Here is a 71,749-nt window from a genome sequence, read left to right as displayed (position 1 = left end):
TTGAAATGTTGTTCCAATACAATAAAAGAGAAGAAAAAATAAAATAGATACAATATCAATATACTGTCAAAATAGTGAAGAATTAATAATGTCACCAAAAACTTCCAAATATTTAAGATGCCTGCCTGTACAAATGGCCATATTGGCAATGTTAAATTTGGGACATAAGAAAGGACACAACCACACATTAAGAATTGACATGATTATTAGTTTATTAATTAATTACCATTATAATAAGCCTGACATCAAGTTCTTCTGGGTGAATAAGCATATATATCAGTATTTGAGTGCATAAAATGCTAACATTATCCTTGCATAGTCGTCAAACAGAAGTCCAGAATTGTTAACACCATTTTGCATTAGAATATCACTTAGCATATATCCAAATTCGTTATTATATTTTATTTAAGTTAATATATTTTATTAGCCATTGCCCATTAGCACATTAGTATATATCCCATGATTAAATTCTATTTTTAGTAATTATTGATTTATTTCTAATTCTTTATTTAGTATTAACATAATACATTGTAAAACTAGTTTATTAGTAAAATAGAAATTATATTTATACCATCTTTTATGTATTACTAAAATGTATATCTTATTTTATAGCATAGTTGTTTATCTTTTCTTATTTTTATCGATATTTTTAATACTTTAAAATAGCATGATGAGGTGTATATAAATAAAACTGATGTTTCTCAAAATAAACATCTTTAAAGAAAAGATGACCAACCAATTTCTGAATAAAGGATATTTTGAAAGTTCTATATATATACCCTCCACCCAAAGAATATATTGAATATTACCACAAGAGTTTTTTTTTAATAAAAAAAAATTAGAAAACCATGAGAATTTATTATTCTTAATTATCAGATTAATATTTAAGAGTATAAATAAAATATAATGTTGAATTATTAAACTAAAAAACTTAAATTAAAAAAGTTAAATTAATGATTAAGTGATGACAAAAAATAATAAATTAAAATAATCCTAACATTCATTATAAGATAAGTTAAAAGTATTTAATCATGAATAATAAAATGCTCATTGTACTCTATCTTTTAAATACATCTTTGACACATTCTATCCTCTCCCGGCAATATTACACTATCTTTTTCTTAAATAAAATTTGTCTTTGAATTTTTTCATTATTCTCATAGCACATTTAAGTTTGGCTACAGATAATAATAATAATAATAATTATGAAACATTAGTACCTGTTTTCTGAAGTAAATATTTTATATTATATACTTATACAAAAAATAAATAGTTATAATTATTTTTGAAATATAAATTAAATGTATTTTCAAAGTATACTATAAATTAATTATTAACACGGAGTCATACAAATAATTTTTTCGATAATTATATATTGCTTCAACTCAACTTAAACAAGTAAAAGAAACCATGATACATATTTAATACATAATTATACATAGTAAATTACATATTTGACACATATTTATTAGAAAAAAATTAAAAATTTCAAAAATAAAAAAATTAAGTGAAAGAAAATTTTAAAAAATAAAAAGAAAAAATTAATAAAATATTATTGTATTATCATGCACATTTATTGTATCTAATAGACTACATTTTTATTTATTTGTTAAATAGTAAGGGTGGCAAAGCGCTGAGCCGCTCCAACCCACCCTGCTCAAAATACTAGTTCGTCCTGTTTTATGACGGATTGGCGAGCCAACTCGGACCACTTGATTTTTTTTTAAAATAAAATTTATTAAAATTAACAAAGTAATAATAATAATAAAATTAAATACAAATAAAAAATAGTTAAATTATAATATAATTTTTTATTATTTTTTTTAATTTTTAACTTTAATAAAATTATTTAAAATAATATTTGTCAATAGAATCATTTTTATTTTAAAAAATAAGTCACATAATTTGAACATATATACGAAATTATAAAATAAAATATATAAAACTAATAACTAAAAGAAAAATAAAAAAATAAAAAAAGGTGTTTAAAAATTATATAATTATTAATTTTGTAATAGTAATAATTTTTTTATTCAATAAAAAAATAAAAATCTTTGGTGCGGCATATCGTCCGCCAAAATTCACAACTTTGGTGGTATAGGTTTGGCAGATTTTTTTTTTAATTCGGCAGGTTACAAATCCTAGTCCAACCATCTTTTTAAGCGGATTCGACAGGTCGGCCCAATAAGTTTGACCCATTTTATCACCCTCTTAACTAAGTATAATTGTAATAAACATGTAATTAGTTAAGATAGTTAACCAATATTTTTTAACAAATATTTTTTATATAGATATACATAATAAAATATATATTTTAAATATTAAAAGTTTGATTAGTATTTCTTGTTATGGTTGTCTTTAATATAATTTAGTGATACGTTAGTAATGTTTGTTAATCTATTCTTTTATTTAAACCATAGTATAAAATAATTTATGAAAATAATCCATATAAAATTTATCAATATGACATTTTTTCGATTTTTAATAAATAATTTTGATATCAAACTTAATATTTTGATGGAAAAAAAATTAATAGATAACATAAACAATATATGTTATAATCATTTGACAAAATAAATCATAAAATAAAATTAAAAAAAATAGAAACGTAACTACTTTATAACTTATCCTAAAAAATCTGAACCTATAAAATAGCGCACTAGGTAGAGCATAAGAGTCCGTTTATGTATCTAAGTGTAACTGTCATTTTTGTTCAGTTGTATTGTATTTTTTGTATAAATTTTTTATAATCTTATTGCTCTCTTTTCTTTCTTTTTTTCTGCAAAAATTTTATAGCTTTCAAGTCGAGAAAAGGTACTTTAAAAGATTTTGTAGCTTTCAAATTAAGATTTTGCTGTCATTTCTTTGTCATTATATAGAAAGATTTTTAGCATGTATTTATTTAAGTTTTAGCTTAACCATTGATTTGGACATTCTCATACACATAGTAGAGTAGAGTAGTTAATTAAATGCTACACTGATTTTCTATATTTTATTCCATTACACTAATTCAGCTTCACTATCATTTCAGGTTTTATCTTTTGTTTTTCTATTACTATTTTCAACAATGGCACTCAATACATACGTGAATGGAGATGCACTTCAAAATTTAATAATATCAGAAAATTTCACCACCAATTTTTATGAACTAACTGCACCAAAAGAATTTACATCTGACCATTATTACCACCAACACAACCAAGAAGGCTTGTTTCCTAATAACTTTTTCTTTGACCCTTATTTTGACCTTAACAATGGATTTTTCCATCCTGAAATTTTGTCTTCTCATCAACTTGGTCTTAGTTGCACTTCTTCTCATGACCCATTTATCTCACCCAATAAGACTGAATACTCTAATGTCAACACTATTTTTTCATCTCCCAAACGCCAAAAGTACTTTCACAAGGATGAAGAACGCCAACTGCCTCCTCCATTCAAGGAGTATTCATCGCCCAACTTATTTGATGGGTTTACAATGAATTCATCTTCTCTATTACCATCAGAAGGAGCAGCACTACCAGAAGAACTACTATTCCCTGCAGCAGTAGCAACACCGTCATCAGACTTCATGGTTCCTAATATTGTACTCAATAGTTTTTGCGTGGGAATTAATAATGACAATGAGAAGAAGAAGGACAGTGAGAGACCTATCTCTGCACAAAGCATAGCGGCAAGGGAGAGGAGAAAAAAGATCACAGATAAGACACAAGAGTTTGGAAAGTTGGTTCCTGGTGGACCAAAGATGAACACAGCTGAGATGCTCTATGCAGCTTCTAAATATGTGAAGTACCTTCAAACTCAAATTGGTATGCTTCAACTTATGAACACACTCCAGGTTATTTTTTGGATGACTGTAATATTACTATGGTCTGAGAATGAAAAATGATGTTTATATTTTTTTTTCAATATATTTTTTTAGAAATTTTTGTTTAGAATTAAGTTTTATATTCAGTGGTGCAACTTCATGTACTCTTTGCTGCCTTAATCTTTGCTCTTTCCTTTTCTACATTGTTTAAGGTTGCATTAATTGTAAATATCCGAAATATTATTTTTGGAGAAATTATTTGTATGTTATTTATTCATGAATTTCTTTTATTACCTCTAATATTTAAAATTATTTGAAATCAATGATTAATTACATATTAGATATTAATGGTTTAGAATCTTTTGCTTGTCCCTCACTTGTGCATAATAATTTCTGTTCGAATTTAAAATGTTTTATTTTTTTTAAACAAAATAGAATAACCGAAGATTAATTCTACATGACTTCGACATTGCTCCTCAGGAATAAATACTTGTTATTATTGCATACATGTGGTTAGTTATATACCACTACATGTGTTCACTATTGCTGCCACTTCCTTAAAAATTTGTGTAGTAATTGATTGAAGATTATATACGATTAAATTTAGTATGAGAGATTCTATCAAAAAAAGTTTAGTATGAGAGATAGAGATAGAGATACAAAGAGAGAGAGAAAGTGAAGGAGCATTTTAACGAAACAGTTATTTGACTGGGAGGATTTGGTCAACACAACAAGAGAAACTTTAGGAACAAGAATTATAAATTTAGAGAAATAAAAAATAAAACGACCCACTTATCTACTGTTAATATGTAACTGCCTCTTTTCTATTATTTATATTGGGTAATTGCAAGAGATTTTTTAATATTCTTTTTTGAACTATATATTAGAGAAGTGGTCCACCAATTAAAAACAATAATTTTAGCAATTTAGTTCATGAGAAGTGCAATTAGAAATAATGGACTGAGCACTTGTGTGTATCTAACATTCTTGCTTTTTTATAAGTTTTAATTGCGTTTGTTCAAACATTTTTGCTTATCATATTTTACTATAATAATAATGGTTGTAGAAAGAAGATGAGGTTGCTCCTCCAAGTGAAGATCTATGTGCTCTTATTACTTCTCCCTGTGTTCAAGAGAAGCTTTATTCTGAGGAACTATGCTTTGTCCCTAAAGACTTTGTTACAGCTTTGACAAATCAGCGTGATATTCGATCAAAGCCTACCATCTTTAAGGATCTTAAAGAGTTGATTGAAACAAACAATGTGCAGAAGAAAGCATAGCAACAACATTCATTCTTTTTTATTTATTATTTATTATTTATTATTAGATGCTAGCATGAGTTGTTTTCAGCATACAATTTTTTCTTCCTTTTTTTTTCTGTTGCTTCAGTAGATATTTTTCTTGGTGACTTTCACAATTTTTTTTGGTGACTTGTTGCTTCAGTAGATATGTTTGCTCTTTTCTCGAGAGCCTTAGATTTCATTTCATATGAACGGAACAAATTTAATGCGTTTCTTTGAATTTTTCTTGTCAAATGGTGAATTCACCTCATGATCCTGCTCAACACTTATTGTTAACAGTTAATTTTGTTATGCTTAATGATCAGGTTAATTTTTATAAATTTTTTAATAGACTGTACATATTTTTAATGAATGTTACTTTATTTATTATCGGAAAAGCTCGGCTTGTATGCTTTACAAGTTTATTAAACAATAAAATTAAAATACGCGCTTATAACATCCCGCGTATATCTAACTTCCAAATTTAAAATATTTGTTTCCTTCTTCGTTTTCGTTATTTTGAGATTTGGTTCTTCTTCTTCTCGCGCGTCTTCTCTCATTCTTCTCCATCGATCTTTTCCTCTCCTTTTCTCACTGGTATGTTCTTCGTTTACGTTACCTTTTTCTCTCTCTACAACTCGAGCTTCGTTTTCTCTTTTGATTTGTTGTTTTCTGAAATCAAAGTTTGAACTCGTTTTGAAGATAATGGATCATTCAATCTCAGATTGTCAGCTGAATCCAGGCGAAGTGGATTATGAATTTGAATCTAACGAAGTTCCTGAGGTTTGATTTACATAGGATTAGTATGAATTTTCTTTCAGTAATTTGTATAGCATTGTGTAGTTTAAAAATTGCTGAACATTGACTGTGAAAGTAACACGTTAACATGAATCTGTCGATTCAATGTATTAGTTGTGATTAATTACCTGAATTTATAGCAGACACTCGGGTGTAGATCAATTCTTCTTTGGGTGTATTTTAGCTAGAAGTGTGGGTGTATCTACACTTTACTGGTTTTTTGTTATTTTTATTTGAGTTGTTGTTGTTCAGGTGTATTATATCAGACATGATTGGGTGTGTTTTTAGTTTTTGACATGTTGTATTCTGCAGCCTGTGTATTGACAGTTTATGGCTTTAAAGGTCATTCTGTAGTTGAGTTGTTGCGGTTCGGGTGTATCATATTAGACATGATTGGGTGTATTTGAATCATATCTATGGGTGTATTCACAGTTTCTGACACGGTGTATTGTGCAGCCTCTCTCGGTTGTTGATGACGAGCTTGTTCCAAAGGTCGGAATGACCTTTACCACCCTTGAAGATGCCGGAAAATTTTACAGGAACTATGCCAAGGCTGCAGGTTTCTCTACAAGAGTTAGGTGCACAAATAGGAAGGGAAACGAGATTAAGAATCAACTGATTACATGTAGCAGAGAGGGAAAATGGAAATCTAAAATATCTCCAACCGAGAAGACCAATCCGACAGCCGGTGTAAACTGTCCTGCAAGAATTTATATACACACATTGAAGGATGTCGGTGCTTGGATCATTTCAAAGGTTGTGCTGGATCATTCACACCCCTGCTGTCCAAGCAAAGCAGAGATGCTCAAACAGCACAGGGAACTAAGCATGTCCATTCGTCGTACGATAGAGAATAACGATGAGGCCGGTATCAGACCAAGCAAAACCTACCAATCATTTGTTGCGGCTGCCGGGGGTCACCGCGAGTTAAATTTTATCGAAAAGGACGTGAGGAATTACATTACCAGGGAAGTGCGGAATGTTTCCGAACAAGAAGATGCAAAGGAATTCGGGAAATATTTCTTAAGAATGAAAGAGAAGAATCCGAATTTCTTTTTTGAGCTCGAACTCGAGGAGGATCAATCGATTAAGCTGGCTTTTTGGGCCGATGCAAGAAGCAGAGCCGCCTTTGAGTATTTCGGAGACGTCATTTCATTCGACACCACCTACAATACAAACAGGTAACAAACTGTCCCTTTTTATGATGCTAAATTAATTTATTTTTACGAATCCGCGGCAGAGGTGTATATTGGCTGTTTCATTGGGTGTATTCGAAGCATTTGTTGGGGTGTACCTAATGATTTTGCATTCTGGACCATGGTAATTTGTTTCAGGTATAATTTGGTCTGTGGTTCTTTTGTCGGGGTGAATCACCACGGTCAGTCAACACTTCTCGGATGCTCTTTGATGAAGAACGAAGAAATTGAATCTTTCAAATGGTTATTTCAATGCTGGCTTCGTTGCATGGGAGGAAACGCTCCGAAAGGGTTTCTCACCGATCAGTGCGCATCAATGAAAAGGGCTTTAGAGGCCTGTATGCCAACAACAGTTCATCGCTGGTGTATTTGGCACATCATGAAGAAGATTCCAAGAAAATTAAACGAGTACAAGGGACATGCCAATATCGAACAAGAAATGAGCCATGTTGTTTGGAACTCTCATAGCAAAGACTCATTCGATAGGAATTGGAACGATTTTCTACTGAATTTTGGTCTTGCGGACAACAAGTGGCTTTCAGGTAATGTTTTTTTAAAATCTGCAGCAGAGGTGTAAATTGTACGTTCTTTCGGGTGTATTTTACAGTCTGTGTTTGGGTGTATTATGCAGATCTGTACGAAGACCGTCACATATGTGTTCCTATCTATCTGGATCACCACTTCTGGGCAGGAATGAGAAGCACACAAAGGAGCGAGAGCATGCATTCATTTTTTAACAAGTACATCACCCGGAACAGCTCGCTTATTCAGTTCGTCAAACAGTACGATAATTGCCTCGAAAGCAGGGAGCAAGCAGAGAGAGAATCAGATGCTGCAGATTTTCATACGGTCATACCGTGTGCAACCAAATCCTCCATTGAAGCTCAGTTTCAAGATGCGTACACTCACGCAAAGTTTAGGGAAGTCCAAGCGCAATTCAGAGGAAAGGCGAATTGCATCACCAGATTAAAGAATTCCGCTCTAGGCTATTCAGTATACGAAGTCGTAGAACAAGTTTCCAGCTCAATATTCAACAAATTCGCGGTTACCTACGACTCAGTTGCAGCCGAGGTAAAATGCCAATGCTTATTATTCGAGTTGAGAGGGATACTGTGCCGTCACGCACTAAGCGTGTTAAGCTTCGAACAAGTAAGCCAAGTGTCCCCTAGATATATACTGGAACAAATTTAGCAAGAAGGTAAAGAGGCGACACACACACATCAAGAGCAGCCACGACGAGCCGCTGATGGAGCCAAGAAGCAAGAGGTTCGACCAATTGGTTTTTCGTTCGCAAAATATTTGCGAATTTGCCTCCGAATCGGAGGAGCTGACTGCAATTCTGCACCGTGCGTACGATAACACCATGGCCGAGATGGAAGCATTAAAAGCCAAAAGGAAGGGGACATCTTCTTTATCCCACGAAGACGCCAACTTGGAATCCGTTAACGAGCTTCAAAGCCCGCCAAGGATTCGAACAAGAGGACGTCCAAAAAATAGGCTAGGTTCAAAGCTGGAGAAACAGATTGCAAATGCCACAAAGAAGAAGAAGACTAAAGTTTTAAGCGAGGTAAAAGTAATGTTCTTTAAATTTGTGGCGATTGAGTTTATTTTTCTCGTTAATAGTTTAGCTAATGCGTGAGTGTTATATTCAGATAAACATGTTTGATGCTGCATCAGCGGCACATTCAAATTGCAGCCAATATCAAGGACACGTTATAAATTATCAGTTCAGGGTACCAGCAGCAGGGGATAACTCTTTGGGTGTATAGTTATATAGAATATGGGTGTAAAAGCACTGTTCTTTTTGGGTGTATTTTTGTTAATTCACAATTTACATATAGACACATATATAGATACATATAGAACAAAAGCTGTAAAAATTCGCAGGTTATGGGCGTATATTTCATTTGATGTTTTTCTTCATATTTTAGTACATGTAATTCATACATTTTGAATACAGTACAGAAAGTTGGGTGTATATTTTATTCAATCTTGGGTGTATTATTAGACTTGCATTGGGTGTAACAGTTTATAATTTGCGTTTATATATGCCTTGATTTTTTGCTTCATATTTTACCACCTGTAATACAGCTTTTGAATACATCACAGGCAGTTCACCATCACAGATAGTTTAACTATGGGAAAAAATATACATGTAATAGAAGTTGTTGATAAATGGCAATATTTACATCATTTGTTCAATTTACATACTACCCAGCAGTTGGATTACCCAGTTTCTATATCAGCAGAATTAATCTGACAAAACGGACTCAATAATACAGAGGATGGCTTCGATAGCCTTATAGCACTACTCTCTCTAATTGCCCGATCTCTCTGTTTATTCATCTCACTGAATAGTATCCGGGAAGCATACTCCACTCTATAGTGGTCCACCTCCTCCTACAATTAAAAAGTATATTCTGTTTAAACAGCAATATTAATTCAGTAAAGTAATACAGAGTTATATAGTTCTAAAGACAGTTACCTGTGGCCGATTATCCCATTCATACTTCCCCTTTTTGATGTTTTCCGGCTCAATTAACTCAAGCCACTTCATAACGTAGATAGCGCAGTCATAGCTGAAAACGAAGAAAATAAATTACAAATCTCATTTAGGAAAGTTTAATGTTCAGAGTCACAAATTTATACCTTGTTTTTTGGCCTGATATTTTAACATATGATGCTTTAATTTTCTTCTCGTTCTCCCCTTTCTGCAGAGGTTCTCCGCCGGCATATGTTATCAATCTTGAAAATACATATCCCTTAAATACCAAAACAAATCAGAAAATACACCCGAATGAATGGACAAGATACACCCAACTGAATGGACAATATACACCCAACACAACTAACGAAATAGACCTATCTATTAAAGTAAAGAAGACAGAGGCAAGTTACAGTGAATTTATTAATGTCCTTTCTCTCATCGCTTGGAGCTTTTTTGTGTAGCGGGTCAAGTATTTGACATTTCCGCTTTGTTGTATTTATCAGCCATAACCACCAATGCCCCGAGTGGCAAACAGGAGCAAAAATCTGAAGGATTGCCACATTTCAACAGTGTGTTATTTTATTTGGCATATAAGTAAATAAGCGAACTAACAAATTTAGCAAACGAAAACTTACATATGGATGCGAACTTAATTTTTTTTCTATCTATGAAGGGAATGAAACAAGGGTAGGCTTCCACCCTGAATTCCTTTTTCGTTTTCGGGGATATGAATTCCCCCCTTGGGTGATCCGAAAGTGCCATGCTCTGCAAGAATTGCGAAACAAGAAATGAAATACTGAAAATACACAGCTTACACCCAATCGAACCTAAACAATACACCCAAATCAATACAGAAAATACACCCAAAGTTCATAGAAGTAACACTTACCACAATATCGGGGGGAGGGGAGACAGTATATTTGTTCCCGAAACCTCTTTTCATTTTTCTGGTTTAGGATGAGGCAGATGGCAGATACAATCTAGAAATATATGCCGAAATCGATTTTACATTAATAAAGATTGCAGTTGACTTTGGTGTAAAAACATTAATGTTATTCTAATATTACCTGAGATTCTATATCACTTTTTGCCTGGAGGGATGCAAGGTGCATTCTGATCAAAATGTATTCTCCTTGGCCAATCAGAGTGCAAATCTCCTCATACTCGTCAGTATTGCCATCTGCGTCTTCCTTCAGTCTCGTCCCCCAGATGTAGCACTTTTGTTTCATATCATCTGGAATTCGATTTATTCCCCCAGGAGTTTCAAACTTTGCAGAACTTTCTCCCCAGTCTCCCTCTGAATTTGTGGACTTTCGTCTTTTCCCTTCGCCGCACTGCTTGCTAATTTTTGGACCAAACTGTCTAATTGTTCTAGCATACTTGCAGTTTTTGGAGATTTTTCCCTTTCTGTCTCCTGCGTTGACGCCCCCTCCTGGCTTGAATCAGTCAATCCAAGGCTGAATGATGGCATCCCTGGATCTGTTTTAGGAACATAGGTTGCTGTCCGTGCCATCATCAACAGGGCAGCAGCGTCTTCTGCGGCTGGATGACTGCGTCATGATGTATAACAATAAGAGTAAGAATAAGAATATACGGATGATAAGCAAAGATTGATTTTAGTCTGATGAACTTACATTTTAGTTGGAGCTGGGGAAAGCGTGGGTGTGGTTTCTTGAAGTTGTTTGGGGGGTTCAGGAGTGCTGCACAGTTACACAAAATTAATCATGGCGTAAAAAAAAATTGGTCAGGAACAATATACACCCAAACTGTTAGCAAATATACACCCAAACTCTAAACAAATATACACCCAATACTATTTCTTACGTTTCTGTAGTCCCTTCAATCCGTAGCATAGGGGTTGGTTCGAAATCTGTGTCAATGGTTGTTTGGGATGCCGGCACAAAAACTTGGATCGGGACTCTAAACAAGAAGAAAAATGAAAGGTTAACAATGTATTTGAAAATAATAAGGTTATAAGGTTGAAATATTCTTGGAAAACTCACACTGCAAGCGCTTCCGACGGTGTTTGTTCCCTCACAACCATCATATTCGAATCAGTCGGAATCAACCTAAAATACACTCAAAGAAGGTCAAAAAATACACCCGAACAATTCAAAAAGAAGACGGGCTTTGTTTTTTGAGAACTTACATACTTGCAGTTTTTGCTTTTTTTTTCTGCCTTTTTTTCTTGAATAAAATAATAAAGGGCTTCTTTTCTAAAAAAATATATATACAGAATTAGAAGTAGAAGGTAATAGAAGAACAAAAGTAACAGTTATTTGAAAGAGAAATTACATGCTCTGTGACGGCTGGTTTACACTACTCTGTTATGTGCGTCCTTGAGAGGAAGGATCATCACTTCCCAAGTTCACAGCCGGTAGTCTAAACAGATTTCATGTTATTCAGACAAAATAAGATACAGGTATAAAATACACCCAAATGAATGCATGAGATACACCCAATATACACCCAAATGGTTCACAAAATACACCCAACAAAACAAACGACATACACCCAACTTGACCCACAAAATACACCCAAATGGTTCACAAAATACATCCAAATCTCAAATAATAACAAGATTTTATTAAATAATAAAGCTTCTTACATTTCAGAGGACACATAGCGACCTTCTGTCGATCGCAGGTCAGCTTGGTTCTCCCTGCGAAACAAGATACAATTATTAGCAAACAAAACACACCAAAATCTCAAATACACAGCCCAGCAAGACATACCCCTCTGCAGGAGATTTATCAATGTTTTTCCTTAGCAATTCATCGAGTTCGTCACTTGATATTTCATATCTCTCACTACATTCATAAAATAAGATGTTAACAAAAATAATTACGATGATAGACCGTAATATAGCTTATGAGGTACTGTACCCGTCAAAGTATTGATCTTCTTCAGGAGGTGAATCCTCCACAACAACTTTTTTCTTTTTTTGTTGTGTTCTGGGTGGAAAAAAAAGAGTACAATCAGAAATAAAAAATTAATTTTATCACAGAATATTATCCAAAGAAGTGCTTACTTTTTTGGTGTTGTTTTTGTTTTTTTCTTTTTCTTCTCCTTCTCCGCAGGTGATGATTCTTCGCTCCTATAAGTTAATAATAGACACTTCAGTTAATACACGAAATCTTTATAATGAAGCCAAAAGAAAGGAGTAATAATTTCAGGACATTACTCATCACTTGGTTCAAATTCAGATTCTGAATCAGAATCTGACTCCTCTTGCCTCTGCTTTCTTTTTCTTGAGTCCATTTTGGAAGGCAAACAATTGTCATTTAGAACATACTAAAAATACACCCAAATGAATTCACGAGATACACCCAACTGAATATACAATATACACCCAACGCAGCAAACGAAACACACCCTGCTTAATAAGCTACATACACCCAACGTGCACAAACAAAATACACCCAACCCGAAAAAGAAATTACACCCAAGTATGGTACTTACTTTTTCCCCTTTTTGCTGGGGTGTTTTCTTCCTGAATCCTCTGAGTCTTCTTGAGCCTCAGACTCAGAGGTAGAAGTGTCACTGTCAGTAGTTTCTGTCTCCGAAGAAGATGTTGGACTCGCCTTCCTTTTTTTTGTTTTTTTGATTTCTTGTTTTTTTTTTTCTTTTTTTTTCATTTTTTCTCTTGTCTCTGCCATCTTCACAATCCCCTGAAACATGAGATATTTTAGTTAGCAGCATTCGGGTAAATAAAATACACCCAACTTATTATGTTTACTTAATAAAATTTCCTCTCTTTCTGCAGTCATTCTTTCCACCAACTGCTCCTTAGTCCAGTTGGCAATCCAGGGCTTTGGTGGCCTTTCAGTCCTGTTCTTGCCTTTGTTTTTTGAAAGATGAAAGTAGATTATCATCAGGGCGAAGAGGCAGCCATTAATTGCCTTTTTCTTCTTCTCCTGGTAGTCTGTGATGCCCTTGACCATGAAGGTCAAAACATGCCCCCCCCAGTTTCTCTCCGATATACCGTCCATCTTAAAAATTTGGGCCAGGTGCACGGGCGATATTTTGTTTATCGTCGTTGGCAAAAGGAACGTCATCTGTATGTAGAGGATGGATATCCTCTTGAACATCAGGCGTTCCTCTTCGTTGCCAACTCCGATTTCCATCATTTCATCGGTAAGACTTTTGAGGGTCTTACCCTGGAATCTTCTATAAATTATTTTGTCATCATCAGAAAGTTTCTTATACTCAACTTTCTCAGGAAATAGATCTCCTACAAAAAGGAAGACAACAAAGTATCCAAGTCGGTTCAAATACACCCAAGCATCAACTTAAATACACCCAAGCAACAACTTAATATACACCTATAATTTTAAGCTAGTTACCTGTTGCATTGATCCCAAGCGCATGACCTATTTTTCTTGGGGTTATTTTGAAAGAACCATATCCTGTTTCCAGTCTGTTCTCCCCAAGTTTGAAGTTGTTTGCGAGCTCCCTTAACAGTTGGTGATGCACCCTTAGTGGTGGGATGTGCATCAAGCCACTGAATCCGAGATCCCTCACAATTGCCTTCTTCTCCTCAGCCATGTTTCTGAACTTATCACTTAGGAGATGTGTGGCACACTTAAGGTCTTTTGTTTGGTTTCTTGCTGCCATTTTCTCTGAAACAAAAAATACACCCAAAGATATCAGTAAGATACACCCATATATATATGACTCAGATACACCCATTAATAACAATAAGATACACCCATTGATAACAGTAAGATACACTCATATATATGACTCAGATACACCCAAAGATATTAACAAGATACACCCATTGATTACAGTGAGATACACCCATAGATATTATTCAGATACATCCATATAGATATCAGTCAGATATCACTCAACCATGCTTCAATATCAAGCCACATTACAAGGTTAAGTAGTATACACCCCCCAATCTACGGAATAAACCCCCAAAAATCAACAAAAATAGCAGGAGAACTTAGAACAACAACGTAGAATGACGTAGAACTTAGAACAACGACGTAGAACTTAGAACAGTGTAACAAAGAAGCAAGAATAATAGTAAACCCTAGAAGAACGACGTAGAAGAAAAGTAAAATATACAGGAATCTTAATGAACTTACGTTGAGTATTGTTGCTTTGTTTTTTCTTCAGATTCTTCACGGAGAGTTTGATGGTGTTTTGATGGAGGTTTCGAACAACGATTTGTATATTTTGAACTTTGATTTTCGCTCGAAAATGGGACGGTTTCCTTGTTTTCAAAGCGCTTTGAGAAGTGGAAGAAGTGGAAGAAGTGGAAGAGTCTGCCATACGTAACTGTTCGAGTGTTGAGCGCGTGATTTTGACGCGCCTTGTTATTTCTCTTCATGCGCGTGAGTTCTATTTGGGCTGGGTCAACTTGTAAGCTTGTAAACTTGTATGTGTAGCCCAGCCTATTTATTATTTATTACCTCTAATAATAGCATGTCATTTTTCAAGGAACACTGAGTCTCCTTTTTATACGAATAAATTTTGACCATATATTTTTTTACATTCGTATAAATGGTTTAGATTTATATGAATAATTTATTTTTCTTTTTTTTTTTAATTGCCCATTTTACTGTGATATAACATAATTTAAACTCGAACATTAATTTTAGTATGCCTTTTAAATTTTAAAAATAGTCACTCTAACTGTTGTTGACTCTCACGGTCAATAGTCAACTGTAACACATCCAGAGTTAGTAACTTAGTAGATTCAGGATTCGGTGGTCTCAGAACCTTTGGACCACTTAATGGTCCCATTAAAAAACATGTTTTAGAGTTTTTTTAACAATTACTATATAGTCCTTGAACTAATTTTAATGCAAATTAATCTCATATATTTTATTTAATTATAAAAACTGTTTTTTATTTTATAAATTATTATTTTATCAATTATCTATTATATTTATTAACAATCAAATACAAAAACAACAATCAATTATATCCTCCATTGATCCTAATTGAAATTCAATCGATTGGTTTATCAAAACAATCGATTGAATTACAGTGTATCACAAAACAATCGATTGAAAGTTGTAAGGTAGAATAGTTTTCGCTTAAACCAATCGATTGTTTATACTTTCCAATCGAATGAATGCCCAACAACAATCAATTGTTTTTGTTACTCAATCGATTGAATTCACGAAAACAACATGGATATGCTTAATACAATCGATTCGAAAGTGATGACATTAAAGTTTTAGCCAAATTCAATGGATTGGTAATGTAATCCAATCGATTGGAAGGTGATGAAGTTGAATTTTTTGCCAACTTCAATCGATTAGTAATGCTACCCAATCGATTGAAATGTGTCATGCGCCTATTTCAATCTTGTTATCTTTTTAGAAATTATTTTATTATTCATCTATCTTATCTTTAAAATTCTATTTTCAATTTTTACTGTTTTATTTTTATGTAGATAAATTAATCTTATCTTTTTCTTAATATTAATGTAAATTTTAAAAAATTAAATAAATTTATATTTATTTTGATTACATTCAAAAGTGAATCAAGAAATATACTTAACTTCTTTTATAATAAGTAAGTTTTTTAATAATTTAATTTATTAAAAAAATCTCATCTTTTTATTATCCTACAAAATAAAAATTCATATTAATAGTTTTGAATAAGACAATTAAAATAAAATATAAAAATAAAGCTTGAATAAAAAAAATACAAAATTTTCAATCTAAAAATATAAAATAGTTAAAAAATAAAAAAATTATTTAAATATAATTTTTCAAGACACTCAATAACTTAAATGAATAAATATTATTTTTAAAATGAATCATGATATATTGATACAAAACTTATTGTGTGTAAATTTTTTTAAAAATTAATAAACCTCTCTCGTTTATAACAATATTGGAACTTAAATTTGAACGCTAATTGATATTATATATTGTGTAGGTACTTAGAGTATATTAGAAGAGTACGTTAATAATTTGAAGAGAAAAATTATTAGTGTAAATTTATTTTTTTTAAAAATTAATCCTTATTGAACTATTCTACTTTTATTCCTTCAAAACATATCTTAATAAAAATATTTGTAACAATAATTTACATCCAATAAAAATATCTTAACGAGCAGTTACATCATTTTGTCATGGGTTAATGCAAAATTTACAGAACGTGAGTACGTAATTGAGTATGTTGTTTTAGATTATAAACATATGGGTAAAATAGGAAAAAAATAATCGACACCAACCTCTGTATTCCTAATATAAATTGTTATAGATAAGTATAGTTTCTTAAAATTTTGGGTGTCCAGGCCACTACTCGCCCCCTCTAGGTCCATCCCTGATTACTAGCTAATTAATCAATAATAAAAAATAATAACATCTATTTACTTTTTAGTATTTCTCAATTTGTGAATTAATAAAAGATAAAAAAAATATTTTTTCCTTATACAATCAATTTCACAAATAAAGTATCGAAACAAATAATTACAAAATTAGAGATTTTATTCACTGACCTCGATTTTGTAATCAAAACGATTGTTTATTTTTTGAACATTATAATGAAAAACTTGATTGGACCTTTGCTGATTACTGCAACGGTGATTAACGATGAAGAAATAATGAATATTAAATAGACGGATAAAAAATAAAAAAATTGGATATTGAGTAGATAGATGTTCCAAAGAAAAACAATTAAATTTTTTATAATCAAAGAAAATGATACACAATTTCAATGGTGGGATTGAATAATTAGTGATGGATTATTCACCAATTTATAATGTTAATATTAAGGAAAGGATAAGATTAGTTTATCTACATCAAAATAAAACAGCAAAAATTGAAGATAGAATTTTAAAGATAAGATAGATGAATAATAAGATAATTTCTAAAAAGATAACAAGATTGAAATAGGCACATGACACATTTCAATCGATTGGGTAGCATTACCAATCGATTGAAGTTGGCAAAAAATTCAACTTCATCACCTTCTAATTAATTGGATTACATTACCAATCGATTGAATTTGGCTAAAACTTCAATGTCATCACTTTCCAATCGATTGTATTTGGCAAATCCATGTTGTTTTCGTGAATGCAATCGATTGAGTAACAAAAACAATCGATTGTTTTTGGGCATTCATTCGATTGGAAAGTATAAACAATCGATTGGTTTAAGCAAAAATTATTCTACCTTACAACTTTCAATCGATTGTTTTGTGATACACTGTAATTCAATCGATTGAGTTACAATTCAATCGATTGTTTTGATAAACCAATCGATTGAATTTCAAGGAAACACGATTTAGAAGTCATGGACGAACGTCACGAGATCAAATTTAATATTTAATCGATTGGAATGGTCAAAAGCTTTATTAGGATCAATGGAGGATATAATTGGTTGTTGTTTTTGTATTTGATTGTTAATAAATATAATAGATAATTGATAAAATAATAATTTATAAAATAAAAAACAGTTTTTATAATTAAATAAAATATATGGGATTAATTTGTAATTAAAATTAGTTCAAGGACTATGTAGCAATTGTTAAAAATACTCTAAAAACATGTTTTCTAATGGGACCATTAAGTGGTCCAAAGGTTCTGGGACCACCGAATCCTGAGCCATATAAGTAAGCGTGATGAAAGCCACTCAAATAAAGACGTTTAAAACGTCTTTTTTTTTTAAAGATGTTTTTCAGTAATTAAAATTTAACATATATAACCAATTAAATCATGTTATTTTTGTCAAAATTAGGCTAGATAAATTGATTTAACCGAAAAAATGGTGAATCAAATCTTGAAATGATCTAAATTATTATTTTTTATAAAAAATGACTACAATACCCTTATTATAGAGAATGATTAAAATACTCTTATTATATATATATATATATATATATATATATATATATATATATATATATATATATATATATATATTAATTTTAAAAATTCTAAATCCTAATCTTACGATAGAAAAATAAAGGACTAAAATTTAGGATTCTCAAAATTAATATATATAATAGAAGTATTTTAGTCATTTTCTATAATAGAGTATGATAGTAATTTTTTATAAAAAATAATATTAAGACCAATTCAAGATTTGATTCGTCATTTTTTGGTCAAATTAATTTGTCTAGCCTAATTTTGACAAAAATAACACGATTTAATTGATTATATGTGTTAAATTTTAATTATTAAAAACATCTTTATAAAAAGACGTTTTTAACATCTTTATCTGAGTGGCTCCCAAAGGTGATTACTATTCAAATATGTATGTTACTTATATTAATTACCTTTTGGTCAATACTTATTAGTAGTAGGGGTGTAAATGGGCCGGACAACACCGAATTTAGCTTAACCCAGACCCAACTCAAAATATAAACCGGACCTAATTTTTAGACCCTAATTCGATTATAGACCGGATGAAACTTACGCACCTTCGAGTCGGGTGAAAATCGGGACTTTAGCATGTAAAAATTACCTAATTTTCAACTATTATTTCACAATTCACGTAGTAAAATTCACTTAAAAAAATGTAACAAAAATCAACCCTTCTCTAAAATTAAAGCATAACTATAATCAATACTAATAGTCTAATAATACCAAATATTTAAATCAATACAAATAACACAATATTATGCATTAGTCTAAAGTCTTATGCATTTTAAACATAAAATATTAACTTATAATCTTATAATGACTAATAACACAAAATATTAAGGTTTACAATATTTAAATCTCACATAAGAATAGCCATCATCCATTACTAATAACACAAAATATTAATCGTGTATGATGACCGGGTCACCGGGCCGAGTTCGGGTGACCCGAGCTATGGCCCAGACCCGACCTGAGATAATGACCGGATCTATTTTTGAGACCCTTACCTGACCCTAGACCCGATGAAATCACACTAAATTAGTCCCTAAAGTGTTCGGGATCGGACCGGGTCTTCGGCTCGGGCCGGGCCATGTACACCCCTAATAAGTATTATCAGATAAACTTCAATTAACACACAAATGAACCTAAAAATCGTAGCAGCAATAAAATAATAACGATTGAGAGAAAAAGTACAAAGACGGAGAAAGAACGTGACGAAGAAGAAAGAGGAATGCGAAGAAGAAGAATATGTGAATATGTTTGCGTTAATAAAGTGCGTGTGTAATGAAAGTAATTTTTGTTAAGTTTAGGCCAATTTTATTAGACTTAGTTGCCAAAAAAAAACTTGAATGTGTAGCTGGACTAATTTTTTTTGTATCTTTAGGAATAAATCATTTTATCTTATAGACCAAGATTAATTAGCTTTCATTGACTTGAGATTAAAAAAAAGTTCATGATGTTAATTGATCCATCCTTCCAAATTCTATCATCACACAGCTTCCTCCATGTTGGCCAGATCAAAATGAGATCTTTTTTATTCTCGCATTCAATCCAGCTCTTGCCAGGCATCTTCTTAACCCCTCTATCCTCCATTAACTTCCTGATTGCTAGAGCATCATTTCACCTACCAAATGTTCTATAAATGTTACCAAACAGAACATAACTTAAATGGAATCCTGGTTGCAGCTCAATTATCTTTTTGGCTATGCGTTCTACAGTGATATAGTCTGAGCACCTAGTGCAAGTTTCAAGAAGCACTACCCAAAGTGACTGATCGTGTCTGCAATCTGAATTTTTCAACAAAATCTCAGCCTCCTCTATCAGTTCAGCACGATCTAGTAGATCAATCATGCAATTGTAATGCTCAACTCCAGGCTGAATCTCATATTTCTTTGTCATTGAAGTAAAATATTCTCTTCCTTCATTAACCAAACCAGTATGACTGCAGCAAAGAGAACATTAATAAAAGTGATATAATCAGGCTGTATCCCTTCTTTGATCATATCTTCAAACAAGGCTAATGCTACCATCCCTCTTCTATTATGTGCAAACCCGCTAATCATTGAGTTCTATGTTATCAGATTTCGAACTTGCATACTCAGGAACAACCTATACCCAAAATCAATACACCCACATTTTGCATATAGATCAACCAAGGCTGACTCCACTATAATGTCTCTCCAACCACCCTTTCTCACATACATACAATGAACCACTTTTCCCTATCTCATAACAGTGAGTCCCGAGCAATAGTCCCCAAGTTGTAAACATCCATAATCCCACTCTCCCTAACAAGATTGAGCACAGTCTCATACTCTCGATTATGACAATATGTGCCAAGTATAGCAGTCCATGACACCAAATTCTTATTACTCATCCTATCAAAAATGTTAAGCTTAGTTTAATTTTGGATTTTATAAATAATGACAAACATCTATTGGGTTAAAGTCCAAATGTGTTTAATTGTGTGTTAAGTGATGCAGGCCCAATCAAATGTTGCTTCAGCCCACTCCAGTAATGCTTCAGCAAATTAAAGTGTTACATCTCTAAGCTTTAAGCCCATCACAACAAATAGAAGGCAGCTCATTTGTTCTTTAGTGCTCCAAGAATAATAGACAAGCCCAAATCTCATCATAGCACAGTTCAGTAAATACAAGGCTATGTGTTGCTAAAGAAAGAGTGAGGACAACTGAAAAAATAAGGGAACAACAACCATGCAAGGACAGGTGTGGCTTTGTGAAAGCAAGAAGGACACAAGGACATCTCCACTATCCTAAGGACATCAGATGAGCAATATTCGGCTAGTGGATGAGCAAAACACAAACTTGCTAATAGCTGTAGCAGTAAGGGTTATGGAGAAAAAAAAAAGAGTGTATGCCAAGGAACAAAGAAAAGCAAAGGACAACAGAGGCGGTGGACGGGCTCCTCATTCAGCAGAAATAGTGGAGCATGATGAAGAAGGACTGCATGCCAGAAGTGACAGCTCCAATGGGCAGCAAGGACAAGCAAATGAAAGAGGCAAAAATTAAAGGCAAGCGGAAGACATATAATAAGCCTCATTCCAACATTTTACAGCAAGAAAAAAAAAGCACAAACGCAGAGCATCATCTCAAACATGGAGCTGAAATATTTTTCTTCTACTCAAGATTAATTTTTTATTTTCATTGTTATGCATGTCTTGTGTCATTTTCTGTTTTAAGAAAAAGGCTGATCTTGTGAGTTGAAAAGGCAAGAGAGAAAATGCAAGAGTGATGCAAAAGAGCCACTGATTTCTGATGTAATTGTGTTGATGAACTAGGATTAGTTCCCCTTGCCAAGTTGACTTAGCACTTGGTGAGTTAGAATCTGTTTAGATTCTCCTTCCAATTTTGGACAGCACTTTGGGTTACTAAGCTTTGGTGAAAAAAGTTTAGGGGTAGATATCAGTTGAATTAGGGAGTAATTCAATAGTATTGGTGAACGTAATCAGTGGATTATAGTGAAAATTTTACCATGGTTTGTGGTGGAGATTGGACGTAAGATTCATTGCACTAAGAATCTGAACCAGGATACATGCTGGCCTTTTTCTCCTCTTCCCTACTCTTTACTTGTTCCGCACACGAGATAAAATGAAATAATCTCCTGCAACTTAAGCTTCTGTTAAAACAGAGTTTGAAACTTTAAATTTTAAGCCAACTTGATTCAACCCTCCTTTTCAAGTTCAAGTAGAACCATCAATTGGTATCAGAGAAAGCTCTCAAGGAGTCAAACTTCACATCTTGGAGTAAAGATCCATGGCCAACAATATGGGTCCTAACATAATGGCTTTTGACGAACGAATTTTTGCTAGTAAAGAATTTTACAAATAAAGTCTCGTTGAAAGTATAGCTTCTAAACCAGCAAAGAATCCTTTCGTACAAAAACTTGTTTGTCACTAAAGTGAACCCAATAAAAGTAATAACCGAAGTATTTAAACCTCGGGTCATCTCTCAAGGAATTACAGGAAAGTGTGCTTATAATTGGTTATGAAAAAGTGTGTTTTGGGGTTTTGTAAGATAAGAAGCAAGAATAGTAAATGACAAAAGAAGTAAACTAACAACTGAAAAAGTTCCTGGCAAGGTATGAGAACTAGAAGTCCTATCCTAGTTATGCTTATCAATTGTGATGAAAATTATCCATTGCTCCCACTTATTCATCCTCTAACTATGAAGGTGCATCAAGTGGATAAATCAATATGAATCCTCACGTCCTAGTCAACTCCCAAGGAAAGACTAGAGTTAATGAAATTTAAAATCAATCAGCAACTTTCAATTATCAATCAATAAAGGAGTTTGATAACTCAAGTGTTACCAATTACTCAACCAAGCCAAGAACATAAAATCCTACTCTAACATCCTTCTAAGCATTTTGTCAAGTATTTGGAGGGCATAGCACAAAAGCATAGAAAAGCAATAAAAGATAATAAAATCCAAACAATCAATTGCACTAAGATGGAAATTGAGTCTAACATCAAAAGTTCACAAACTAGAATAGTAACAATGAGTAATCAATAAGAGTAGAAGAGAAATCCTAAATCCTAAAACCAAGAGAGAGGAGAGAGCATCTCTCTTTAAAAACTACATCTAAAACCTAAAATTATGTGAATGAAGAGTTGAATGATTGAATTAATCTGATTTCCCCACTCTGCAGCTTCTATTCTGTGTTTTCTGGGCTGAAAACTAGGTCAAAAACAGCCCAGAAATTGCTGTAGGCAATTTTTGATACGTACAAGTCGCGGCTCTGTCATACGTACGCGTCGCCCATGCGTACACGTCGCTTGTTTGCAGCACAATCCACGCGTACGCATTGCCTAACAGCAAGGCAACTATGACAAATTATATATCGTTGTGAAGCCCCGGATGTTAGATTTCCAGTGCAACTGGAACCGCCTCATTTGAAACTTTTTAGCTCAAGTTATGATCGATTGAGTGCGAAGAGATCAGGGCTGACAGCTTTACAGTTCCTTCAGCTTCTTGTATTCCTTTCACTTTTGCATGTTTCCTTTCTATCCTCTAAGCCATTCCTGCCCTATAAACCCTGAAAATCACTTAAAACACATATCAAGACATCGAACGGTAATAAGAGAGGATTAAAATTAGCAAAATTAAGGCCAAAGAAGCATGTTTCTAATCATAGCACAAAATCAGGAAGGAAAATATAAAACATGCGATTTCTATGAATAAGTGTGAGATTAGTGGATAAAATCTACTCAATTAAGTACAAGATGTACCACGAAATAGTGGTGTATTCATTCTCACTGAAGGGCAGTCTAACAATAGACCTCCCTACTTCAATGGCAGCAACTATTCTTACTGGAAAGAGAGAATGAGAATATTCTTCCAGTCAATCGACTACAACATTTGGAAGATCATCCTCAACGGACCAGATGTTCTCACTAAACAAAATGCTGATGGAGAAGTTGTGACAAAAGAAGGCAGCGAGTGGACAGAGGAAAAAAAGAAGAAGGTTGAACTCAATGCCAAGGTAGTCAACCTGATGCATTGTGCAATCAATTTTGTAGAATTCAAAAAACTGTCAAGGTGCAAGACAGTGAAAGAAATATGGGACAAGCTTAGAATCACTCATGAAGGCACTAATCAAGTAACGGAGACCAGAATTGACATGCTGATGAACGAGTATGAAATGTTCAGCATGAAGGAGGATGAGAGCATCGATCAAATATTCGAAAGGTTCTCAATAATCATAAATAATCTGGATGCCATGGGAAGGAGCTATTCTGAAGAAACCTTAGTGAGAAAGATCCTTAGGAGTCTTACTAAGAAATGGGAAGTAAAAAGTACAGCCATCTCTGAAAGGAATGATTTGATCAAAATCACCTATGATGAGCTAAGAGGCAAGCTGCTGGCCTACGAAACCACTCACATGGCTCAAGACAAAGATAAAAAAAGAAAAGTATAGCACTGAAATTAAGAATGACAGCCAAAGAAAAAGAATCTGATGACAGTTTCTCAGATGAAGAAATGGTGCTCTTTGCAAGAAAAATGAGAAAATTACTGAGATTCAAAAGCAAAGGAAAAGAAAGTTCTTCATCCAAAGACTTCAAGAAAGATCAAGTCAAGTTCACATGCCACCACTGCAAGGAACCAGGACACTTCAAGTCAAATTGTCCTCAACCAAAGAAAGGCAAAAATCCAAGAAAGACAAAAAGAAAGTGATGATGGTAACATGGGAACACTTGGAGAATGACACCAGCTCTGAAAACTCAGATCAAGAAGCTCAGCTATGCCTGATGGCTGATCATGATGATGAAGATGAGGTAGATCTCTCTGACTTATCTATTGATGAATTGCACTACATTATCAAAGACATTATTGTGAATTCTAAGAAACTCTTAGATAAGTATGCTAAATGTAAGAAAGAAAATGAAGCATTGAGGACAGAAAATGATATTCTTTTGAAAAAGGTTAAGGCAACCGAAATCTGTAATGAAAATCTTTTGAAAGAAGAAAATACTGTTTCCACTTATTTGATTTCTGAAAATAAAAAGCTGAATGAACAAATTAAAAATCTGAATGAAGACTTAGCAAAGTTTGTTCAAGGTTCCCAAAATCTGGATAAACTACTTGCATGCTAAAAGTTTGGGTCTGAAAAATCTGGACTTGGATTCAAAGAAGAAAGTAAGGCTGTTTTCAAACAAAATATTCAAAAATTTGAAGCTTACTCTTCTAAGTTTTTCAAACCTAAAGGTTTCAGCAAACCTCAAAAATCAGTGAGCAAGAACCATTGCTACAAGTGCAATAAAAAGGTCATAATCCTCCTCAATGTTTCATCTTTCTAAGGTTTTTTGGTAATGATAGTAAATTATATAAAGTTGTTCATGATTTTAATGCTCTTGGGCAACCAAGAAGATTTCACATCAAAAGATCCAAATAGATTTGGATACCTAAGGTTAGTTGAAGAACATGCAGGTTTACCTTACATCCAAGAAGAAATTGGACATGTGGTATCTTGATAGTGGATGTTCAAGGCATATAGCAAAGCATATAGAGTATATAACAAGAACTCCAAAACTATTGAGGAAACCATGCATGTTACATTCTGTGAGTCTAACACTGTTCCTAGTATTTGCATTGATGATAGCCTAGGTTTTGAAGGTGAATTGCCCAAGAATACTGAGTCAGCTCCTCAAAGTTCAAGCTCTCATGAAGCTACACCTGTTAGCAACAAAAATCCCAATTCTGCAGGAGACAATATGGAATTATTTCCTATTGCAGCAGAAAATACTGATGTAGAGGCCATTATTGATCAAGAGGAACCTGAATCCTCAACTCAAACCAGAAGGCCCAGGGAATAAAAGTTTCTGAAAAACTATCCTGAGGAATTCATAATAGGTGATCCCTCTAAAGGAATATCAACTAGATCATCTTTGAAAAGAGCTGAACCCAAAAACTTAGCTCTTATATCAAAGATTGAACCTCAAAATATCCAAGAAGCACTTGCTGATCCCTCTTGGGTATTAGCTATGGAGGAGGAATTGTAGAAGTTTGAGAAAAATCAGGTCTGGACCTTAGTGCCTCACTCAAATGGAAAGAAAGTCACTGGCACTAAATGGATGTTCAGAAACAAATTGGGTGAAGATGAAACTATTGTGCAAAACAAAGCTAGATTGGTTAATCAAGGCTATGATCAAGAGGAAAGGATTGATTTTGATGAATCCTTTGCACCTGTAGCTCGAATGGAAGCCATCAGATTGCTCCTTGCTTAGGCAGCTCGTTGTGGCTTCAAGCTATTACAAATGGACGTAAAGTGTGCTTTCCTCAATGGTATAATAGATAGAGAGGTTTATGTGGCTCAACCACCTGGGTTTAAAAACAAATCTTTTCCTAACCATGTTTTCAAGCTAGCTAAAGCCTTATATGGTTTAAGACAAGCTCCTAGAGCTTGGTATGAGAGGCTTAGCTCATTTTTTACTAAAAAACAAATTTCAAAGAGGAGCCACTAACACCACTTTATTTATTAAGAATTATAATGATCATTTTATTCTTGTGCAAGTTTATGTTGATGATATATTTGGTTCGGCTAATGAGGCTTTATGTGCAGATTTTGCTAAGCTTATGACCAATGAGTTTGACATGAGCATCTTGGGAGAGATCAATTTCTTTCTAGGCTTGCAAATCAAACAAACTGCAGAAGGCATATTCATTCATCAAGAAAAATATGCAAAAGAACTTGTCAAGAAATTTGGGCTGGAATTTGGCAAGCCAATGAAAACCCCCATGCATCTAAATATCAAACTTGACAAAGATGAACATGCTAGAGATGTCGATGAGACTCACTATAGAAGGATGATTGGTTCATTAATGTATCTAACCTCCTTAAGGCCTGATATCATCCAAAGTGTTGGAGTGTGCTCAAGGTTTCAATCAAAGCCTAAGGAATCACATCTCTCAGCTGTCAAGAGGATCATTCGTTATGTGCTTGGTACCACTGATTATGGCTTATGGTTTCCAATGACTGATTCCTTTCAATTAGTGGGTTTTTGTGATGCAGATTTTGCTAGGGACAGAATTGATAGAAGAAGCACAAGTGGCATGTGTTACTTCCTTGGGAAGTCACTCATTGTTTGGTTAAGCAAGAAGCAAGCGACAATGACACTTTCCACTGCCGAAGTTGAGTATATTGCAGCCTCCTCTTGCTGTTCTCAATTATTATGGCTGAAATCAATTAGTTGACTATAAGCTGAATGTTTCCAATATTCCATTGTTCTGTGATAATATGAGTGCCATAAATATTTCCAAAAACCCTATTTTGCACTCAATAACAAAGCACATTGAAGTTCGATTTCATTCTATAAGAGAACATGTGCAAAATGGAAATTTAGATATTCAGTTTGTTAAATCTGAAGGTCAGCTGGCTGATATTTTCACCAAACCATTGGTAGAAGAGAGGTTCTGCAAATTACGGACTGAACTGGGCATTCTTCCCTCATCCATGTTTTCTTAATGATTCTGATGTTGAGATTATTTGTGTTTTGTCTCATCGATCGAGCTGATACTTTTTTGGGCAGATTATGAGTAAGCATCATTTAACTCACTGTGAAGCTTACTGGATTCATAACTGGTCAATATGAGTAATGGACCTCATGTGCTGAAGCAGTTGGGCTTTCTTTATTGAAACCTTTTAGGCCCACTACATCCTTGCAGTTTCAAAATTTTATTTTTTCATGCATTTGCATTTCATTTTTATTTGGGCCTCATTTTAACATCAATTTTTTTTTTCATTTCAATTTTTGTTTTTCTTTGTGTTTTTTAAAACATACGAAGGTTACAGCTATAGCTTTCAAAACTTTTCAAAGTTTGCATTTTTATCCCTTCCCAAGACGCAACCTTTACACTCCTCCAAGCCTATATTAACTTTCCATTCACACTACTCTCTCCACTTCTTCATCTTCTGCAAACCAGTGCTCTATAAATATGGCACGCAAGAAAAGAGATGTCCGCAGAGGCTCTCATAGTAGCACTCATAGTAGCATTCATATCAATCGTTCTAATCATTTCCACTCTTCCCCTTCACAATTTCCCACTCACTCTCCTCATTCCTCTCCATCCAACACTACTCTGATTAGAACGATTGGTATGAGTGCCACTGTGAGAGCCTCTGCGGACAGCTCTTTTCTTGCATGCAATATTTATAGAGCACTGGTTTGCAGAAGATGAAGTGGAGAGAGTAATGTGAAAAGATGCATGTAGTGAAAAGTTAATATAGGCTTGGAGGAGTGTAAAGGTTACGTCTTGGGAAGGAATAAAAATGCAAGCTTTGAAAATCTTTTAAAAGTAACAGCTATAACATTCCTACGTTTAAAAAAAAGGACAAAAAGAAAACAAAAATTGATTTAAAAAAAAATGCAATTGAAATGAGGCCCAAATAAAAATGAAATGTAAATGCTTAAACAAAAAAAAATTGTGACTACAAGAATGGAATGGGCCTAAAGGTTTCAATAAAGAAAGCCTATATTTCGTAAAACTGCTCCAGCACATGAGGTCCATCACTCATATTGACCAGTTATGAATCCAGTAAGCTTCATAGTGAGTTAATGAAGCTTACTCATCATCTGCCCAAAAAAGTCTCAGCTTGAGCTATGAGACAAAACACAAAAAATCTCAATATCAGAATCATTAAGAAAACATAGATGAAGCAAGAATACCCAGTTCAGTCTGTAATTTGCAGAACCTCTCTCTTATCAATCGTTTGGTGAAAATATAAGCCAGCTGACCTTCAGATTTAACAAACTGAATATCTAAATTTCCATTTTGCACATGTTCTCTTATAGAATGAAATCGAACTTCAATGAGCTTTGTTCTTGAGTGCAAAAATGGGTTTTTGGAAATGTTTATAGCACTCATGTTGTCACAAAATAATAGAATATTAGAAACATTCAGCTTATAGTCAGCTAATTGAGTTTTCAGCCATAATAATTGAGAATAACAAGAGGAAGCTACAATATACTCAGCTTCAGCTGTGAAAAGTGCTACTGTAGCTTGCTTCTTACTTGACCAAACAATGAGTGATTTTCCAAGAAAGCAATACATGCCACTTGTGTTTCTTCTATCAATTTTATCCCCAACAAAATCTGCATCACAAAAATCCACTAATTGAAAGGAATCGGTCTTTAAAAACCATAAAGCATAATCAGTGGTACCAAGCACATATCGGATGATCCTTTTGACAGCTAAGAGATGAGATTCCTTAGGCTTTGACTGAAACCTAGAGCACACTCCAACACTTTAGATGATATCAGGCCTTGAGGAGGTTAGATACATCAAAGAGCCAATCATCCCTCTATAGCGTGTCTCATCAACATCTCTAGCATGTTCATCTTTGTCCAGCTTGATATTTGGATGCATAGGGGTTCCCATTGGCTTGGCACATTCCAGCCCAAATTTCTTGACAAGTTCCTTTGCATATTTTTCTTGATGAATGAATATGCTTTCTGCAGTTTGCTTGATTTGCAAACCTAGAAAGAAATTGAGCTCTCACATCATGCTCATATCAAATTCATTGGTCATAAGCTTAGCAAAATCTACACATAAAACCTCATTAGTCGAACCAAAGATAATATCATCAACATAAACTTGCACAAGAATAAAATGATCATTATAATTCTTAATAAATAAAGTGATGTTAGTGGCTCCTCTTTAAAATTTGTTTTTCAATAAAAATGAGCTAAGTCTCTCATACCAAGCTCTAGGAACTTGTCTTAAACCATATAAGGCTTTAATTAGTTTGAAAACATTGTTAGGAAAAATTTTGTTTTCAAACCCAGGTGGTTGAGCCACATAAACCTCTCTATTATACCATTGAGGAAAGCACATTTTATGTCTATTTGGAATAGCTTGAAGCCACAATGAGCTGCATATGGAAAGAGCAATCTGATGGCTTCCATTCGAGCTACAGGTGCAAAGGATTCATCGAAATCAATCCCTTCCTCTTTATCATAGCCTTGAGCAACCAATCTAGCCTTGTTTCGGATAATGGTTCCATCTTCACCCAATTTGTTTCTGAAAATCCATTTAGTGTCAGTGACTTTCTTTCCATTTGAGTGAGACACTAAGGTCCAGACCTGATTTTTCTCAAACTGCTGCAATTCCTCCTCCATAGCTAATACTCAAGATGGATCAGCAAGTGCTTCTTGGATATTTTGAGGTTCAATCTTTGATATAAGAGCTAAGTTGTTGGGTTCAGCTCTTTTCAAAGATGATCTAGTTGATATTCCTTTGGAGGGATAACCTATTATGAATTTCTCAGGATAGTTTTTCAGAAACTTCCATTCTCTGGGCCTTCTGGTTTGAGTTGAGGATTCAGGTTCCTCTTGATCAATAATGGCCTCTGCATCAATATTTTCTGCTATAACAGGAGATAATTCTAAATTGTCTCTTGCAGAATTAAAATTTTCGCTGCTAACAGGTGCAGCTTCATGAGAACTTGAATTTTGAGGAACTGACTCAGTGTTCTTGGGCAATTTAGCTTCAAAACTTGGGCTATCATCAATGCAAACACTAGAAATAGTGTTGGACTCACAGAATGTGACATGCATTGTTTCCTCAACAGTTTTGGAGTTCTTGTTATATACTCTATATGCTTTGCTATAAGTGGAATAACAAAGAAAAATGCCTTAATGTGTATTAGGATCAATTTTTCCTAAATTTTTTTTGATATTCAGTCTGAAACACTTGCAGCCAAACACATGAAAGTAACTAAGATTGGGAGGATGCCCTTTCCAAAGTTCATATGGAGTTTTCTTCAAAAATTTTCTTATGATGGTTCTATTTAAAACATAGCAAGCTGTATTCATAGCTTCAGCCCATAAGAACTTGGAAACTTCATATTCATATAACATAGCTCTAGTCATTTCTGGTAAACTTCTATTTCTTCTTTCTACAACACCATTTTGTTAAGGTGTTCTAGGACAAGAGAAGTTATGTGATATGCCTAGTTCATTACAAAAAGATTCAAAGTATTGATTTTTAAACTCTTTGTCATGATCACTTCTAATTGAAATAATTTTTAAACTCTTTTCATTTTGAATCTTCTTGCTGACCTTTCAAAGACAGAAAATGCTTCATGTTTATGAGCTAGAAACAACACCTAGCCAAACCTAGTATAGTCAACCACAATAACCATTCCATAACTTTTTTCTCCAATACTTTGAGTCCCAGTTGGTCCAAACATATCAAGATGCAACAACTCCAATGATTTTTTAGTTGAGACGTCTTCCTTGGATTTTAAAGAAGTTTTTGTTTGTTTACCCATTTGACAAGCATCACAAGTGATGTCCTTATCAAATTCTATATTAGGAAGATCTCTTACTAAGCCTCTCTTTACAAGTTTAGAGATTTAAAACATGCTAGCATGTCCTAATCTTTTGTGCCACATCCATTTTTTAGATTCCATTGAAGAGAAACATGTTACATTTTGAACTTTAAGATCATCTAGTGTGAGACCATAAACATTGTCACTTTTTTTGGCAACAAATAAAATAGCCCCTGCTTTCTCATTTATGACTCTACAATCAGATTTTCTAAAGATTACAGCATATCCAAGGTCACACAATTGACTTATGCTCAATAGATTATGTTTTAACCCATCAACTAAAAAGACACTATCAATGCAAGTAGAAAAACCTTTGCCAACCTTACCAATGACAATTATTTTACCTTTATCATTATCTCTGAAAGTGACAAATCCTCCATCATACTTGTTGAGTTTAATGAAGAAAGTATCTTTTCCAGTCATATGCCTTGAAAATTCACTATCAAGATACCACATGTCCAATTTCTTCTTGGATGTAAGGCAAACCTGCATGTTCTTCAACTAACCTTAGGTATCCAAATCCATTTAGATCCTTTGATGTGAAATCTTCTTAGTTGCCTAAGAGCATTAAAATCATGAACAACTTTATATAACTTACTATCATTACCAAAAGACCTTAGAAAGATGAAATATTGAGGAGGATCATGACCTTTTCTATTGCACTTATAGCAATGGTTCTTACTCATTGATTTCTGAGGTTTACTGAAGCCTTTTGGTTTGAAAAACGTAGAAGAGGAGGCTTCAGATTTTTGAACATTTTATTTGAAAACAGCCTTACTTTCCTCTTTGAATCCAAGTCCAGATTTTTCAGACCCAAACCTTTGACAAGCAAGCAGTTTATTCAAATTTTGAGAACTTTGAACAAACTTTGCTAAGTCTTCATTCACATTTTTAATTTGTTCATTCAGCTTTTTGTTTTTAGAAATCAAATCAGTGGAAGCAGTAACCTTATGCTTGAGTTTGAATTTCTCTAATTCAGCTCGTAAAGCACAACTTTGTTCTTTTAAAAAATTTTCGTTACAAGTTTCGGTTGCCTTAACCTTTTTCAAAAAAAGATCATTTTCTGTCCTCAATGTCTCATTTTCTTTCTTACATTTAGCATACTTATCTAAGAGTTTCTTAGAATTCACAGTAATGTCTTTGATAATGTAGTGCAATTCATCAATAGATAAGTTAGAGAGATCTACCTCATATTCTTCATCATGATCAGCCATCAGGCATAGCTGAGCTTCTTGATCTGAGTTCTCAGAGCTAGTGTCATTCTCTAAGTCTTCCCATGTTGCCGTCATCACATTCTTTTTGTCTTTCTTGGATTTTTCGCCTTTCTTTAGCTGAGGGCAATCTGACTTGAAGTGACCTAGTTCCTTGCAATGGTTGCATATGAACTTGACTTGATCTTTCTTGAAGTCTTTGGATGAAAAGCTTCCTTTGCCTTTGTTTTTGAATCTCAGTAATCTTCTCATTTTTCTTGCAAAGAGCACCATTTCTTCATCTGAAAAACTGTCATTAGATTCTTCTTCTTTGGCTGTCATTCTTGATTTCAGTGCTATACTTTTTTTTCTATCATCTTTGTCTTGAGACATATGAGTGATTTCATAGGCCAACAGCTCTTAGATGATCATAGATGATTTTGATCAAATCATTCCTTTCAGAGATGATTGTACTTTTTACTTCCCATTTCTTAGTAAGGCTCTTCAGGATCTTCCTCACTAAGGTTTCTTCAAAATAGCTCCTTCCCATGGCATCCAGATTGTTAATGATTATTGAGAACCTTTTGAACATTGGATCGATGCTCTCATCCTCTTTTATGCTGAACATTTCATACTCCTTCATCAACATATCAATTCTGGTTTCCCTCACTTGTTTACTGTCTTCATGGGCGAGTCTGAGCTTGTCCCATATTTCTTTAGCTATTTTGCACCTTGACACTTTTCTGTATTCTTCAAAACTGATTGCACAGTGCATCAGGTTGATTGCCTTGGCATTGAGTTTAACTTTCTTCTTTTTTTTTTCTCTGTCCATTCGCTGTCTTCTTTTGTCATAACTTCTCCATCAACATTTTGTTTAGTGGGAACGTCTGGTCCGCTGAGGATGATCTTCCAGATGTTGTAGTCGAATGACTACATGAAGATTCTCATTCTCTCTTTCCAGTAAGAATAGTTGCTGCCATTGAAGTATGGAGGTCTATTGTTAGACTGCCCTTTAGTGAGAATAAAAGCCATGATGTTAGGATCCATATTATTGGCCATGGATCTTTACTCCAAGTTGTAAAATTTCACTTCTTGAGACCTTGCACTTGATACTAATTAATGGTTCTACTTGAATTTAAGAAAGAGGGGTTAAATCAAGTTGGCTTAAAACTTCCTAGACAGGCGAACCGAACCACATTTACCATACATATCCAAAAGACTACTCTCAACAACCACATTCCTACATATCCCAGAAGTAACCACCTTAGCATGCACCTCTCTCCCCCGTCTCAACCACCCCAAGTTACCACAAGCAGCCAACAATGTCCCGAAGGTAAAACCATCTGGTGCCAACCCGCAACCTCTATGAATCTTATAGAACAACTCCACAGCCTCCTTAAACCTATCATTCCTTGTAAGCGCTGAAATAACTGATGTCCAGCACACAATATCCGATTCAAGCAATTCATCAAACATTTTGCGTGCATCCTCCACACCAAAATTCCTCCCATACATATCAATCAACACACTTGAAACCACTCGATTCGAGTCGAACTCACGGCTCACAACAACCCCTGGAAGCACCTTCCGAGCCTCAATAAACCAAGTTCGGAGCAGGCCTTGATAACAGCAGAAAGTGTGAAGGCATTAGGCTGAAGGCCTTCAAAGCCCACCATCAGAGAGAACAAGATAAGTGAGCTTTTGGGATCACCAACATGAACATAGCCTGAGATTATAGAAGTCCAAGAAATGACATCCTTGAAGAGAAGCCCCTCGAAGATCCGGCGGGCTTGGTAGAAGTGTGGGGCAAGCTTGAAGTAGAGGGCGAGGAGGCTGTTGCCGACGAAGCGGTCGGTGTCGAGGCCGGACATGATGACGTGGCAGTGGAGGACGGTGCCGTGGAGGAAGGAGTGGGTCTTAGTGGAGGTTTGGAGGAGGGAGGCATAGATGATAGATTTATGGGAAGAGGAGATGCTGTGGGTTTTGTTGAGGAGAGTGACGGCTTTTGAGAGTGAGGCATCTCTGCAGTGTTGAAGGATCTGAGATTCTGTTGTTGTTGGTTCAATGGTGGTGGTGGTGGAGAGGAAGCTGCAGCGCACTTCAAGTGGTGGAGAGCTTTCAATATCATCAATCATCAATGATATATTTTTTTGTTTTTTCTCTTTTTGTCTTCGAAATTATATATATTAATTATTTTTTTTATGAATTGAACTAATTAAGTTGACATCTTTCTGAGCTAATTAATTTCTTTATGTCTTTTAAATTTTGTTCGTCTGGTGTAATGTTTTGCTTTTGTTTTGTTTTTTTTCAAGTTTTTAATTTTGATGTTGTATGTATAATAACAATATAACATCTTGGTTCTTCACTGTTTTAGCAGCATAGATTCCAAACAAAAGATGAGCGTTCTTGCACATTTGATGTTGCATTTAGAATGATTGGAAGAGACTTTAGATAAATGTTTTATGCTAATTTTAATGGTAATAATATTGTATTATATTTATATCTAATTTTTTTAAAAAATTAGGATGAATAACAATTTTAGTTAAACATATTTGATATTATGAAGTGTTTTTTAAATTAAAAAAATGTATAAAAAATAATAATATTTTACTACATTTAATTTATTTTTAAAAATTAGATTCAAAAACGATTTAAAATTACCTGACACGATCAGCATGCGACCCTATTTTTAATTTGTTGCTGGACCCTATTTTAAAATTATTAAGCAACGCAGTGTCTATGGTGTAAATGGTTAGAGATCCAAAAGAATTTTTAGTCTATGAGCTAAAACATGAACAATGTCTTCCACAACAAATTATACAGGTCATCATCATCACATGTGAGGGGTCCTTCTTCTTATTTAATTTTTAGTTTGGAATTATTGTTGTCCAAGATACGGAACATGCATCATGAACAAGAATCATTATTAGGTGAGACTCAAGTATGCCTTACAAAGGAAGAAAACAATTACATATACTTTGGCATTTATCACTCTAGAAATATAATCTTGACCGTTGTGCTAATTTGTTTGTTCATGAGTAAACACATTATGACACTTTGGAATTAAAAACCACGGAACTTTTCAGCAACCAAATGTTTGTTTTCCAACGAAAGTCATAAGAACGCGATCAACATGACAACCTACTCCCAACTTGAATGGTGTCATCACCAATGCATGCATCATAGCTTTTAACTCTTCTAAGTTCTAACCTTTCAAATACCAAAACTCTACCAAGTTATTGAAGTTGAAGTGAAGAGAAACCTCAATACAAACGTTCCATGAATGGAGAAGAGAAACCTACTCATCAAAGATGAACCCTTTATCCAACACCCTTTTATTGTTTCTCTTGTTCTGATTGTGGGATTTGTTGTGATGGACCCTTTTCATCTGGGTCCATTGGGGAATCATGAGTTCAGACCCGTCAAGCATGACATTGCACCATATCATCAAGTCATGAAAAATTGGCCTAGGGACAACTTAAGCAGGCTAGGACTTTATGGCAAATCAGAATTTAAGGACCAAGTCTATGGACCTGAGTCACTCGAATTCGACAACTTGGGTCGCGGTCCTTACACCGGTTTAGCCGATGGCCGTGTGGTTCGATGGATGGGAGAGGAACTTGGTTGGGAAACATTTGCAGTTGTCACCTCCAATTGGTTACTATCTATGGCTATAGTATTCTCCCTTTATTATTTTGGCACGCAGTTACTTCTATAAAAACATTTTCATACGAAGATAATATTACAAACTGTTAAATACTTTAAATACTTTAGTCAGACATATCAAATCATATAACTGTTTGTAATACTATCTTCAAGTTATTTTTGTCCTAATACAGTTACTAAACAAATTTTAGAAACATAATTTCGGATATGCAATACATATATTTTAAACTAATCTAATGTTAATTATGATTAGGACGGAGAAGGTTTGCTTGAGAGGGAATGATTCAACAACTGCGAAGCAGTGGAAGCATGAGAAAACGTGTGGGCGTCCACTTGGTCTAAGATTTGACAAAGGGAGTGGAGATCTATATATAGCTGATGCATATTATGGTCTTCTTGTGGTTGGACCAAATGGTGGACTTGCTACACCTTTGGCAACTCATGTTGATGGAGAGCCTATTCTCTTTGCTAATGATCTTGACATTCATAACAATGGTTCCATCTTCTTCACTGACACCAGCAAAAGATACAACAGAGTGTACTACTATACTATTTCTCTGTTTCTTGTTAATTAATTAATATTATGGGGGTTATTAGTTATTAATTACTTGTTTAATTTGCAGTGCGCACTTCTTTATATTGTTGGAAGGAGAAGCTACTGGTAGGCTTCTGAGATATGATCCTCCAACTAAAACTACTCATGTTGTCTTGGATGGCCTTGCTTTTCCTAATGGTGTGCAATTCTCTAAAGATCAATCTTTCCTCCTCTACACCGAAACCACCAATTGCAGGTTACCAAAATTTTGGTGTATTTAATATTTTAATATATATTTTATATTAAAAAATATTATTTATATATTAAAATTAATTATTAAAATTAATTTTAATATTTTATATTAATAATTTATTTTAGTGATTAATTTTGATGTAAGTCTAGCATGATTAATTTTATATAACTGATGTATTATTCATTCAAATTTCAGTCAAATAAAGAAAAATTTTACTGTTACAATTTTAACAATAAATATAATAAGGAATAAATCATCGAAAAATATATTTAAATAATTTTATTATTGACAAAAATACACTCAAATCTTGTTATGAACAAAAATATTCTCAAATAATTTAAAAACGCAACAAAAATTTAGTACTTCTTTAACGCAACAAAAATTTAGTAATTCTTTATGTTAGATAATTTTATCGCATTTTTAATTTATTTAAAAATATTTTTATTGATAGCAAAATTTAAGTACATTCTTATTAACAATAAAACTATTCGATTGCATTTCTAGTCTGCTAAAAGATTTAGTTTGACAGAATCAATTGTCCACAAACGCACTTCAACAACTAATTTCGTGAAACTAACTCAATGTTTAATGAATATCACCTTAATTTATATTTGTTATGATTAAAATCATAGAAATTTTTCAAGTGATATTCTATTGTGTTGAGATAAAGTTATTCCAGATTTGATAACATTATATTATTTAGGAGATATTGAATGGTAGATGACATGATGACAGGTTAAGGAGGCTTTGGATAGATGGTCCAAGAAGTGGGAGAGTGGAAGACGTAGCAGACCTGCCAGGTTTCCCAGACAACGTGAGAATGAACGAGAAAGGGCAGTTTTGGGTGGCAATAGACTGTTGTCGGACACCGGCACAAGAGGTTCTCAGTCACAACCCATGGCTCAGGAACATCTATTTCCGGTTGCCGGTAAGAATGAGCTTGCTCGCCAGAGCCATGGGAATGAAGATGTACACCGTCATCTCGCTTCTCGACGACAATGGACGCATCCTCGAAGTTCTTGAGGATCGAGAAGGTGACGTCATGAAGCTCGTCAGTGAAGTCAAAGAAGTCAACGGCAAGCTCTGGATAGGAACCGTCGCCCATAACCACATCGCCACCTTACCTTATCCCTGAAATGACTCAATTCTCCTCCACGTAGGATTTTCCTCATCGGTAGTAGTCAGCGAACTGCATGATCTATGTGTAACAATATTTATTTATAATAAAATATTTTGCCGCATATTACATCGACTTATTTTATTACATTTATTCTGACTGTGAAATTGGAATTCTCTTGAACACAAATTTGTAGGATTTTGGGTTGGCATCTAAATATATTTGTAAGAAATTTCAATATTTAAATCAGTAATAATTTAATAATAATAAAAATTATAAGGTTTAACCAAAAAAAATATATTTAAATAATTTTGTTTTTGATAAAAATATATTTAAATTTTGTTATTAACATAAATAATCTTAAATAATTTAAAAATTTGATAAAAATGATCAATATTAAATATGAATTTTTAAAAATATTTTGAGATTGAATTTTAATATAAATAATTAAAAAAATGAGATATTTTCATCTTTAAAATTTTGTAATTTATTTTTTGTGATTTATTTTGTCGAGAACCAATAATACATTTAAAAATAAAAAAAATATACTTAGCAAGAAATATCGAATTTTAGGAATAAAAATATCTCATTTCTCTAATCATACTTATAAAAAATTACATTAAAATTTAATCTCTAAAGTATATTTTAAAAATACATATTTTTTTGGTGACTTGAAAATACATATTTAATGTTGGATATTTTTATTGTATTTTTAAATTATTTAAAATATTTTTGTTAATAATAAAATTCAAATAAATTATTGTCAACAACAAAATTATTTGAGTGTATTTTTTATGGTTTATCCAAATTATAAATAAATAATATACTTTAAATATGTGTTACTTTTTTTATTTATGATGTTAAAATTTTTTAAATATGATCATACGCTGAATGAAGCCAAAAGGACAAATGCACTTTAAAAGATCAGATTTTAAAATTATAAAAAATTATATCGCAGAAATTGGAGATGATGATGTTAGTTACGTGCTAAGCACATTCACTATTACTTATATAAGAGTAGAGAAAGAGCATGGCTCTGAAATTGTAACTAACCAACTTCACTTCAATCATTGTTTCCTCTTCTTCACAATGCTCAAGTTTTGTTCAATCTTCTCCAAATCGAAATCGAAGAACCTCTTTCTTCTTCGGAGTCGTACCAAATCTACTTCAAGGTCTCAATCTTCTCCAGCTGCATACACCTTCTCCCGGCGCATATTTCCGTATTCCAAGCACTCTTCGCTCCTCGCACGTGTCTCCATTTCTAGGGTTCCGCCTTCTCGAAGCTTCGCCACCGATTCAGAGGCCAGAGACTCTATTGAATACGATGTTGTCGTCGTCGGAGCTGGACCTGCTGGCTTATCGGCCGCCATACGCCTCAAGCAGCTCTGCCACCAGAAAGGAGCTGATTTATCCGTGTGTGTGGTGGAGAAAGGTGCTGAAGTAGGTTGGTTCCATGCTACTCTCATCTTAATTGCTTAATTAACTTTGATGTAATCGTGAACTGATAATTATTGTTAATCTTTACATGTTATATGTAATTAGGTGCTCACATTATTTCCGGAAACGTATTTGAACCTCGAGCGCTGGACGAGCTTCTCCCACAGTGGAAGCAGGAGGAGGTGCATTCTGTTTGTTGAATTTAGTTACAGTATATGATTTGTGATTCGTGTTTTTTATCTGATTCCGACTGTGTCTTTTTACTTGCAGGCTCCAATCAACACCCCTGTTTCTTCGGACAAGTTTTGGTTTCTCACTAAGAATCGTGCTATTTCTCTCCCGTCTCCTTTTCACAACAAAGGCAACTACGTAATAAGGTTTCTATGACATTCAATTCATTCCTTCCCTTTGCGTTTTATATCTATAAAATCATGGATTCTGTTCTTTCCTTTTTTTTTTTCTGAAGAAGTTTCTATTTGGACATCTGATACAGTCTGAGTCAGTTAGTACGTTGGTTGGGAGCAAAAGCTGAAGAGTTAGGAGTGGAAATATACCCAGGCTTTGCTGCTAGTGAGGTATTTCTACATTTGCTTGGATGTTATTTCTCCGCATTCGTTGTTGTTTATTGTTTTTTTTGGTGGCCAGATATTGTATGATGCAAACAACAAAGTTATCGGCATTGGTACAAATGACATGGGTATTGCAAAAGATGGTTCCAAGAAGGAGAATTTTCAACGTGGTGTTGAGGTCAAAGGTTTTAACATGTTTTTTTCTCTCATTTCAGTGTGTGCTTTCCCTTCTTGATGCGTATTCAGCTTGCTCCTCACCTAGTTTAGTTATTGACACAAACAAGTATTGAAAATTAGTTATACTTAATTAATATAAGTAAAGCCTAATACAATTTGTTTATCGTTGCTCACTTAAGGCATATGATTTTGATGGTTTTCCTTGTTTATTATGTAAATCATTTATATGTTTATATCTAGATATATTTATGGTTTTGCATGTGATTTGGTTAAATCTTTCTGGGTTTGATTGGTAAACTATGTAAGCACGGCATCTCATGCAGGTCGCATAACACTTCTAGCTGAGGGATGTCGAGGATCACTCTCAGAGGTTTGAAAATTCAAATTTTAAGATTGATATAGATTCGGTCTTTTCTGTCAAATATTGTTTTTATAGCATGATCTTCAACCTTCATCCCTGTGTTTCCTACAGAAAATAATAGGAAGGTACAACCTGAGGGAGAAGGGAGGAGCAGAACATCAGACATATGCTCTGGGAATCAAAGAGGTATTATTATGTCACTTGATTCACATGTTGAATGTTCTGATAGCTTAACATGCTCATTAAAACTTTTCTTGCTGCCACCTCAATTTTTGTAACATTGCACTTGCAGGTTTGGGAAATTGATGAGAGAAAGCATCAACCTGGTGCAGTACTCCACACATTGGGATGGCCCTTGGATCATAAAACATATGGAGGATCTTTTCTGTATCACATGAAAGATAATCAGGTAAGAGTCTCCTCCCCCATCTTCAGTATTCATGTATTCACTTTTTTGTAATTTTGGACTGCGACAAACACCATCTATTTTTTGAATCAGTTGATTGTTAAGATATTATAGGGTACCTTGGTGTGTGTGCAATTTTAGTAACACTTAGTTTTTTCTTCTTATTTTCCTCCCAACACAAAAGTTGAGGAAGAAGTTAGATGTGTGACTGCTTTTATTTTTCAGCTGGCCTTCAATTCTGAAGTCTTTTAACTTAAAAGTTTATGATGTTATAGTTCCATTTGGCAGACTTATCACTTAGTTCCCCCCAATGAAATATTTAAACATATTATGGTCTTTGTTTTTCTACAGCAAATTTTACTATGTGCTTCATATCCGATAATGAATATTGCAAAAATAGCACATAGTGCACAAAACTGAGTTTCAAATTTTCTTATACTCCAATATATTCAACACATTAAGAAGTACACTTACCATTGTGACAGATCTCTATAGGCTTTGTTGTTGCTTTGAACTATCAGAACCCTTTCATGAATCCTTACGAGGAATTCCAGGTATGCTTTGTTGTCTTAATGTTGAAAATTCCATTGAACGATTGATATTTGATACATTACATATTCTCAATTCCTGATCACTACTCTTGTTCAGTACCTCCTCCTTACCTTCCTCAATCTCCTTTTTCTCTCTCCTGGTTCACCAGAAATTTAAGCATCATCCTGCAATCAGACAATATTTAGAAGGCGGTACAGTTATCCAGTATGGAGCTCGCACTTTAAACGAAGGTGGATTTCAGGTACACTACTGATAGCAGGTTCCCTTTCTTATGTTCAGTCAATTAGAAATGCAAATAATAACAGCTTCCTTTTATTTTATTATACATAATGCAAATACAAATATGATTCTAGTTAAATTTCAGTCTATCCCATATCCAGTTTTTCCTGGAGGAGCAATTATTGGATGCTCAGCTGGCTTCTTAAATGTGCCAAAGATAAAGGGAACTCACACAGCGATGAAATCAGGTATTGGCTTCATGTAGTTTGCCGGGTTGACTCTGTCACATCTAATTACTATTTTTTTCACAGAAGTTAATTTTGTTTTCTTGGTCAGTGGAGTTTCAAAATATCATGTTTCAAACTTCCAATGTGAAAGTTCTTTTTCAGGATATGCATTAACATTTGACCCAGATCCAAAATATTGATCTTCAATATCTAGGATTTTTTTGGTGTTCCTTATGGCCGATTAAATAGTACATTCTCCAATGTTGGTAGAATGGTAGTGTTCCAATTATATCAGTTTCTCCATTTGTTTAATCTTCATTTCAACTCAATTCATTATTAATCAAGCACACAGTAATATGTGCATATTTGTGAATGATTCCATATTCCAAAGTTGTTCTTACATATCTCTAATGCTTCTTCTTGCAGGAATGCTTGCAGCTGAAGTTACATTCGGTGTGCTGAACGAAGGTCTGGATATGGATATGTATTGGAAAGCTCTGAGGAATTCATGGATTTGGGACGAACTATATAAAGCTCGGAATTATCGACCAGTTAGTGAAGCAATTCATTCTCCCTCCTTTTTTTTCGCTCTTTATCCTGAGTCACCATTCTTTTGCTTGATGAAAAGCCATTGGGACTATTTATGCCATGATAATAGCTCTAGAATTATTAATTTGTTATTATACCATATTGACCTTTTTTAACATCTTGTTGCAGGCCTTTGAATACGGGCTTATTCCAGGATTGGCCTTAAGTGGTCTGGAACAGTAAGATCCAACTTTTCTTGCTGGTTATGTTCATCACTTCAGCACAGGAAAGTTGCCTTTTTCTGTGCTCCCTTTTGTATGGGATTTCACTTAGCTTAGTGGTTTTCCTGTCAGTTATCTACTCCGGGGGAAGCACCCATTTACTTTGAAGCATGGTAAAGCCGATCATGAAGCTACAAATGTAAGAAACATTATTCAAGATTTTTTTTTTCCAAATTTAAATTTCATATTTAAGCCTTTCATTATTGGATGTGGACAGTGTAGTGAGTTTTTCTCATTTGATTTGTTTTTCTTGTTTGTTCTCCTGTAAAAACAACATATAACCTTTATTTTGTTAATTTTTACCTTTTCTTTTTATTTTTGGACATTAATGCAGGCTGCACAGTTGCATTCTCCAATTCAATATCCAAAGGCAGACGGGGTTTTGTCCTTTGATGTTCCTACCTCCCTTCACAGGTTTTGGAGCACTAATTCTCTCCTGTAGCTTATTATTATTTAGAGTTGTGACAAATGATAATTTTAAATAATGATGAAAACAAGGGAAAGTGAGCTAGCTAGGCTAACTATAAGGTTGCATGGTTGCATATGGAACCTAGTTCCAGACTAATACACTTGTAGAATGCACTTACAAAGAGAAATAGAGCATAGAGATGGGTGCTGCTGAGAGATTGATGCATAACAGGAGAGAACGCAAATTGAAAAATCCATGTAGTCCTTTTACATATCTTGATACACTTAGTACCTAATTTTCTAGGGGAAGGCCTTCCTATTTCTTATAAAATTGAATACCATTCATATTTCTCACTTGAGGGTAAGCAGTAGGATGACATTTTCGATTTTAAGAATGCTATCCTTGTGAAGTTAGGATGGTAAACACTAAACACTGCTTTATCCCGTTGCTTTATAGGAATTTATGTTCAGTTTATTTTCAGGAGCAACACAAATCATGAGCACGATCAACCTCCTCACCTTCGTTTGAGGGACCCAAAGATTCCTGAAACTGTAAACTTACCGGTGTATGCAGCCCCCGAGTCACGATATTGTCCTGCGCGAGTATACGAGTAATGCCCATTTTTTACAGCTTGTTTATGAAGGGATTTTTTATTTTTTTAATCATTTTTTGATTTCTTTTGTTTACCTTTCCGGAATATAGGTATGTCGCAGATGAGCATAATCAGCTCAAATTGCAGATTAATGCACAAAATTGCTTACATTGCAAGGTGAAATATTTTAGACCTAATTTGGAAATTGTTTGAATTTAGTGGTTGAATAGTACGGCGAAGTTTTCTTTATGCATGTGCAGATAGTCAAAACATGATTTTCATTACATCCTTTGTTTTGAATTTTATGTCATCCTATCGTGATCTTGCATTAAGGTAGCGTATTATCTTCATTATTCACTGTTTAATACAGTTCTTTGATATTTCAGGCTTGTGATATTAAAGATCCAAAGCAAAACATAGAATGGACAGTACCAGAAGGGGGTGGAGGCCCTGGATACTCAGTCATGTAGATTTACACACCTTTAATAAACTATTTTAGGCTGCTGGCATGTTAGTCATTGTGTACCATTTCCCGAAACTCCAACCTGACCGGACCCGATCATGTACACCAAAAGGATAATGTTACACGGAATAAAATAATACTAAATTGAGACCTGTGCGTTATGCAGAATTAACATGAATTTATTTTTATATATAAGAAAGTATTTAGTTATGCAAAATAATAGTAAAGATAGAGTAGAAAGAGTGAAAGGTATATGATTATGTGAGAAGAGATAAAGATGTGTAAAGTAAATATTAATTTATATGGTAAATATGAATTGAAACCAGAATAAAAAGAGAAAATGAATTATATTTTATTAACTAAGTTATATTTATTAAAAATATAATATTATTATTAAAGACATAGAGTAATTTACATAAAAATAATGAGTTAATAAAGATTAAAAAGTAACACTAAACACTATATAAAAATATAACATGATGTAATGATAAAATTATAAAATAACAACTTTACTAAAATATTTACATAACAACATTAGAAGTTACCTAATATATCAAGAGTTTGTTGTGTCATTATTTAATTTTTTTATATGTTATAAATAAATTAATAGATAGATAGATAAATAAATCAATTGATTTTCGTAAAATAAAATTTATTCTCTAAATAGGATATACAATATTATGTTCTTACATGGATGATATGACAATTTTGTATGAATTAAAAATGTGTCCTTTATTTACCATAATATTACTTTGGCTCTTCTTTTATATATTATAATAGATTATAGTAATGGAAAACTTTTAAATGTATCGCTACATTGATATTCCAGTAATTTTTAACTGTTAATCTTAATTAAAAAAATATATAATATATATTGTTATGTGGGTAACTTGAGATTGGTGGATTGGGCTTTAAGGATTGGCTTAAGTGTCAAGTGGAGGTGGTCTCCGACTTGGTCTACGTCTGGGAGCCGCCGTCTAACTTGTGTGTACGAAGGAATGGGGGGTGGTACCTGCAAAGACACTCTGATGCCTAAGTCAGCAATGAGCTAAGCAGGTTTAGAGAGTGTTGGAACATGGAGATACTTAAGGAGCGTCAATGTATTTATAGTTGTGAATCAATAATCACCATTGGAATAGTTCCACATTTTAAGGTGGATAACTATCCCTTTATCTTATGGTAGTTGAGATATGGCTCCTAGAAGTGGGTTGAGAGATTTTATGGACAGTTACTTATTTGAATAAGTGTTATCTGCCAGCTATCCTTCAAACTTGACTTCTTTGAGGTGGAGTCTGTGTTGAATCCGACCTCTTCTGAGGAGGTCGGTAGGTAGTGAAGGCCAATTTTTGGATTGGGCCTTTTTAGTTTGTTTGGATCTGGGCCCTAGTATTGGGTCAAGGTATGAACGGTGCCCCTACTCGAGTCCGATCTCTTTTATTCATGAGTTGGATTCGAATATTTGAACACAGGTGTGTAACTAGCGAACGTGATTTTTTAAAACCGACGTGATTTAAATTTTCCAACCGTCGTGTCTAATCAAACGTCACATCCGTTGGGGTTTTCGTATTTACACGTGGGAGCAGTTACATTGGTTACGGTGTGTTTTTTTTTTTAATGATTGCGTCGATTTACCCTTATGCCCCAGACGTGTTATAAATACTTCTCCCTCTCTTTTCTTTGTTTTCTTTTGTCTTCTGAAACTTCTTGCCTACGGACCTTATTCTTTCCAAAGAGAAGTACTTCTTCCTTCTTGGAGTGCTTTTGTTGCTGTTGTTTCTGCTTCTCTTCGTTTTTACCAACAAAGTTTAGTCCTTTTCTTCTCCTATTCTGTCATTTTACGTTGGCACTTTGCGCTGTATATTTAGAATGATGCTTAGTTTCTTAGCGAGTTCGTTGGTCTAGCAATTCTATTCTTTGTTTAGTTTTTGAGAGAGGTTGTTTTGTCTTTTAGAGGCCCTGTTTTTTTTTTGTCTTTTTTCATTTTTCTTTGTAATTCTCGTTGCTTTTTCTCCTACTTCTTTTTACTGGAAAGATGTCTTCCCATATCCCTGAGTCTCTGTTGCGGTGGGTAGATGATACCTTACTCGAGGAGAGTCCCTTAGTAGATACTGATTACATCACCGTCCTCCACACTTACCATAGGATTTGTGGTACTGATGTTGACGAGTCTAAGTATGAGTTGATAACCCCGAATCCTGAAGATCGGATTTGTTTTGGGATGGATGCTGATGCTGACCCTCTCTTTTTCATTATGTATGATTATTTCTTCACCTGTCTGGGGGTTCTTTTGCCTTTTTTTGATTTTGAGATGAGCGTGTTGTCACATTGCCGAGTTGCTCCTACCCAACTCCACCCTAACTCTTGGGGTTTCATGAAAATTTACCAGCTTGTTAGTCGAGAGCTAGATTTTTAAACCTCTTTATAGATCTTTTTTTACCTTTTTTATATGACCAAACCCTTTAGTAGGCAAAATAATAAGTAGCAGTGGATCTCTTTCCGGGCCATTCAAGGTCAGAAAGTTTTTTCTATCTTTGACGATTCTTTCCACGACTTTAAAAATATTTTCTTCAAAGTCCAAGCTGTAGATGGTTATCATCCCTTTTTCCTTGATGAGAACTCCAACTCCTGATTTTCTCTCTATTGGTTAGAGGCCTCTCCTGTGGAGAAATATGACCTAGAAGATTTGGATGAGGAAGAGGAGGCTGTCGTGGAATTTTTCCAAGATGCTTGGGGAAGGGTCCCCAATTTGGACACCAAAAAATTTCTCTTGAGCTCTCCGAGTTTTGTGCGGACCTAACTAGGTAGCTTTTCTTCTTGTGGAATGTTTCCCGACTTATGTAGTTTACCGATTTGTAGGATATTTCCCGACATGTAGACTAATCTATTGTTTTATTCTTTCCAGAAACGGTGAAGAGTAGTTCAAGTGCTACTTACCAGAAGGTTCAGGAGGCTAAGAAGAAGGCACGTGCCCGAGCTGACGCTGCGAGGGCTATTCGCGCTCCCCCTCTCTCTCATGATTCTGGGACCTCTTCTCGTCCTATCTTGGTAACCTCCTCCTCTGTTTCTCTTCTTCCTCCCCCTATCCCCCCCAGTCCGACCTCCCTCCGAACCCGAGAAAAAGAAATGCAAGGCCTCAAAGTCTGGTTCTTCTCCTTTAGGGGAGGCCAACTTTGATGGTCCCCGGTTCGTTCGGAATCACATCTTCCCCTATATTCAAATTAGTATAGATGATGTTTCCTTTCGAAACCATCTTCAAATTATGGTTCGGGAGAGTGTTCGGGCTGTTGGGGTCTACACAAAACTTCTTGATATTCTGGACAAAACTCCCCTTAGTTCTTTCGGTTCTTCTCAAAAGGTTGAGGAGCTGGAGGGGAGAATTGTCCTTTATCAAGAAGAGGAGAAGCGGCTCCAAGGGGAGGTTACTTGGTTAAAAGAGGAGAGGATCCGACTTCAGGAGAGGAAGAAGAAGTTGATGGGCCAGTGTGTCATGGCGGAGGGGCTCAAGGAGAAGGTGGAGCAGAATTATGCCAGGCTCTTCTCTGAAAATATTGATCTCTAACGGGAGCTGAAGAAAGGTCGGGAGGCTTATCAGGATTTGGAGGACTCCGTGGCGAAGAGCTCGGAGGAGGCCTGAAGGATTTTTAAGGAGCAAATTGTAGTTATTGCTCCTGACCTGGACCTTTCTCCTCTGAATCCTGATAAGATTGTTGTAAATAGAGCTATCGTTTCTCCTCCCCGCCCTGAGACAGACTCCAATCTGAAGACTTGGGGGCAAAAGCTTATTGAGTCTCCTCTTCGTGAGGATCAACAGGACGGATCTTTGCCGACGTCTTCAGAGGCCCCGACTCCCGTTGAAGAGACTGCTCCGACCTTTCCTGCCGCAGATCCAAGCTCCTCACCTTTGGACACCCTCGATCTACCTTCCCAGTGAATCAGCTATATTAGGGCCCGGCTTGTGGGCCCTTATTTGAACAATTTTTATTTCTTTGTTTGTTTGCGTTGGTTGTCTCTGACTCTTTTGGCCTTCTGGCCATTAACAAAAAATTTCTTTTATTCTACCCTTTTTTGGATAAGGGCTTTTAGTTATTTTCTGCGTGTGCATGCTTTGTCGTGATTCTTTAGGTTTTTATAAAAAATCCTTTTGGAAAAAAAATTTTCTACTAGGCAGGCTGTTTTTGTCTAAGTTATTTACATGATCCTTTTGACAACAGCCTTTACCTTTGGATGATCTTCCTAATCTCTTTTGTATTCCTACATATTCAATTTTTGCTTATTGAATTTTTGTAACTTAGGTTATTTTTGTTATGCATTTCGATTTTCTCGGATCCTCCGACTAGGTGGTCTGTGTAACCTCTTTACATCGACTTGTACCTCGTCGTTTTATCCTACCGACCATGTAGGTCGGGCATGAGATTTTCACATTTTATTGAGTTTAAGTCGGTGCGTTTCGTAGAATGATGATAACAATAATGGAATTTTATACATAGATGAAATGATAAGATCTTTATTGATTGATGAAGGTACCTTTTGCTACTAGGAGAATTTTAAAGGCTTATTTTCCTCTAGCCTCCACTTTGATGCCTCGTTAAAACCCCATTTAGGAAAACCCTTTTTGGGAAAAAACCATGAAGTTGGAAAAAAGAGTACATCAAGGAGTGGAGTTCGCTTTCAACTATAGTACCTTTTCATGTTACAAGCATGCCACGACTTTGGTAGCGGTGTACTGCTCAAGTCAGTTATCTTGTAGTATCCCTTTCCTAAGACTTCGCTTATCTTATACGGCCCTTTCCAATTAGCAGCAAGTTTTCCATCTCCCGACTTGTTAACACCGATGTCATTTCTGATCAAGACCAAGTCGTCTGGGGTGAAGCTTTTTCGAATGACTTTCTTGTTATATCTGTTTGTCATTCTTTGCTTCAACATTGCTTCCCTTATCTCGGTTTGTTCTCAGAATTCAGGGAGTAGCTCGAGCTCTTCTTTGTGCCCCTGTATGTTGCCAACCTCGTCGTAGAAGCTCACCCTTGGACTTTGCTCATTGATTTCTATTGATATCTGATGCGTGAGCATCTTGTCTATCTTTTCCTAGGGAATTTGCATCTAATTTGTTGAGTTTAATTAAGAATTAATTATATTTTAGCCACTATGGATGCTATTTTGAGTTTTGTGCAATTTTATTTATTTTAGGTAGCATTCAGAGGGATTTGATGAAGTTTCTGCAGAGAAAAAGAAGAAACCAAAGAGATGACCAGTGAAGACCGACGCGGACGCATGGCTCACGCGACCGCGCGGAATGGAGAAATCGCAATGACGCGATCGCGTGCCTGACGTGAACGCGTGGACTGGAATCTGCACAAATGACGCGAGCGCGTGAACGACGTGGACGCGTCACATGCGCGGTCTGCACTAATTCAGAAAATGCTGGTTACGAATTTTGGGCTGTTTTGACCCACTTTCCAGCCCAGAAAACACAGATTAGAAGCTGCAGAATGGACAAATCAAGTGGTCCCCAACCATCAACTGAAGATCTGTTAATTAATTTGAATTTAAATTCAAATCTTATCTTTTAGAAAAAGATATTATTATTTTTAATTTTTTATTTTAAACCTATTAGGATTAGTAATAAATAGAAACTCTGTACATTTAGACAGGTACCAGATTGTTACCAGAACCTTTATTTTTCTTCTCTGAACCATGAGCAACTAAACCTCCACTGTTAAGGTTTGGAGCTCTGTCTATTTGTATGGATTGATTTTATTACTTTTTCTATTTTAATTTATGTTTTGGATTTATATTTAAGAATTGTTTTCGCTCTTTATCTTATGAATTTGGGTGGAACCAAAGTATGACCCTCTTTCTATTTGAGTTCTTGTAAAACTTGGAAAAGCTCTTTACTTGAACAACAGCTTGAAAATATGTTCTCCTAAATTTTAATTATTTGGATTTAATGGGATACATGACATATAATCCCCTTATTTTTTGGTAATTAGAATTTTTGTGGCATATAAACTGAAAATTGATTTTTACCCTCTAATTGGAATTAATTGACCAAGGAATTGGCAGTTAATGAATTTTAGAGGAGACTAGGAAGGTCTAAGGAATTAGGGTCTAGTCACATATAGTTTGCCATAAATTAAATCCTACATAATTAAAATAGTTAGTAAGAAAAGTAAATCCGGAAAAATAGATAACTCTGAAGCCTTAACTGTTTTCTCTATATTTTATTCCCAATTTATTTATTTGTCTATCTTTTTTATATTCTGAGTTCGAATTTAAACCTTTTGAATATCTCAAAACCCTTTTCTGCTTGCCTAACTAAGCCTATCAAATACTATTGTTGCTTAATCCATCAATTCTCGTGGGATCGACCCTTACTCACGTAAGGTATTACTTGGTACGACCCGGTGCACTTGCCGGTTAGTAGTGTGGGTTATAAATACCGCACCAAGTTTTTGGCGCCGTTGCCGAGGATTGATAGTGATTAACAACTATTAGTTGTTTGATTGCTTAGATTAGGCATTTTAGTTTTAATTTTTATTTAAATATTGTTTTATTATTTTCAAAAAAAAACTTATTTAATAGCACTAATATTTTTGGTAATTTTTTGAAATTAAGTTTGGTGTCCCCGTAGTAATTTTTCTCTAAAAAAAATCTTTCTATTTTGTCTTCTTTGCTTTCCTGTTTACCACATGGTGCGTTTAATCCTTTTTGGTATTTTGTGCTAAGGAAAAATAATGGAAAGAGATCACATGGGTTACTACTTACATCCAAGTAGTGATTCATACTATGGTGGATGGAGGAACTATCAAAATTTTGGTTGGCAAAGCCAAAACCAAAGAAACTTCAGTGCTCCATGTTCCAACTACCAAGAACCATCATCTTTCTACCCATGTCAAGAGCCACCATCAGATATTGAGACTTCTCAGAAGAAAAGTGTTATGGAAGTAGAAACTTTTAATGTTATTCTTGCCCAGAACAAGCTTATGACTCAGCAATTAAGTCTATTTACTCAACAGATGAGTGGCATGCAACCCAAATTTTGAGTGGGGAGAGCAACCTCAGAGGCCACAAAATTCTAATCATAGTTCTCAGGGTGTTTTTCAACAGAATAATTCTAATAACCACCAGTTTCAGTCTTCTCAGCCCCAACAGAATAATGATTTGGAAGCAATCTTGAAAAGTTTTATGCAGAAAACCAGAGCCTCAATAAGAAACTTGGAAGTGCAAATGAGCCAAATAAGCAAGCAATTAGAAGAAGAGAAAGATGCACAACCTCCAATGCCCTTGGTAAGTATGAAGAAGAGATTGAATTAGAAGACAGCTACCAAGAGGAAGAGGTTGAAATTGAGAAAGCTTGCAAAGAGGTAGAAGAATTCAAAGAAGAACACAAGGGAGTAGAGCTTGCAAAACCACCATCACCATCCAATACAACATTCAAGTGGGTAAAATTCCTATCCTTAACCTGTACTTTCCCACTTGAATATGGGCTACTAGAGACGGATGGTCAACTTAGAGCTCTTTATGGCATTGAGAGTAAGCAGAAGATGGTTAGTGGCAAGAGTTGTCAAACAAGGTCCAATATGGTTGCATGCTCCAAATCGAAGTGTAAGGATTGGTGTAGAGCTCACTTAAATGGGTCTAGAAGGTTGTTTGGATGTCTCTGTGAGAATCCAGATTGCTTGCCACCCGGTGGGAACAATGGTGATCCACAAGAAGACGGATGTAAAAGCAAGGTTTGGGACCCTGGAATTCATTCCCACAATCAACACTATTGGGGCCTTGTCACTTACTTCAACTTGCTCAAAGGCATTATGCGCCGAGTTTGGGATCCCGATAGCCGTTGAAATTACAAACATTGGTGGAGATTCCTGGATCAGTACAAGCACAAGTCACCATGACAAGGAGCTCACCACATGTCCAACTTAAGGACTTTAACTAAAAGTGCTTAGTGGGAGACAACCCACCGTGGTATGATCGTTTCTTTTCATTCTTAGTTGTTTTTCATAGTAATAGTTTTCGCATTTATTTTATTGAGTTCTTACTAATTTTCTAATCATGCAGCTATGTTCTCCCAGGAACCGAACACCTCAAGCTATATAAAAAAAAGCCATGCGACGCGACCGCATCAGCGACGCGTCCGCATCGCAAGGAGAGTGGAGAAAATAAAAACGAACAGAGAGTCATGCTAGATCGTGGCTGAAGGCGTGCCAGTGGCACAAATCGCTCCACGCGACCGCATCGCCGACGCGTCCGCGTCATGTGGGAAAATTAGCCTCCCACGCGACCGCGTGACCCACGCGGCCACGTGCCCTGATTTTCAATGTAAAAAGGGTGCACAACCAAATATTGTGTTGGAGTGGTGCTGGCTTGGTGCTAGACGCATAATCCTTATCACGCGAATGCGTCGCCGACGCGTCCGCGTCATTCCCTTCTGAAGCCACTCACGCGATCGCATGCCCCACGCGATCGCGTCACCCCTAATTTGGAAAATATTTAAATTCGAACAGAGAGTTGTGTAGGCGCGAGGCTGCACTCGCGCCCGAAGCATAACATGGGTCACGCGATCGCGTGACCGACGCGACCGCGTGAACTAACTAAAACGCAATCACGCGAACGCGTGCCCCACGCGTTCGCGTCGCTTCCGCCACACTAGTTCGCCGCCCATTTTCTTTCTCCTCTCTCCCAATCCTAATCCTCTCTTGTTTTTTATCCTTTTATTTTTCTTTTTCTTTCCTCATAATATTTATCTCTTTCTATTTTTAGTACTTCTTTGCTTGAGGACAAGCAAACCTTTAAGTTTGGTGTTGACGCTTCTCTTAAGGGTTTTTCTATTTATTCCTATGGCACCAAAGAGGGAGGCGAATCATCTTCACTTAGGAGCACAACCTGAAGAATAAAACGACCACTAGGATAACTAAGGTGGTTGAGTTCCTTTCATATTATTTATTCCTCCCTTCTTTTTCTATGTTATGTTCCGGTTTTCTGCTATTTTGTTTTGTTTGTTGCATGATCCTTTATTAGTTAGAATCCTAGGACTAGTTTAGTTTCCTTTGTTTTATGCTGAAAAGATGTTTTATGTACCACTCACTGAACTTGAATCTAAAAAAAAAGAAAAAGAAAAGAAGTGATGTATTGCATGAGAAATTGAGTTTAATTCTAAGAATAGTCTTATTTACTTAAATGTGGTGATATTTTCTGTGATTTTTGAATGCATGATATGAACAGTGCATATTTGAATTTGAATCAAGGGATGTTGATGTATAAGGAACAGGAATTTAGATAATTATTATGCCTTCTCTGAAATAAACAAAAATTTAATCCTTGAAGAAAAAGAAACAGCAAAAGAAAAAATCATTATATAAATAAATAAATAATAATAAAAGCAAGGTCCAAGGCTCTGAGCATCAATGACTAGGGAGGTCAGACATTATTAAAAGCTCAAAGAGTTGTTTCTCTAGTCATATGCTTGTGGTGTGATTGTGTCAAGTAATTCTTGAGACAGAACACTTAGAGTCGAGACCAAGTGCGTTTAACAGAGTATGCCAAATGCTTTGAGCACCACTGTCTGGGAGTAATTGAAAGAAAAATCAGAACTCAAAAGGAGTTCCCCAGTTAAGTGCTTGTGGTGTTTTTGTGTCAAGTAACTCTTGAGACAAAACATTTAAAGTCACGGCTAGGCTCAAGGTGCAAAGCACCAAAGAAAATTAAATTAAAGTAAATGTTGCTGTGTTCAAGGATTAAACTGAAATGTAAAGATCAGAGAATTCATAATATCATCCGGATTCTAATTCTGAATGACAATAACATTCTTGATTCAAAGGAGAGTGAGATGCCAAACCTATTCAGGATTACAGTTATAAACCCCACTATAAAAAGAGACATGAGCTTAATCGAACTCTCATTCTCATGCAAATTCACATCATAAGCTTATATTAGTTTTGGTTGCTTGGGGACAAGCAACAGTTTAAGTTTGGTGTTGTGATGCGTGAGCATCTTGTCTATCTTTTCCTAGTGAATTTGCATCTAATTTGTTGAGTTTAATTAAAAATTAATTATATTTTAGCCACTATGAATGCTATTTTGAGTTTTGTGCAATTTTATTTATTTTAGGTAGCATTCGGAGGGATTTGATGAAGTTTCTGCAGAGAAAAAGAAGAAACCAAAGAGATGACCAGCGAAGACCGACGCGGACGCATGGCTCACGCAACCGCGCGAATTGGAGAAATCACAATGACGCGATCGCGTGCCTGACGCGAACGCGTGGACTGGAATCTGCACAAATGACGCGAGCGCGTGAACGACGCGGACGCGTCACATGCGCGATCTGCAATAATTCAGAAAACGCTGGTTACGAATTTTGGGCTATTTTGACCCACTTTCCAGCCCACAAAACACAGATTAGAAGCTACAAAATGGACAAATCAAGTGGTCCCCAACCATCAACTGAAGATCTGTTAATTAATTCGAATTTAAATTCAAATATTATCTTTTAGGAAAAGATATTATTATTTTTAATTTTTGATTTATTATCTTTTAGGAAAAGATATTATTATTTTTAATTTTTTATTTTAAGCCTATTAGGATTAGTAATAAATAGAAACTCTGTACATTTAGACAGGTACCAGATTGTTACCAGAACCCTTATTTTTCTTCTCTGAATCATGAGCAACTAAACCTCCACTGTTAAGGTTTGGAGCTCTGTCTATTTGTATGGATTGATTTTATTACTTTTTCTATTTTAATTTATGTTTTGGATTTATATTTAAGAATTGTTTTCGTTCTTTATCTTATGAATTTGGGTGGAACGGAAGTATGACCCTCTTTCTATTTGAGTTCTTGTAAAACTTGGAAAAGCTCTTTACTTGAACAACAACTTGAAAACATATTATCCTAAATTTTAATTATTTGGATTTAATGGGATACGTGACATATAATCCCCTTATTTTTGGGTAATTCGAATTTTTGTGGCATATAAACTGAAAATTGATTTTTACCCTCTAATTGGAATTAATTGACCAAGGAATTGGCAGTTAATGAATTTTAGAGGAGACTAGGAAGGTCTAAGGAATTAGGGTCTAGTCACATATAGTTTGCCATAAATTAAATCCTATATAATTAAAATAGTTAGTAAGAAAAGTAAATCCGAAAAAATAGATAACTCTGAAGCCTTAACTGTTTTCTCCATATTTTATTCCTAATTTATTTATTTGTCTATCCTTTTTATATTCTGAGTTCGAATTTAAATCTTTTGAATATCTCAAAACCCTTTTCTGCTTGCCTAACTAAGCCTATCAAATACTATTGTTGCTTAATCCATCAATCCTCGTGGGATCGACCCTTACTCACGTAAGGTATTACTTGGTACAACCCGGTGCACTTGCCGGTTAGTAGTGTGGGTTATAAATACCGCACCAGTATCATGGTTTCTATGCCATAAGCAAGTCGGAAGGGTGTTTCTTCTGTGGCTGACTGAGGTGTAGTCCGATATGCCCATAATACCTGAGGAAGTTCCTCGGCCCAGGCTCCCTTTGCATCTTGCAACCTTTCTTCAAACCAGCCAGTATAACGTTGTTAGCTGCCTCGGCTTGCCCATTTGCTTGTGGGTGTTCTACCGAGGTGAACTGATGCTTGATCCTCATACTGAATACTAGGTTTTTGAAGGTAGAGTCAGTGAATTGAGTTCCATTATCAGTGGTGATGGAGTGGAAAACTCCATACCTTGTGATAATGTTCTTGTAGAGGAACTTCCGACTTCTCTGGGCTGTGATGGTGGCTAATGGTTCTGCTTTGATCCACTTCATGAAGTAGTCTACTCCCAATATTAGGTATTTCACTTGTCCAGGCGCTTGGGGGAAGTGCCCTAATAAGTGCAACCCCCATTTTACAAAAGGCCATGGAGAAGTTATGCTAATGAGCTCCTCGGGGGGAGCAACGTGGAAGTTTGCATGCATTTGGCATGGCTAATACTTCTTTACGAATTTGGTGGCATCTTTCAGCAAGGTGGGCTAGTAGAACCCAGCTCGTATGACTTTACTAGCCAAAGACCTTGCTCCGAGATGATTCTCACAGATTCCATTATGTACCTCCTCTAAGACCTCTGTCATCCTTGAGGTCGGGACGCACTTCAATAATGGTGTGGATATTTCTCTTTTGTAGAGGATATTTTTTACCAAGGTGTAGTTCTGTGCTTCCTTCCGGATTTTCTTGGCCTCTTTTTCCTCTTTAAGGAGGATGTCAAATTTCATGTATTTGATTAGTGGGTTCATCCATCCGAGGTCCAATCCAGATACTTCAAGGACGTCTTGTCTGGCCTCTGTTTTTGTGACAGAGGGTTCTTGAAGAGTTTCTTGGATCATACTTCTATTATTCCCTCCTGGCTTGGTACTTGCTAGCTTGGAGAGGGTGTCTGCTCTGCTGTTGAGATCCCGAGTTATGTGTTTGACCTCAGTCTCTGGAAATCACCTAAGATACTCCAAAGTTTTATCTAAGTACCTCTTCATATTGGGGTCTTTAGCCTGGTACTTCCCATTTATTTGGGAGGTCACCACCTGAGAGTCGCTAAATACAAGTATTTTGGTTGCACTGACTTCTTCTGCAAGTTTCAACCCAGCGATAGGCTTCATATTCTACCTGGTTATTAGAGGCTGGAAATTCAAATTTGAGGAAAATTTCTATTTGTGTTCCCTCTTTGTTGACCAGTATTATGCCTACACCGCTCCTGACTTTATTGGAGGAGCCGTCCATGTATAACTCCCATGTTGTGTAGGCTTCCTCTTGATCTCCTGGGCATTCTGCCACAAAGTCGGTGAGGCATTGGGCTTTAATTGCAGTCCGAATTTCGTACTTAAGGTCGAACTCGGAAAGCTCTATGGCCCATTGAACCATTTTGCCCGCAATATCTGTTTTTTGAAGAATTTGCTTCATGGACTAGTTTGTTTGAACTCTTATTATGTGAGTTTGGGAATAAGGCCTTAGCCTTCGGGAGGCTACTATTAAGGCATACACAAACTTCTCGAGTTTTTTATACCTTAATTCGGGACCTTGTAGAACTTTGCTAGTGAAATATACAGGATGCTGCCCGACCTCATCTTCTCGTATTAGAGCTGATGCTACAGCTTTGTCGGCTACGGACAAGTACAAGATGAGTTCCTCCCCAATTTTAGGTTGAGTCAGAATTGGAGGTTGGCTTAAAAATCTTTTGAACTCCTGGAATGCTTCTTCGCATTCAGGAGTCCATTCGAACTGGCATCCTTTTCTTAGTAGAGAGAAAAGTGGTAAGGATCTTAACGCTGATCTTGCCAAGAACCTGGAGAGGGCTGCAAGTCGGCCATTCAACTGCTGGACCTCCCTTAAGCAAGTCGGGCTTTTCATTTCTAGGACTGCTCTACACTTGTCGGGGTTGACTTCAATCTCCCTTTGTGTTAGCATAAATCCCAAAAATTTTCCAGCCTCCACCACAAAGGTGCACTTTACGGGATTCAACCTCATCCCGTGAATCCTAATGGTGTTAAAGACTTGTGAGAGGTCAGTCAAAAGGTCAGCCTCATCCTTAGTTTTTACTAGCATGTTATCTACATATACTTCCATTAGCTTCCCAAGGTGAGGTGAAAACACCTTATTCATCAACCTTTGTATGTGGCTCCTGCATTTTTTAACCCAAAAGACATGACTACATAGCAATAATTTGCTCTTGGCGTGATGAAAGATGTTTTTTCTTCATCCGGCTTGTACATCGGAATTTGATATATCCCGAGTACGCATCCAAAAATGACAATTATTGGTATCCCGAGCTGGAGTCTACTAGGGTATCAATATTTGAGAGTGGATATGGGTCTTTTGGACACGCCTTGTTTAGATCGGTGTAGTCAATGCACATCCTCCACTTGTCGTTTTGTTTCTTGACTAGCACCACATTTGCCAGCCAAGCCGGATATTTGACCTCTTTGATGAAGTCGGCTTCTAGGGGGCTTGTACTTGTTCTTCCACAACTCGAGCTCGTTCGGTTCTGAGCTTCCGTCTTCTCTCAGGACAGGTCGTGACCCGGAGTATACTGACAGCTTATGCGACATGAGTTCGGGATCTATTCCCGGCATGTTGGAGGCTTTTCAGACGAAGAGGTCGGAATTCTCTTGTAGATGTCTTATAAGCTTCTGCTTCAAATTTTCTTTCAGGTTGGCTCCTATGTTGATATTTTTTCTTCCTCATTTCCGACCTGCACCTCTTCAGTCTTTCTTCCAGGTTGTGGTCATAGCTCTTCCTTAGCTCCAACTCCTCCGAGCTCAATGGCGTGAACCTCCTTGCCTTTTTCTCTCAGGTTTAGGCTTCCATTGTAGAATTTTCTTGCCAACTTCTGATCTCCCCTAATGGTTGCGATTCCCTCTAGTGTTAGGAATTTCATGCAGAGATGGGGGGTGGGTACCACTACTCCGAGCCGATTAAGGGTCATTCTGCCTATTAGAGCATTATAGGCTGAACCCACGTTGACGACTATGAAGTCGATACTCAGAGTCTTGGATTTCAGCCCTTTTCCAAAAGTTGTGTGTAGGGGTATGAATCCTAGTGGCTTTATTAGTGTATTTCCCAGCCCATATAGGGTATCAGAATAGGCCATTAATTCCTTTTCATCCAATCCCAGCTTATCAAATGCTGGTTTGAACAGGATGTCGGCCGAGCTCCACTAATCCACCAGGGTTCTGTGTAGATGGGCGTTGGCAAGGATCATAGTAATTACTATCGGATCGTCATGTCCGGAAACGATGCATTGCCTATCTTCTTTAGTGAAAGAGATGGTTGGAAGGTCGGAACTTCGCCCCCGACTTGGTAGACTTCCTTCAGATGTCTCTTGCGAGATGATTTTGTAAGGCCTCCTCCAGCAAACCTCCCCCCCCCCGAGATCATATGTATATGTCTCTCCGGGGTCTGTGGTGGTGGGTCTTTTCGATCTTCATCATCTCGCTTCCTCTTGCCATGGTGGTCCGACCTTTCCATGAGATATCTGTCAAGCCGACCTTCTCTGGCCAGCTTTTCTATCACATTTTTTAGGTCGTAACACTCGTTTGTTGAGTGCCCATATAATTTATGGTACTGACAGTATTTGCTACGACTTTTCCCCTTTTTGTTCTTGATGGGCCTAGGGGGAGGTAGCCTTTCAGTGTGACAAATTTTCCTATAGACATTAACTAGGGAAATTCTTAGAGGAGTATAAGAGTGATATCTCCTGGGCCTTTCAGGTCTGACTTCTTTTTTTTTTTGGGCTCTCTCTCCTTCTCTTTTGACGACTGAGAGTGCCCAGGTCGCCAGCTTGGCTCACACAGTCTGGCATTTTCTTCCATGTTGATGTACTTCTCGGCTCTTTCTTGTACACCACTCAAAGAAGCCGGATGCCTTTTCGAGATAGACTGGGAGAAAGGACCTCCTCGAAGTCCATTTACTAGGCCCATGATCATTGCCTCCGTGGGCAGGTCTTGAATTTCCAGGCACGCTTTGTTGAACTTTTCTATGTAGTCTCTCAAAGGTTCTTTGATCTCCTGTTTTACTCCCAGGAGACTCGGTGCGTGCTTCACTTTATCCTTTTGGATTGAAAATCGCATAAGAAACTTACGTGAGAGGTCGTCGAAACTGGTTACTGACCTTGGGGGGAGGCTATCGAACCACTTCATCGATGCTTTCGTCAGGGTTGTCGGGAAGGCTTTGCAGCGAGTAACATCAGAGGCGTCAGCTAAGTATATCCGACTTTTAAAATTGCTCAAGTGATGCTTCGGGTCGGTAGTCTCGTCATATAGGTCCATATCGGGACTTTTGAAGTTCCTTGGAACTTTTGCCCTTATTATGTCCTCACTGAACAGGTCTTCTCCCCCCAAGGGGGAATCTTCTCGATCACTGCGAGAGTTTCGACCTCAGAGAGTGGATTCTAGCCTTAAGAGCTTTTCTTCAAGTTCTTTTCGCCGCTCGACCTCTCTTCTCAAGCTTCTCTCCGCCTCTCGCTATCGTCCCAATTCTTGCTCTAGCTGTTCCAATCGTCCCTGGTGGCCGTGGAATAATCCCATTAGTTCAGTTGCATGGGGTTCTCCCTCTTTTCCGGATTTGTGACCCTCAGAGGAGTTTTCCTTTGGGTCATTTACCCCTGAGGTGCCTTTTCTGTGCTGGTTAGTCACCCCTTGGTGAGTGACTATGGCTCTATCATTGTTACCAGCGTTTTGATTCTCTTGCTCAGAATCAGACGCTGTGTTTCCATCCTCGTTTAAGTCGTCCGCCATCATGGGTTAATCTCCAGGTCCCCGGTAACGGCGCCAATGTTACGTGGGTAACTTGAGATTGGTGGATTGGGCTTTAAGGATTGGTCCAAGTGTCAAGAGGATGTGGTCTCCGACTTGGTATGCGCCTGGGAGCCGCCGTCCGACTTGTGTGTACGAAGGAATGGGGGGTGGTACCTGCAAAGACACTCCGATGCCTAAGTCAGCAAGGGGCTAAGCAAGTTTAGAGAGTATTGGAACTTGGAGATACCTGAGGGGCGTAAGTGTATTTATAGTGGTGAACCAATAACCACCATTGGAGTAGTTCCATCTTTTAAGGTGGATAACCATCCCTTTATCTTAGGGTAGTTGAGATATGGCTCCTGGAAGTGGGTTGAGAGATTTTAAAGGCAGTTACTTATTTGAATAAGTGTTATCTGCCATCTATCCTTCAAACCCGACTTCTTTGAGGTGTCGTCTGTGTTGAATCTGATCTCTTCTGAGGAGGTCGGTAGGTAGTGAAAGCCAATTTTTGGATTGTGCCTTTTTAATTTGTTTGGACCTGAACCTTAGTGTTGCGTTAGGGTATGAACATATATAATTAAAGATAAACAATTAAAATTCACCAAAACACCAGTATATCGATATATTTAAAAGTTTTTCCTATAGTAATAAAGGTTTGCAACCCCCTACAAATAAGCATTTTTTGGAGTTTAAAATCCTAAATAATTTTATAATATAAATTTAAATTTCCAAAAAAAAAATGAGTGTATAGTTATTTATCGTTCACAACCTACTTTTATTTTCCGTAGCGTTTAAAACACTAAACAATTTCATAATACTTTTTAAAGTATAAAACCTTAGATTTTTATACTTTTAGTTTTTGAAGCCCTAGATATAGAATATATCGTGTATTAATGTTTGATCCAAACTCAATAGATATATTGAGTTCAAAAGCCCACCAGATGAATAGATATATTTGTTTAAGAATGTGTGCACTGTATGATTTTCCCGGATATTATTGATGCGAATGGATTAACTACTTTAAAACATGTTCATTGCTAGAAAGAGTTAAAAATTTGATAAACCATGTTAGTTAATATTTCTACTTGATGTAAAATGTTAGTAATCTACGAGTAGAAACAGCTCCTCTGAAATCATGCATCTAAAAACGGCGAGGTATGTTAAACTAAACAGGTAGCTAAAGGGTAACCCAGAGCAACTGGAACTGAAGGCAGACTTAACAAACATAAATCTACCCTATAACTGTAGTTGTATATCCATGACCAATTAACTAAGTGCCAAAGAATTTTAGTATTGTACATAGCAAATACGCGACTTGTTATTCTCAATCCCTATCTAGGACCCGTTTGTAACTACTGTTTAAGAATGAACAAATTTTAACAGAAGGCCAAAACCTAGACGCACTAAGACACGAGAAGGGAAATGAAGAGGTGGAGAGAACAATGTGCAGCCTCACTCAACAATCCTTGCCCATTGAAGGATTTACATCTGATGATGCATTATCTTTGGGACCAGGAGAAGGTGTAGATGACCTAATTTTCAATTCTCCTGACTGTTGATGCATCTGTTCCTGCTGTTGCTGCAACATCTGTTGCTGAAGCTGCTGAAACTGATGCTGCTGCTGCTGCTTCTGAGGATGGATCTGGAGCTGTTGAAATTGCTGGGCAGCTAGAAGTGTGTGCATCGCATGATTATTCGGGTAGAATTGCTGACCCCCTCCAAAAGAAGCAAAGTTCATCATAGGCCCTCCATTATTAGGTGGCATAGCTTGACCGGTCAGTATTTTCAAATGCTGAATTTCCTCTTTCAACGCATCATTTAATGCTGCAAGTACAAACGTTGGTTAGTTATCATGATACTAGAAGCTCCATGGTGAACATGAGCTATCTACCTTGCATATGCTAAAAACCTTGAACATCAAATTTCATACACGAGCACATTTTGCCTTTAAAAAGGAAAAGAACCCAAACTCAAAATCAAATTTTGCAGCCAGGTTCAAACTAAACATGAATCATTATAAATTATAAAGAAAATTTGAGATAATACAAGGGAAACGTTAACTAATGTCCTCTCATAACTATTGAGCCAACGTTTTAAAAGACGGGAAGTGATGATATCAGTAGAGGACTAGATTTTGAAACTTGATCATAACATGACCTTACCATCTTGCAAGTGAACTTGTTGTTCCATGGTTTGCAATCGCAACTTCAGCTCATTGTTCTCCGAATTAAGTCCATTGGTATCTCTCTGCCCATAATAGACCAAAATGCATTGATTATAATTGTCTTTTCAATAAGAAGGGTGCATGACAATACAGAAGTAATACACTATACAACATCCAAATGACATGTGCACAAGTCAATAGAAAACCATGAAACATAAGTTGTAGATAATGAACAAGGACAATACCTGCAATAGAGTCAACTGTGCAGACAAAGATGTTGCTTCAGTTTGCAATGTCTGCACCTTCCTTTCAAGTTCAGCAATGTAGCGCATCTTCCTCTCTTTTGACCTTGCAGCAGACTGCCTATTTGCCCAAATCCTGTTTCACACATCAAAAGACAGCACTTATCAATATAAATTTTTCCCGCTCATTAAGGGAAAAAAAGGAACGACATAACAAATTGAAAACAACCAGCCATATAACTGAATATGCCCTCAACAAGGGCCATTCTATCAAAGCAGTTTCTAGAATTTCCCCTAGCAGGTAGTAAACCCAGAGAATAAGAAAAGGCAAAGAACTTTTTTCATAAATCAAATTAGAATATTGATGTTAACAGGACAGTATATGATAAATGCTTCTAAATTCAACTACAGCAACCAAAATACAGTATATAAACATATCTAAATTTCAGAATTAAATAAGGCACAAAATCACACACCAGTCCATAATTGGTTCAGTACAAGCTAAAGATAATGACAAAACAAATAGGACTTATTCAGAAACGATACCTCTTTGCACGCTTGGGATCAATTAAGGCTAGTTCGGCAAGCTTGGCAGCTGACATTGCTTTTTTAGAATCAGCTGCAGATATGTCTTCTGAACCAGAGACTAGCATCTCAGGTTTGATGGTTGTTGACCCATCCATGGATTGGCTGTGCTGGTGTCTAACTCTAGGCCGTTCATTGTTACCAAGGACACTGTTCTCTGCAGAAGAGGTAGGCCCTCCTGATGCAGGAGCTGATGTGGGTGCCGAACCTGAAGCTGCAGCAGCATTAGATGGCTCACCCATTTGAAATGTTGATGTAGCAGATGACGAATTGAATTTATCCATATCGAGGTACATTGAAAGTAAGTCCTCCTCTGTGTCATCAGAAAACGACGGCACATCGGCACCTCCAACAACACCAAGGTCACTGTCGAAGCTGATATCATCAGGTAGGGTTAGAATCTCTGAATGAGCACGCCTGTGTCCCCTATTTCTTGGAGGATTATCGGGCATTCTGCTAATATCGTGACTAAATCCACTAGAATCTGAGGACATTCCATGACCAAAGTGACTGGAGTCTGGGCTAGAACCTGGAACCATTGGAGGATATGACGACGATGAAGACGGCTCGGATTTCACATTGAAGGCATTTCCAGTGGGTGAGTAACCCGGATAACGTCCTGATGGAGGTGGAAGACCTCCACCATGAACAAGAGGTTTGTCCTTGTCCATGTAGATTCCTTAATTTCAACCCTAACGAACACTATCCAATTGCAATGTTACTGCTAAGCTAATACAGTCCAATCACTCCAAACCTCCAGTATATCTCATTCCACGAAATATGACAGCCCTAGAATCGAAGAAGGAAAAAAGGCAAAAAAAAATCAATTTCCTAATATGAAAGTCCGAGTAATGGTAATTCTAAAAATGATAAACAATAAGCATCATCGCATACGGAATCGATATCAATGAATCGGGAAGGAGTGAAGCCTTTACCTTATCGCAGATCAGTAACGTGAGATCGCAGTGAAAAGCAGAGAGTTCGAAGAATCGAAGAGAGCCACAAACGATGGAGCTCAAGATTCAGATTGAAACCCTAGAGGGAACGAGATGCACAATGGGAGAGATAATGGAGGAGAGAGATGGGAATTTGTTCGGGGAAATGGATGCGAAAGGATGAGATAGGCTGATAGGGTTTCTGTGTGTTCGAAGAGAGAGAAAATGAGATCTGAATTTTGATAGAAAGAAAGAGGATAAAAAAAGAGAGAGCAGAGAGGAGGGAAGCTTCCAATTCAAGACATAAAATTCATTGCAACACAGATATACAAGTGCTGCAATTATTTTTTTTTATTATTTATTAATTATTATGCGACAATATTATTGTTCAATTTATCTTCCGCTACACTGTTTTATTGTCCAAAATATTTTTTCTGGTTTTTCATTAATAAAATATATTTTTCAAAATGAAATTTTATGTGTTGAAATAGGCCTCCTTTCAGCATGTGCACATGAACCTTCAATATGAATTTGATAGCTATAATTTGGCATGCCCATGCCTACACTGTACTCCTATGTTGAAATACAATATTATATGTTAGTTACATATTTGACTCTACTTTAGTAACAAATTTCCCATCAATAATATATAGTTGAATTTTCATCTCTGATAGGTGCAGTCTGTGTGATAAATTATATTTAATTATGTATCCACATTATTATCTGCCAGCTATATACATATATCCAAAGAAAATAATAAGAAGATGCATGGGCAGTAGGAATTGTAACACTATTCCCATTTTGAAGCAAAATGTCAATTGACAATTGGTTGGAGTCATTGAATTCAAGCATATGTGTTTTTATTGTGAGTGCTGGGAAAAAAGGAGGGGCAAAAGATTAATATATACATGCTGGGCTCCTTCATTCACTGATTCACGTGGTTGCGCAACCAAAGTAATGATGCAAAATATAATAATAACACATAATCAACTAAATGTAGCATCCTAGTTGTAGATCATGCCTCCCGTGCACGTCACGTAATTAATTTACCCTAACAAAATAGCACCTATTAACAAACAAAATTCAAAATACTCCTCTCGTCTCTCGAGAGAAAAAGAGAGTTTAAATAACAAAATTAAACTACTATTTCTACTTACAAAAATTTTAAACATTAACAGATTTACGAAAAAAATAAAATTAAAATTGTACTTATTAAAGATGGTTTCCTACGACAAAGTATGTGTTTGGATTAGAGTTTGCAAACGAGAGTTTACATAAAATTAATTTTGTAAAATTGATTTTGATGAAAAGTAAATTTGGGTTAACGTGATTTTTGTTTGGCAATCTTTATATCAAAATTGATTGTAGTAAAATAAATGTTGTTTGGATTATACTACTCAAAATCACTTTTAGATGAAAAATTGCTAAAAGAGACATCAATTTAAATAATTTTTTTATATATGCAAAATCAGAATACTAACAAAAATAATATAAAAATATTTATCATATAAATAAAATAAATACAATAAAAAAATAAAAATATAAAAGAGAGTACTATAAATTTTATAATGTCAAATAAAAATAAAATATTCTATAATTTTTTTAATACTGTTAGTACTCTTTAATTTAGTATTATTTTTTACTATAAATTTTCATTATTTATAGTTTTGTTGTTACTTATAATTAATTTTTTATTTATTTTGTCCTTTTTTATAGGATCATAATTTATATTATACAAAATTTTGATAATAAACGTAATATATAATAATTACAATTACAAATTTTACAAAGTCAAAATAAAAAATACAAAAATTAATACAAAACAAAAACAAAGTACTTCAAAGAACAGAAAAATCAGAACACTACACAAATAATATAAAAAAAATTATCATATAAATAAAAAATATAATAAAAAAATATAAGTAAAAAGTACAATAAAAAACATAAAAATTAAAAATGAGTATTAAAAATAAAAAAATTGAAATATTCAATTTGCTAATGATTAAAACAAATTTGAACTATTTTAATGAAAAAAAATTTGGATCGAAGAATCATAAAGAAGTAAGAAGAACTACAAAAATTTATTGTAAAAATAATAGTTACTATTATCTTTTTATAGAAGAAAATAAAAGATAGGGTTAGTAAAAAAGTAAATAAAATGTCACCTAATTTTCCAAATACAACAAGCAACCATGAACATAAAACGGAGAAGCTACAAATTTTAGCTTCTGCTGAACGTGCGTTTAGAAGCAGAATCAATTATGCGTTTAAGAAGATAAAAATAGCCAAACAAAAAATTAAAACTTTCAAGAAGCTCAAACGTACTTCTCTCCTCCTCAACGTATTTGCCAAACACACCCAAAATATTCAAATATTAATTACTCAAAAACTTTTCTTTTTTCTAACTCTAATTATCTTGATTTTTTTGTCCCTTTCAATTTTCACTATCTGACTCCCCAAACGTCAACCCTTCCTCCTCTAAATCTCAATCCTCCACTAATGTTAGTAAAAGTTAAATCATCTTGCACTATATTAAAACTTTCATAAAATTAAAACTACAAAAATTATAAGACAAAATTTTTCTTTTAGTTAAAATTGAAAGCTATAAGATTAAGTTAGTTTTGATAAAACAAATAAAGAAAAAATCATGAAGTATCTATATGACAAGTTACATTCAGCACCTCTATACTAAAAGAATCATGAATTTAAAGCTTTAAGTTAATGACTATACATAAAAAATTTGAAGCAAATTTGAATAAGAAATTTGACTAGTCAAATTTTTACTAGTTTCATAAAACTTAATTGTTATAAAAATTATTATTTTATTATATATATATATATATATATATATATATATATATATATATTGTGAATAATCTTCTTATATGAATAAAAACATATACAAAATAATTTTATCGTTCGAAAGTCATCTTTTATGAGTATAAATTTTAATTTTGTTTTTTCACAAATAAATTTATTAACATTTATAACTTTTATTAGTAAAAATGATAATTTACTCCAAAAAAAAAAATAGCCATTAGAAGAGCAGGCAGAGAGGATCATATATGATTCGTGTTCAATTAGTAATGTTAATGTGGGACTTTGGATTATGATTTTAGAAAATATTATTACTATCATCTGAAACTCAAAATTCTATATATAGGTGCAGGCATATCCATTACTTACACGTAGATACATTATTAAAGGACCCGATTAGGATGCATGTGATTATATGATGTTGATTTTGTAAATCTGTGAATAAGTATGCACGTAGATACATTATTAAACGACACGATTAGGATGCATGTGATTTTGTAACCTGTCAATAAGTATGTTGGTACTTTGCAACTAACATCGTAATGTGTCTACATTCTTTTTGTTTCCCTTCGCACACGTAAAATCGTGTTCATTTTCTCCCATGGAAAATTATTGTGGATTGTGGCAGATAATAAAACATATCCCAAAAAGTTGAAGCCTTAGTTCCTCAGCTCCTCCCTCCAGTTGTTGCAATCAAAAGAACTTTTCAATGTTGATAGGGTAGTCACTTAATTATTTATGAGCAATGCTAGGGCCAGCAATTTTTGTGATTGTTAGCCATCAACTAGCTATCAATGATGATTTAATAGTGTGAGATTGGTGTGAGATTTCATCCAATGGCTCACATTTCTCTACTGGTTACATGCTGGTCAAAATTCAATAAAACTGCTGGTCCCCTAGTCTTTTCCATTATTTAATACATATTGTCCTTAATTCTAGAAGAAAAATAATTTCATTTTCATGTGCAATAAAAAAGAGTTATCATATATTATTATATCAGCAAAAATAAATAATTTTTAAAATTTTGTTCTTTTTTACTAAAAATAAGGAGAGTTAAACTTGCGATTTTTAAGTGAGTATAAAAAGACTATATCATGTTGGTTATAGTTTGTTGATAAATAATTTTTAAATTTATTATTTAAAAAATCATTTAAACATATAAATTTTATGAAAGTAGATCTTTCAGTGCCATCTAAAAAAAATATAAAAAACTTGCATTTGATTTACGTTTTTATTTTTCAGTATTTTCTATTTTTTAAATTTTGTAAAAAAAAATAAAAATATTATATAAAAACAGAAAATAAAATTTTATTATTTTTACTTTTTTCTTTTTACAAAATATAAAAAATAAAAAATATTAAAAATAAAAACACAAATTAAACCCATGCTAAACCCATAGATTCTAGTATTCTACCACCCACCCAGAGATCAAACAATTCTTTCAACAGCAATGCATGGATTCTTATTATATTTTAATTTTTAATTCGACCACACACAACTTTGACCTGCATTAAAGAAATAGAAATAAAGATGCACGCACAAAAAGTCAAATAATAACCATAATTAAGGAACTCTATTTAATAGCAAGTTATATATAGTCAATGCAAATAATGTTGTATCCTTCAAAATATTTGAAAAATAATAAAAAAAATTAATCTAAAATAATTCAGAACTACTTTATTTTATATTTTTAATTACTGTTAAATATTTAATAAATTACATAACAAAATTTTAAATGATTATTTTTACTTTAGATTATTATCTTCTTAAAGTTGTATACATGCATATCTTATAAAAACAAAATATATTATACATAAACATACATACTTTTCTAGTTAAATAAGTCTATAAGAAAAATAATATAGAAATGGCTAATGATTGTAATTTATAAAATTGATTTTACTATAATATATCACTATTAATATAGAGATTTTAAATTCCTGACTTTATACGTGACTTTGAATTAGCTATTATAAAAAAAATTGATAGCCAATATAAAGAGATGATTACTTTAACTATAAAACTTTTAAAACAATAAGTAATTTAATAAAAAAAATATGCAAAACATAATTATTCATAATTGAGTATTTATGTAAGAAAATTATTTACACTTATTATGCATTACGAGTAACAAATATATACAAACTTAACAAATTAATCCGTTTTTCATACATTATATTTGAAAATAATTATGCTAAATTTATACTATAAAATCAGTCACTAATATATAATACATATTAAAATATAAAATACATATTAAAAATATAATCATATTAGATGTATACTAAAATCAATTACTAATATAAAATATATATTAAAATAAAAAATATATATCAAAAATAAATTAAATAACACATATTTGTACATAGCTAATTTCACTAAACAAATAATATTTTTATTAAATTATATATATTTATACATAAATACTGAAATACATAATAATTAATTTTGATATACATATAATATTTTTTATTCAATAATATGGAGTGATAACTTTATAACGAAACTTAAACAACATATAATATGGAGTGATAACTTTATAACGAAACTTAAACAACATATGTATTTATACATAACTGATTTTAATATACAAATAATATTTTTGTTAAACTATATATAGTTATATATAAATACATAAGAACTGATTTTAAGAGTTGATTTTTTATTGGAAAATATGGAGTGATAACTTTACAAGGAAACTTTTTCGAGCACCAACCAACAATGCTAGCATGAGGGAGTGTAAATGCTACTCTTCCAACTTCCTTAGTTCCATGTACCCTCATGCCAACACTACTTAATCTAATTCCTTACAATGACTCACAATTTAAACTCAAAAATCATGTTGAGAATACAGCATCAAGCTTAGATTATTATGACCCAAGTGGATTCATTAAACCTATCACCCTATACAGAATAAGTATCTTCAGGGTTTTGAAATTAAAATAAAAATTTCCTAAAAATTATCCTTTGCTTGCCGAATGACGCCCAGGGCTTCTGCATCGTCGGCCGTATCTGCAATCTTTAATACTCGCCGGATTTCTGCGCTGGACGTTCGAAGGAATGGATTTGTGGCCTTTTCCGTCTTCAGTGTTGTTGGAATCTGGGGAAAATGGTACTTGCTAGTTTGGTTTAGACAATACTAAAGGGATTCCATGAATTTGATAACATCAATTAATGAATCTCACCGTCGGCATGCCCTTGCTTCGAAGGGAAGCTACGTGCGCAGCATACGATTGAAGCTCCTTGTTTCCAGGCTCAATGGACAGTGCAAACTTTGAATTACTCTGCCAAATTATGAAGGCCGAGGGTCAAAGCCGCAGCATATGCACTAAGAAAACAAAGGCAAAGAATATGAATAGTACAACAAGTAACTAAGCCTTGGTAGATTATACGAAACACACAACGCCATTGCGCTCTCTCATAAATCATATTTTTGTTTAAATAATTTATATTTAAATCTCTTCCAATAACTTCCTATAAGGTTTTCTTAGATTTCTTGTTACCTCTAGCTACAGGACTAACTTAACTCAATTGGAGTCTCTGCAAGCCTTCTTTGAGCATGTCCATACCGCCTAAGACAAAATCCTATGACCTAAATCTTAATCCTATCTAGTCTAATTGCGAGTGTGCCCAGTCCTAGCAGTAAAGAATATACGGTATGAAGAGGAAAAAATGACCAACCAATGTATACTCATGTCCACAGTAGATGCTTGTTTCGTCTGGCAAGGACATTATCTTTGTAAGAGACGATTGCATCTGTAACAAACATGGATAAAACTCTCAATAGCTGATAACAACACATGCATTACAAGTTTTCTAAAGTAACTAGCAGCAACGCTACGTAAAATTGGCTAGGATGCTTTTTAAGTAAATCTGCTAATAACATATATTAAAAAAATAAAAGAAAATAAAAAAAGAAAAGCGACAAGAAGAAGAAAATTCAATTCAATTGTATTCTATACTAAGATAACAGACTTAGGGGGGAATTTCAGTATAATGTTCACTATCTAAGCCTTAAGATTAAAGCATGTGTAAGGGTTACAGAAAACACTTTCCTAAACTCATTTTAAACAACTCCGTCATCAAATAAATGTAACGTATATTATGAAAGCATCTACTTTTACAAAGTTGTGATTTGCCCCAAGGGATACTAGTTACTCTAGAATAAGAAATTGTCCCCAGTTACTTGCAATTTATGCAGGAATTTAAAATCTACAAGGACTGCAGACAAAGGGATATACCATTATCTGCAAACTATTATGCCGCATCACAAGGCACAAGATGCATCAACTCATCACTTATGATAAAAATCTCAAAGACTCAAACCTTAGAACAAACTGGAAATATAAATGGCACTCAAATCAACCTGTTCAGGAGTTCCTTCAAAAAGCTTGCCACACGATAAGCTGAACAGAGTGTCTCCGGTAAATATCGCCTTAGATCCAGGAAAGTAAAAGCTTATGTGGCCTGCTTACAATATAAGTAAAAAGATATCATGAAAAAATTGACGCTAT

The 71,749-nt window shown here is 34.9% G+C and overlaps 6 protein-coding genes and 1 pseudogene across 6 annotated transcripts in view; 3 read left to right on the top strand and 4 right to left on the bottom strand.

The window, feature by feature from the left end:
- Positions 1 to 3,475: 3,475 nt before the first annotated feature.
- Positions 3,476 to 5,084, top strand: LOC112705146 (transcription factor bHLH52-like). The gene is made up of 2 exons (XM_025756001.1): positions 3,476 to 3,835; positions 4,872 to 5,084. Exons 1-2 carry the CDS (start codon positions 3,476 to 3,478, stop codon positions 5,082 to 5,084), a joined length of 573 nt encoding a protein of 190 aa, XP_025611786.1.
- A 14,749-nt stretch (positions 5,085 to 19,833) lies between these two features.
- Positions 19,834 to 34,582, bottom strand: LOC112705144 (pentatricopeptide repeat-containing protein At1g03540-like; annotated as a pseudogene).
- A 960-nt stretch (positions 34,583 to 35,542) lies between these two features.
- On the top strand, positions 35,543 to 38,142 carry LOC112706596 (protein STRICTOSIDINE SYNTHASE-LIKE 13). Its single transcript, XM_025757978.3, has 4 exons — positions 35,543 to 36,104; positions 36,367 to 36,651; positions 36,737 to 36,904; positions 37,637 to 38,142. The coding sequence occupies exons 1-4, from the start codon at positions 35,731 to 35,733 to the stop codon at positions 38,034 to 38,036; spliced, it is 1,227 nt and encodes a 408-aa protein (XP_025613763.1). The 5' UTR covers positions 35,543 to 35,730; the 3' UTR covers positions 38,037 to 38,142.
- Positions 38,143 to 38,962: 820 nt separating this feature from the next.
- Positions 38,963 to 44,391, top strand: LOC112706595 (electron transfer flavoprotein-ubiquinone oxidoreductase, mitochondrial). The gene is made up of 18 exons (XM_025757977.3): positions 38,963 to 39,462; positions 39,561 to 39,637; positions 39,726 to 39,832; positions 39,949 to 40,030; positions 40,101 to 40,209; positions 40,525 to 40,571; positions 40,674 to 40,748; positions 40,855 to 40,971; positions 41,454 to 41,522; positions 41,669 to 41,761; positions 41,885 to 41,987; positions 42,393 to 42,517; positions 42,684 to 42,733; positions 42,848 to 42,914; positions 43,110 to 43,189; positions 43,666 to 43,794; positions 43,887 to 43,953; positions 44,163 to 44,391. Exons 1-18 carry the CDS (start codon positions 39,108 to 39,110, stop codon positions 44,244 to 44,246), a joined length of 1,836 nt encoding a protein of 611 aa, XP_025613762.1. The 5' UTR covers positions 38,963 to 39,107; the 3' UTR covers positions 44,247 to 44,391.
- A 15,036-nt stretch (positions 44,392 to 59,427) lies between these two features.
- On the bottom strand, positions 59,428 to 60,024 carry LOC112705143 (uncharacterized). Its single transcript, XM_025756000.1, has one exon. The coding sequence runs from the start codon at positions 60,022 to 60,024 to the stop codon at positions 59,428 to 59,430; it is 597 nt and encodes a 198-aa protein (XP_025611785.1).
- A 1,667-nt stretch (positions 60,025 to 61,691) lies between these two features.
- LOC112706594 (probable transcription factor PosF21) lies at positions 61,692 to 65,036 on the bottom strand. The gene is made up of 5 exons (XM_025757976.2): positions 64,419 to 65,036; positions 63,445 to 64,272; positions 62,902 to 63,034; positions 62,655 to 62,739; positions 61,692 to 62,316 (listed from the first exon to the last, which is right to left on the bottom strand). The coding sequence occupies exons 2-5, from the start codon at positions 64,152 to 64,154 to the stop codon at positions 61,949 to 61,951; spliced, it is 1,296 nt and encodes a 431-aa protein (XP_025613761.1). The 5' UTR covers positions 64,155 to 64,272; positions 64,419 to 65,036; the 3' UTR covers positions 61,692 to 61,948.
- A 4,841-nt stretch (positions 65,037 to 69,877) lies between these two features.
- LOC112706593 (probable hydroxyacylglutathione hydrolase 2, chloroplastic) overlaps positions 69,878 to 71,749 on the bottom strand; it is a 3,591-nt gene continuing 1,719 nt past the window's right edge. Inside the window, exons 5-8 of the mRNA XM_025757975.3 lie at positions 71,602 to 71,702; positions 70,917 to 70,991; positions 70,421 to 70,519; positions 69,878 to 70,335 (exon numbers count right to left, since the gene is read on the bottom strand). Of these exons, the coding sequence (XP_025613760.1) occupies positions 70,189 to 70,335; positions 70,421 to 70,519; positions 70,917 to 70,991; positions 71,602 to 71,702 (422 nt within the window). The 3' untranslated portion in view covers positions 69,878 to 70,188. The remainder of the gene's footprint in view (positions 70,336 to 70,420; positions 70,520 to 70,916; positions 70,992 to 71,601; positions 71,703 to 71,749) is intronic.

This window comes from Arachis hypogaea, chromosome 8 (assembly GCF_003086295.3).
Source record: "Arachis hypogaea cultivar Tifrunner chromosome 8, arahy.Tifrunner.gnm2.J5K5, whole genome shotgun sequence".
Classification (NCBI taxonomy): Eukaryota; Viridiplantae; Streptophyta; class Magnoliopsida; order Fabales; family Fabaceae; genus Arachis; species Arachis hypogaea.
This window is presented reverse-complemented; position numbering and strand designations above follow the sequence as displayed.

What these genes read in the sequence shown, in the direction of transcription:
- LOC112705143 (XM_025756000.1), bottom strand. Translation starts at nt 60,024, where the DNA reads ATGGACCTATATGACGAGACTACCGACCCGAAGCATCACTTGAGCAAT.
- LOC112706595 (XM_025757977.3), top strand. Translation starts at nt 39,108, where the DNA reads ATGCTCAAGTTTTGTTCAATCTTCTCCAAATCGAAATCGAAGAACCTC. An exon ending in CAGGCTTTGCTGCTAGTGAG is followed by an intron (nt 40,031 to 40,100) that starts GTATTTCTACAT and finishes TTTGGTGGCCAG; the next exon opens with ATATTGTATGATGCAAACAA. An exon ending in ATCACATGAAAGATAATCAG is followed by an intron (nt 40,972 to 41,453) that starts GTAAGAGTCTCC and finishes CCATTGTGACAG; the next exon opens with ATCTCTATAGGCTTTGTTGT.
- LOC112706596 (XM_025757978.3), top strand. Translation starts at nt 35,731, where the DNA reads ATGGAGAAGAGAAACCTACTCATCAAAGATGAACCCTTTATCCAACAC. An exon ending in AGCAAAAGATACAACAGAGT is followed by an intron (nt 36,652 to 36,736) that starts GTACTACTATAC and finishes TTTAATTTGCAG; the next exon opens with TGCGCACTTCTTTATATTGT. An exon ending in ACCGAAACCACCAATTGCAG is followed by an intron (nt 36,905 to 37,636) that starts GTTACCAAAATT and finishes ACATGATGACAG; the next exon opens with GTTAAGGAGGCTTTGGATAG.
- LOC112705146 (XM_025756001.1), top strand. Translation starts at nt 3,476, where the DNA reads ATGAATTCATCTTCTCTATTACCATCAGAAGGAGCAGCACTACCAGAA. An exon ending in AACTTATGAACACACTCCAG is followed by an intron (nt 3,836 to 4,871) that starts GTTATTTTTTGG and finishes TAATGGTTGTAG; the next exon opens with AAAGAAGATGAGGTTGCTCC.
- LOC112706594 (XM_025757976.2), bottom strand. Translation starts at nt 64,154, where the DNA reads ATGGACAAGGACAAACCTCTTGTTCATGGTGGAGGTCTTCCACCTCCA. An exon ending in GATCCCAAGCGTGCAAAGAG is followed by an intron (nt 63,035 to 63,444) that starts GTATCGTTTCTG and finishes TGTGTGAAACAG; the next exon opens with GATTTGGGCAAATAGGCAGT. An exon ending in ACAAGTTCACTTGCAAGATG is followed by an intron (nt 62,317 to 62,654) that starts GTAAGGTCATGT and finishes TTGTACTTGCAG; the next exon opens with CATTAAATGATGCGTTGAAA.